We start from the raw sequence: 50,535 nt of genomic DNA, 5'->3' as shown, positions 1-50,535 counted from the left end.
GAGAACCACAACACATTGTCAGAGAGCAATTTCTAGCCTGATTCTGGAGCTTTGCCCTTCTAGAAACTTCTATCATTGTTTCTGTCCTCTGAGCAGAACCAACAGCAAAGCACTATATATTAAAAAACAGTACATAAAATGCTCCTTTTGTTTTGTGAAATCTACAAATGCCTAGATTACCTGTTTGTAACAGTCTTCTTGCCTACTAAACATAGACTTAGAGAACACAGTCTGTTTTGGGGCTCCGGAACTCAAAAGGGAAGTGAAGACAATGGAGAGTGTTCAGATAGCACTTTTAGTAGATAGAAGCTGATATTTAAAAATAAAGAGTGGGGGAGTTGGGGGCCATCTGCCAAGGAGATAATCCTTCATAAAGCAGATTAACCATATCTTTGTCTTAGGTCAAATCACTACAACAAATTACCATAGACCGGGTAGCTTAACAAACAAACATTTATTTCTCATAGTTCTTCTGGGGGCTAGAAATCTGAGATCAGGGTGCCAGCAGAGACAGGTTCTGGTGAGGGTCTTTGTCAACTTTTGCTGTATTCTCACATAGCGGAAAGAGAGTTAAAAAGCCGTCTGGTACCTCTTCTTATAGAGGCACCAATCCAATTCATGTGGGCTCCACCCTCATGACCTAATCACCTCAAAAGGTCCCACCACATAATACCATCACACTGGGGATTCAATTTCAACATCAGAATTTTGGGGGAACACAAACACTCAGTCCATAACACTCCCCCAGCCCACCTCTGCTGCCTTTTCTCTTCGAAAGCACTTACCTTCTCTTTCTGCATTGATGTAACGCCAGAGGATTGGATCTGGGAAAGGAGGTAAAGGTGGGAGGGAAGAATCAGGGTTCAGCCATTTAGCCAGCATAAGTAGGTGCCATGTGCCAGCAAGGGTACCCTGTGCATGAGTTATCTTACCACCCTTACAGCAATCCAGCAGGCCTGTGTGATCAGTGTTGTTTCCTGTGTGGTAGACGAGGAGACCGAGACTCAGAAGTGACGTGATTTTTCTCAAGGTATTAGCTGGCAAATTGTAGACTAGAATCCAGGTCTCCTGAGTGTGGGTTCTGTTTATCTAGTTTACCTACTGCACCAGCCTCTAAGACTTTGGGGTCTGAATATGTACCTCTTCATACCACTAGAGCCCCAGCAGTCTTCTAAGTGACATGTGAGCCATACTGGGGAGGAGTTTGGGGAAAGGAGACCTTACCACCGACAGCAGAGTCTGGGGGCTCACAAGAGAGGAAGATGCCCACTGGGAAGCCAGATCCCAGGTTCTTCAGACCTATACCTCCCTGGGGTATAATTCAATCAAGTGCTTATTCCCCTCTTTAAAAAAACTAAAATGATGCAGAAACTAATTATGAAACAAAGGAAGAAAAAACAAGGGAAGGCAGGGATTATTTCCCAGGACATTTTCCTCTGACCAGGAGGGTAAGTTGGGGACAGAGGACCGACTTGGTGGGGATCAGAGGCAGCCCAAGGGAGAAGAGTCATTCCTTCTACTCTCTCACCTGTCCTCATTGCTGGCTCTGATCCAGATGAGAGCTGGGGGCGTTGACATGGGAGGCTTCTCTCCTTCCTGAGTGGTCAGTGAGGGGCAGCTTCTCCTCCTACTCCAGGAGGGTTAGGGGAAACTGCATGTTGCATCCCAGAGCAGCCAGGGCTTCTTCTTGCCAGTCTCCTACCTTCCCTTTCTGGCTCCTTTACTCCCACCTCCTCATGCCCTCTTTCTCATTTAATAGCAGGGAGAAAGGAAATGAAACTTGATGGAGCCTGACTGTGCCAGGCACTGTGCCAAGAACTTTGTGTTCATTGGTTTCTAGAAGAGGGCTTGGTATACTGTAGATGCTCAATAAATGTTAACCCTTACCTTTAGTGTCTCCAGTCCTTCACTTCACTGATCTCCAGGCACAGCTGATGGCTCAGTTTCACAACTGCTGCAGAGAGGAGGCAAGAACAATGTCAAGTGGTTGGGTGGGGGAAAATGAGACTGGCATTAGGGCTAATCACATACATTTCTTAGGGTGCTCCTCTTTTGAGGCCCTATTTCCATGAGAAGGAAATTGAGGCAAACCCAGAAGTTGACAGCTTAGCTGGGAACCAAAGATGATGATATATGGGAGCCCATGGAATCTCACAGCTCAAGCAGCACTTTTGGCACCAACCTGCACCCAAAGAGCATCTTTAAAAGTTGCCTCATACTTGCTCCGGGCAGCTCTTTCACACCACTACCATGCTCTGTGCCAGACATGACTAATTTTTTAAATCTCTGACATTCTCAATTAGTCATGAGTTAATTCTGTAACAATGTTAGAGTAAGCACACTAAAATTATATTCTTCTGCAAAGAGAAAGAAGATTACCTGAGACCACTTGTCCCCCACTCAAAGAAGCAAGGTCTCAGCCAAAACCTTTGAAGCCTTGTGACATCAATAGATTTTCTAGGGTGGCATCATGTCCTTTTGATTTTTCTGTATATTGTAGTTTGAATGCCACCTTCTCCTCTCCTTTCCACTGCCACTGCCCTGGTTAGGTCCTCATCAGTGCCATAAACTCTCACCAGGCTCCCTGCCACCAATCCAAACAAAACCAAACACTACTAATCATGGATCTTCATGGCACATTTGCTTTTGTGGGCTCCAAAAGCCTCCAGTGGCTTTCCATTGCAGATTGGAAAGGTCTAGACTCATTGATCAAAACTTCCACCATTGATTGCTTTTCCCAACATCTCCCCTACTTCCTGTTGTGAATACCACCTGGTTTACTTATTATCTCTGGTTTACTGTTATCTGGTTTACTTATTATTGGTACATCAATATGTCTAGACCCTTCTGATCTTCCCAACTTTACCCGTGCCTTTTCAGTTCTCTTCTTCTCATTCCTCACCACTGATGGACAGTCATCCTTCCTTCCAAGAAGGGCTTAAGTCTGGTTGCCTGGACTCTAGATAATTTCCCTCCTCCTTAGCAATTCCACCTTTGATTGTCTGGACTCCTTGTGCCATGTACAATTATCCTGTATTGTTAGTTGTCTTTCTATGTCTGTAACTTGCTCCTGTGTTATAGACATCATCATGGCATAAGTGCCATGATTTTTCACAGAATAGGTACTTAATATTCTATTATTCAATTTACTAGAACTTTGCAATTTCATAAAGATAACTTGGTCATTAAAAATGTTTTCAGTGAGGATTTAGGGCCCTTGAGATGGTGCAAGAAAAGGAGATAAAGGGTTTTTTTAAGCTATTTGTTCTTCCTGTGCAAATTACATAACTTCCAATTATTTCCAACGTTAAAGAAATAGTCCCTCTGAATCCTTTATGATTTAAACATTAAAATGATTCACTAGTTTTTCGAAAAAAAAAAAAAAACCTGCTGTCACCCTTCCAAAAATGTAAAAAAGAAGAAAGAAAACCCAAATATTGGCTCTTTTGGAGGAAAAATAAACTGGCTGTGCTTTTATTTCTCCAATATTCTGAAAGAACTGGGAATGCAACACAAAATGGCAGTGCTTGTGTGTACCCAAGTGTGTACACCTCACCTCTGTCTTGATTCCACTCTCCCTACCAAGCTTTTCTTGGGCAGAAGTCAAGGAGCTATAGCCAGCACCACTCACCTGAGCACTCCTCTCATAAAGGAGACTTTGGATTTAATCCCTGCCAGGGAGATTCAAGTGCTGCTCTCCTAAGGAGGAGAGCAGGTTTTCTTTGCTTGACTATATTTCAACACCTCTGGCAGAATGACTCCAGCCAGCCAGGGTGCTTTATTGCTTCCCAGCTTCTCATAGCACCCTACATGTAGCATCCTTTTGGTCCTCAACATTTACTTCCCTCTTTACTCACTGTATTAGTTTTCTGTTGCTATGTAATTACCAAAGCTTATTAATTTAAAGCAATACAAGGTGGCGTGCAGTGGCTCATGCTTGTAACCCCAACACTTTGGGAGACCAAGGTGGGCGGATCACCTGAGGTCAGGAGTTTGAGACCAGCCTGGCCAACATAGTGAAACCCCGTCTCTACTAAAAATACAAAAATTAGCCCAGCGTGGTGATGCATGCCTGTAGTTCCAGCTACTCAGGAGGCTGAGGCAGGAGAATTGCTTGAACCCAGGAGGCAGAGGTTGCAGTAAGCCGAGATTGCACCATTGCCCTCCATCCTGGGTGACAGAGCGAGACTCCGTCTCAAAACAAACAAACAAAAACACACACACAAATTTATTATCTCATGGTACCAGCTGGCTCCTCTGCTCAGGGTCTCACCAGGCCCAAAGCCCTTTTCATCCTGTGTCCCTGTCTATCACCGCCAACATCCCACATCCCTGTCTCTGTGGCACCTTGTGCTTCACAGCTCAAGGTCGTATTATCTGCATTTGGTTTTGAAACAATCATAACGTTATGACCACTTTCTCCATTCTTCTCTGCTAGCTGAGTTTCTCCAAGGCCTAAGACATAGGCCACACCCTCACAATTCTATACTCAGGCACTTTCCAAAATCACACATTCCTTAATGCAGTGAAGAATTGATGCTCATGAGTGACATCCTACATTGAAAGGAAGGGACGTGGCTGGGCGCGATGGATCACGCCTGTGATCCCAGCACTTTGGGAGGCCGAGGTGGGCGGATCACTTGAGGTCAGGAGTTTGAGACTAGCCTGGCCAATATGGTGAAACCCTGTCTCTACTAAAAATACAAAAATTAGCCTGGCGTGGTGGCCGGCACCTGTAATCCCAGCTTCTCGGGAGGCTGAGGCAGGAGAATTGCTTGAACCTGGGAGGCGGAGGTTCCAGTGAGCCAAGATGGTGCCACTGCACTCCAGCCTGGGTGACAAGAGTAAAACCCTGTCTCAAAAAAAAAAAAAAAAAAAAGGAAGAGACACAATTACTGGGGGGATGGATGGCAAATGTTCTATTTAGAAACGCACTTTTAAAGCTCACCTCGTAGAGTTTCTTGCCATGCATCTTTTAAAAAAATAAATTAAAAACCTTGAATATTAGGCTAAAGATTTTCTCGTGAAAGAGACACAGAGACATGGTCAAGTCACTGGGAATTTCATGGCTTAGGAGGATTCTCTCAGAAGACTTTCTAAGAATAACTTCAATAATCTCCAATAATCTGCAACCTACTTTTCTTTCATTAAAACAAAGTTAGCTATGGAATTAATATTTGGAAAATGAAGAAAGCTTAAAGGAAATAAACAATTCCCTAATCTTACCATCCACTGAAAACCATGGTTAACTTGACATGGGAGTGGGCTTGGGTTGGAAAAAAATAGGGAGAGAGTTTTATCTCTGGAAAGCATTGCTGGCTCCCTTCCACACTTTACAGCACGTATTAGCTTAGTGACACTGTAGGGAGAAGCACAAGCCATGTAAAGAGGACTTAATTTGTCAAGATTTACTGACTAGCTAGGGGCTAAAAAGAGATGAGTGGGGTGGAAGCAATGGTTTCCACAACACCCCCAAGATAAGGGGTATCACTTGTGCAAATTTAGCACCAGGGAGTGGGGCCAGCCCAGAACTTCAACTCAACATTTGTCAAGCCCTCAGTATACCTTCCAACCCAGAAAAACAATAAAAATGTTAATTTTTGAAATCACTAGCAAAATACTAAATACAAGGTCAATATTTTAAACCAAATTGCCCTGAGAGCACAGTTGTTTCTAATGACTTCCTCCTCCCTTATCCTCTATTTTTCTCCCTGGTCTTATCTTTCTGAACTTTTTTGCTGCAATTGGTGAGCATGGAAAGGCTGAAATCACTATTATCACCACTATTACCACCCTCCTCTCTGCATTTGAACACCCCGCTGCATCCTGCCCCTTGCCTCTTCCTTTATACTTGCTGCTTTGGATGAGATCCCATGTATCATCCTCAGCCTGGGATTTTCAGTCTCCTAGAAGACATTTCCTCTTACTGATGCATGGACACGTGCAATTGCAGCCAAAGGTGAATTGGTTGTCAGGTGTTCCTTCAACTCGGCTCCTCTCTGCCCTCTCACTGCCTCCTGCCATCTAATCAGCTCTACTTATCTGCCCCTTAGAGGGACCATCTCTTCAGTTATTAGCCATTCTTGTGTACACACAACCTGCTGGTTTTCACTTCCTTGTATTTACTCAGACAGTTTTTTCCACTAAGAAGGCAGATGCCTCAAAACCCAGATGGACACTGCCTTTCAGAAGCTCTGCCTAAAAAAAAACCCACCTACATCTCCTACTTGGCATCTCCAAGCACTTGTGTGTTTAGCCTGAGCTATGTGTATTTTCACATGTTTATGTTGTTTCCAATCTTGACTTTATAGTGATGACAATACTAATTACTACTTATTTAAGGACTAGCATGTGCCAGGACATATATCTTTTTTTTTTAAAGGGCATAGGCAGAAGGAGAGGAAAAGCAGTTCAGAGTACTAAGGGGCTATGATTGGAAGGGTGTCAAGAACTAGCTCTCTCACACTCAAAAGGCCTCCCTGTCCCAGCCTGTCCTGCCTAAATTCTCTAATCAGAGTGCAGGTCACTGGGGAGTGAAGATTCTCAACCTCACCTCTTTCACCCCTCCACACCTGCCCACCCCACCTCCACTATTCAGTACAAGGCTCCTGGGAACAGCGACATTCTAAACCGTTAACAGCTGAAGCCTTCCAAAGGATTCTGTCCCCCAGTGACAGTTGGCTGAAGACTGTGAAAGAGAGAGAGAGGTCCTTCAGGGTTGGGAGACCAAGAGGGAAGGGAAATTACCAGCCTCAGGAAGAAGCAGACTCCCAGCCTGAGCTCCTCACAGCCTACTCCTCCCCAAGCCATGCCTGCAAGCCTCCTTGAGGGTTTACGGGGCATAGCCCTACAAGGGACCCAGAGATGAATCAGACATGGATCCCGCCCTTGAGGAGCTTACTGTCTACTAGCAAAAAGTGCCGAGTACAATTTCAACCCAGGGCAATTTCAAGGGTTGTGGGACTTCAGAAGAGAGAAAGATGTGGGCTGGACATCAAAGAAGGCCTGCCAGAGGAGGTCGCATTTGAGCTGGACCTCAAAAGACCGCAGGGGACTTTCCACAGGCAGAGATTGGAGGTGGTGCTAGTTATGGAGCCAGACAGACACCTTCAGTCTGAGGCTGTGATCTGTGAGGGCAGTGGGGAGGGGGGAAAGCCAGAGAAGGGTAAAAGGCCGAGGAAACCCTGGCCACCTTCTCTAGTAAGAGGACACCAAGGATCACGCTTTGCCTGCTTTAACATCTTGCCTACCATTGCCCTGATGAAAATAGGCTGCTTTTTTGAATTAGCTAAAAGTTGAGAACTCAGACTTGGATTTGACAAGGGCCCTCTGAGGGCAGTTAAACCAACTCTCAGCCCCATGAGTCTGTGAGTCTGTGATTCACAGGTGGAGCCAATGACACACCTTTGGGACTAGGCAAGGCCTCTTGGTCAGTGAATTCCCTCAGGGGAATAATGCTCCTTCACAGGAGAATGGCAGATGGAAAAATTCCAAAAACTGAATATGCCCAGGACTGCTCAATTGAATTTACAATAGTTCCAGATTATTGACTAGCTCATGCCTGTCAGCAGAGCCAGAATGGACACATACTTTGAAGACTATGAGGGCAGGTAGAGGTGAAAAAAAAGACTGAAGGTGACATTAGATGGCAAGAACATGACAGTGAGGTACTTGATGAGAACTCCCCAAAAATGATCAAGAAGGGGTAACTGGGTGATAAAGGGGGAGATTAAGAAGCCTACACTTTATTGTACCCAGTTCTTTTTTTCCCCACTGTTGCTATTTTAGAATTGCAGCTCTACATTTTGTGGAGGTTATGGAAGGAATCTTGTGAATATTTTTTCTCTGACAGGGAAATAATTACCAAAATCTTAACTTTTATAATATTTGTGCAAATTTGAAGAATAGGTTTTGTTTTATCTTTGGTGGCACCACATACTTTGGACTTTTGTTTTTAAATCCCAGCTTAACCAGTATTTTCCCAGGATTCTAATCATTCCCAATGGGCTGAATTTAGCCAGCAGTAACCCTAGCCTTGCAAAGACAAAGCAACCAGTGATATTTGATAAAATAGAAGCTGACAGACAAATCAGGTCTAGTCAATCAAGGGATGAAGAGCAGAAGACTCAGGCCAGAGAGAGCACTAGCATGTCTTGGATGGCCAGAAAAAGTAGGGAAGGAAGGCATGCGGGGGGTCAGCCCAAATAGGGGTCGGTATGCAGGGCTCTGGCCTCCAATCCTAAGACCCCTTGGGAGGTGAACAGCATTTATTTTCTACTTCACTTTTTATGTACTTGCCTTGGCAGAAGGAGCCTTGGTCTTGGAGGTGTAGCCCCTGCATCCAAAATGAGATGAAGCCTGCCTCTAGTCAAGTTAGGACCAGAAAGGCTAAGTTGATCTAACTTGGAAAGGAAGCTTTGTGCTATCTCAGTTTTATGCTCAATGTCTGCCTTTGAGGGGCAAGAACAGCCATAGAGGAGAAAAAGAGTCTCAGGGTATCAGAGAGAGGAGGCAACATAGCCAAGTCCAGTATGAGAAACCTGCCTTCTGGGGATGTCTTCATATAGCTGTTCTTTCAGCTGGTCTCTCCAGCTTCTATCTGCCCCCAGTAGGTTGCCTCAAAAACCCAGTTTTCCTGTGATCATTCCAAGCCCCAGCGAAATACCTCTTTAATGCTTAATGTGGCAGTCACCTTTGGATCTGACTTCCCTTCTGACAGTTCACCACTCTGTGAACTGGTTCCATTGTCTTCCCTGGAAAGGTAGTTCCCTTTCTTAGCCTCTATTCACTTCTGTTCACCTCTTTTTCCTTCCTGCTGTTTTCTCCAAAAACACTTTGCTGGCCTTCAATAATATTGGTGTCCAAATTCAGTTTGGGGCCTACCACTGTTTTATGTCTCTGTGGGTTACAGTTTTCTTTGAGGAATGTCCTCATTACCATATATTTTTAAACTAAATAGTTTGCATGAATAGGGATCCTCAAGCATTTGATACAATAAGAAAGGCATAGAATGGGGGTGTAATTTGGGGGCAAGCGTGTTCGCTGTACGAGGGAAAGGCAGCAGGAGCTGCTGGTTCCCAGTATAGGGTTGGAGGAGGAGCTGCTGCTGGTACTGCTCACATGCTGCATTCAGGCTGCTGGCACAGGGGGTTCTGGAGCTCCAGGCCTGGCAGGCATGGTGGGAGGAGCAGGCCCTTTGTGGTCTTCTTTTTGAAACTCTCTGCCTTGACAAGTGATTGGGGAACAAGGGGTCAGTTTCACTCAATTCTCCTATAGGTGACTCAAACCTCTATCACACCCTATTATCTGCCCCAGAGATGATCTCTCCTATGAAAGCAGTTGAAATGCACCAAAGTGATTTCTTGAGAGTCTTATCCCTCAATGAGAAGCTAATAGGCTGCGTGCGGCCCTCTTGTTAGTTGTAGCTTAGGTCATGAGCATAGAACCCAGTAAATTGTGTAGAAAAATGTTGAAAGACTCCACAGAGCCTAGACAAGAAGTTGAGATCATGGATTTGCCTTCTCTTTTAAAGGTTCCTTAGGAGTCACTTCCTCCTCAAAACCCTTTTAATGGATTTCTATGAAGAAAATCATCTAAATAAGAGTTTTACTCAAACTGGGGTCAGTACTTCCTGGTGGCTCAGGACTCTGAGGGGAGCTGATAGACACGCTGTGGAAGCACACTGACAATGGTTTGGTCCTGCCTACTGGTTGCCGTTTCACTCTTACTGTTGCTCAGATTGGCTGTGCATTCTCTTGCTTTTGAACAAATGTAACTGCATGAATGAAAGTGCTCCCATCCCCATTTCTGCCCAGTGAAATCCTACCTCTCCTCTTGGCTCAGCTCAAATGTCGCCTCCTCTGTAGAACCTTCAATGAGTGTCCAGTGGGAGGTCAATGTTTCCTCTTCTGGACTCAACAACCATTTGGTTGGGTGCTCCCCTGCACTCTAAAAATGAGGGTGTTTAGCAAAGGTCTTATCTCCCCTGCTGGGCTGTGAACAAGTGAATAGAAGATTGCTGAGCATTGAAGCTAGGATAAGCCAGAAAGGTGGCACTTGTTTTTTCAGCTGCCATTAAATTCCTGTAAAGGAACTTCTCATTGAGGGTGCCCATTCTGTGTGTGTGGAACTGCATGAAAACACTCCTCATGGCGTTTTATTTGCAAAGGCACAGTTAGGTCTGCAAACACAGAATTTGAGCAGTTGTGGCAAAGCAGCCCTGATCACATGGCCCATCTTTTCCATTCTCCAGCTGTCCTGACCAAAGGCCATGTTGGAAACAGCTCTAAGAGCCACTAAGAGCTGTGGAGGCAGGAGTAGAGGAGGAAAGACAAATGTCAAAATTATTGGATGATCCTGGGTAGCAACTGGCCAAGGGGGATGAGAATGGGTGACAGAGCCTTTCACCTTTGGGGTTGGCAGCATGTCTGACTTCAGGACCAGAAGGCCAAAACATCTGTCAGCTGAGCAGCAGTTCCTATGAATGAATCGCCTTTGTCTTGTTGGAGGTGGGGATGAGTGTGAATTTATTTGCTCAACAGAAAACCATGTAAACCATGGATCAGATGGAAGCTCTGGTGGTGGCAAGAAGCCCAGTAGCCCTTCAGACAGAAGATGCCCATCAACAATGGAAACGAGTACACAGGACCTCAGAAGGAAGGGTCCTCTGTCTTGGCGGAAGTCCCCTCACCTCTTTGTGAAGCCCTCTGGGGCAGAAAAAGGCCTTACCGGTTCCAGCAAAACTTCATGGAGCGTGGGGGTGGCAGATGGGGTGCCTGGTCCCAGCCACTCCTCTCCCAACTTCCCACCAGCCATGTGGGCAAGCTCACATTAGCAATGAGCTCAGGCCTGCTTTGCTCATTTAAGGAAAAGCAGTGATCCCATTATCCCAGGGGTGATTCTTTGCTCCAGATGCAGCTCCTTTTTCTAACTTCCTTCAGCCCTGCTGGCTTCTCCTCAGCAGTAGCTAATGTGGGATGATGATCAGCAGCAGTTGAGCTATTTTTAAGTCAACAAACTACCAATGCTAAGAGTTCCTCAGAAAGCCAGGGAATTCGGAGCCTCAGAAGCAAATGCTAAACATGATTGATGGGCATGGAAGGGAATGTTTTGGACTGCTGTTCACAAAAGGAATCCCTTGAATTTAATCCTAAAAATGGCCAAGCTAGAAGAGTCCTTAGAAACCATCTAGTCTGCTTTTTTCCCTCCCTAGAAAATTTCTACAGATGAGAAAGTAAAGTGGATGATGGTTTAGGGCTGAGGCACTTGGCTGATCTAGAGCTAGAAGCCAACTCTTCCTATTTCCTATCTGAATGCTCTTTCCACAAAGATCAGTAGAATGTTTCTGGATTTCTTTGTTTTAATGAGCTTCGATTATCACACTTTATTTTTCGTAGCATGGGCTCCATAAAACTAAATTATTGTACAAAATCTAAATAAGTTAATTAAACAAGCACCAGACACAGAGTAACTTAAATGACATTAGGGAACTAAATCTCAGTTTATAGTCAGTGGACAGATAACTCTGAAATATCAGCTGGTGGCATATCCAAATCAGTAAGGAAGGACCATTTGGTTTTTATACCACCTGAACAGTGGCAGCATTCCAGCTGGTGAGTCTTCCTGGCCTCTTGATGCAGTACTCTCCTTCAGCTGCTGCTTTGCTCTCTGGGGTTAATTCAATATCCAGGGGCAGGGAGCCAGACTTGGAAGGTCTTCTCCCCACATCTAACTCCTGCTTCAACACCCAGCTCCAATGTTTTCTCTGTGAAGCCTTCCTACATCTTCCCCCATTCCTCAGAGTAGCCTAAATCCTCTCCTAATGCCCCTCTTTATAATACCCCTACAGTCACATTGTAAGGTTACTGTGTTAGGCCCCCACCAGGCCTAGGATATTTTTTTTTTTTTTTTTTTTGTCATTCCTACAGTGAATCTCTCCAGAAACACCAATGAACAGGTTTGACTACAAGGAGACTACAATGAGAATTTTATTGCCAATATAGGAGATTTGGGACCCACACCAGGTAGAGTTTACTAGAAACAAGATACCCCTACTGCGGTAGGCATTGAGCAGGGAGGGAGACGGGAGGGACCAGAGCAGAGCACTGGGGGTGTCTGCAGGAAAGCCTTATTGAAATCATGGAAGCTGAGGTAGCTTATGGGGGCCTGGGTCTTAGAACTGACCCCTGGGTCATTGAAAGAGCAGCCCCTCTTGGAGGGGAATGAGAGGCTGCAGCAAACAGCTCTGAGTCACACAATCAGGAAGGCATTGAACACTTGAGGCAAACAGCCATTATGACGAAGGAGAAAATGCGCTTTACTCCATGGGACTCTGTCTCCCCCAGCTGTCGTTTGGCTTGAGGCTCATCTGTTAAAGAGGAGGCTGGTGTAAACCTAAGCACGGGGGCATGTGGAGATGAGAGAGAGGGCTGGCCGGGCTGTTTGGAGTCTGGGCCTGTCTCAGTTCTGCTACTAGTTGGTGGCATGGCTTTGAGTAAATCTGTTCCACCAGAATAATGTGGGCAAGATAAATTCTCAAGTTCTTCCAGGTCTAAAGGTCTGGGATCCTAGGGCTGCGCGAACCTGTTCCCACCTCAAACCCGTTCATTGGTGTCTCTGGAGAGAGATGGACACAAAAGTCGTCACTTGGCCCTTTTGGAAACAGTTAAGTCAAAAAGTCTTGGCCTCCTGCTCATTTTTAACCAGGGCCTCACAGAAAACAGTTCGCAATCCAACTGGTACACTGGCATGAGGTTGTAAATCCTATCTGGGAGAGCAAACCAGAAACTTCTCCCCTTGGGTGTTCAAAAATACTTCATTTTTTTAAAAATTGTCTTTTTAAAATTGTAAAGGTGTGTAAACATTAGTTTTAGAACAATTGCTCCCCAATAATTTATGTTACAAACAGGAATATGAAAAATAAATGGTGGTGGGAGGAAGGACCCACGAAGAACACCATTTTTAAATTTTGCTAATTAAGGACATTGAGAGAAAAAACTCAAACTCTGATCTACCATCATTGTTTAATGTTCAGCAAACATGAAGCATTTTAATACCAAAAAAAGTGAGGAGAATATAATCTCAGCATAAAGGAACGACCTTTTAAACTGAATTTAGCACTATGAAAAATGTACCTCATTGTCGGTAATTTTAGCGAGTTTCCCGCGGACGTACACTGGCCCCATGGATTGGCGCTGGGGATCACCAGTTTAGAGGTGCCAGTGCCTTCTGACAAAGGCCCATGGATCCACATGACTGCCTGTCTGTTCTTTTTAGAGATGGGCCCACACTGCAGAGAAGTGATTGTGAAGGTCTCCAACCCTGTCATGTCCCCACGTGCCACCTTGACTTGGGAGAGGGACACTCACAAAAGCATGTCAAATCGACATCCATTTCTTTCTCTTTCTCTCAGGTCTCAGGGGAAGAATACACTTTTCCTCTGCTCCTCGGATTCTTTCTCTCAAGCCCTCTTCTACAAAAACCCCTGCCCAGAGGGTTACTGCTAAAATAAAGCTCCCGTGTCCGTCCCCTTCCCTGGCCACCAACTGACTTGCCTGCCTCTCCTTGCTGCTGTCCCCGCCTATTCCCCTTCATGATGGTTCTAGAAAGATGTGATCTTTTTCCCAGGCCCCAGCCTCTCTGGCCTCCCTGCCATCCAGCTTTTAGCCTCCCCTCTCTGGAATCTATGGAAGAATCATCAAGCAGCTTCTGGAAATCCAGAGTCTGTCCTTGGTCATGGTCATCCTCAACCTGTCTGTGTTCTTGAGCACATTCGTGTGCTCCCAGAAACATTCTTTTACCTGCCTTTTCTGGTCTGGCCACATTTGACTGTGTCACTTCTCTCTTTTCTCACTCTTCTCTGCCCTCCACAGACCTCTGTGCTGCCAGGACTTCCTAACGGAAGGGTTTGGCTAGCTCCCAGAAGCCATCCAGAACTGGACCCGAGGGACCCAGTTCAACTTGAATGTCCTTTTATCTCCCCAGGAAATGGGAAGATGCCGAGACCGTGCTTCAGTGCTGTCCCGCATCTGTCTTTCTGAGTTTAGACTTGGTTTTTCCATCATATTCCATTCAATAGAATTTTCCATTATATTCCACAGTGTCTTACCTAACTCTACCTTTCTATACTCAACAGCAATGCCTCCTGAGAGCCTCCTGGGTGTCAAGTACTCTGTTGTGTGCTTTTGAGGACTAGGGTGTTAGCAAGGCATAGTCTCTGACTTTGCAGGACTCACAGATTCATGGGGAAAATAGATGTTCCAGTTACAGTGAGGCAAGGCAATCTGGCAGTAACTCCATAGAGAGGAATGATAGGCTGGGCCTAGGAATGGAGGGGAGCGGGTAATAGAGGATCCTAAGGAAACTGAGAGAAGAGGGGCTGGAGTGGGGCTGGTCTGCGCTCCTGTGCTTTGCCTTGGCTAACATTTTACTTGTCCTTCTGAATCACCCTGGCATTGTCAACAAAGAATAATGTGTGATCCTTCTTGGAGTAAAAAGCCTTCAGCAGTGCTTCACAAAAAATTCTATTGTAAATTTTGTGTCCTACCTCAAATTAATAAAAAAAAAAAAACCACGTTGTTAATTCGCTCCAAGCCCACTCAGCTGCTGAAGAATTTTGAGTATTCAGCTAGAGATCTTTGTAACGAACAAGTAGCTCAATTATTCTGGTTTCATTATACAATGTATCAGGCATTCTCTGGCGTCAAGGAATTAAAGCACATTTTCTCTGGCAAATGGCAACAATATTTGATTTGAAGACATATCCTACACAAGTGGTTCTTGACTAAATGTAGTTCCATTTAAAAATAAGAGTTTTCACATGATTTAACCTCTTGTAGTCTGGTCTCAGCTGGCTCATTCCAGGGAGTTCTTAGCTCACACTTGCTAATATTTTGTTTACAATTGTGCAAATTCTACAGTTGGCAATATTGTTCACCAGGCATTGAACTCTTTTACTTATTAATATTTTAATACGTTTTTGGGGAACAGGTGGTGTTTGGTTACATGAACAAGTTCTTTAGTGGTGATTTCTGATATTTTGGCACACCTATCACCCAAGCAGTGTGCACCGTACCCAATGTGTTTTATTTTGTCCCTCACCCCCTCCCACCCTTTCCCCCCAAATCCCCAAAGTCCATTATAAGGCACTGAACTCTTAAGCCTTGTTCCTTGTTCGCACAGCTTGGCCAATTGTGTTGGTCCTTTCCCCTGCTTTATTTAGTCGCTTCCTCTGGAGGCTGGCCTTTTCTACCCAAGACACCATGGGCAGTGGAGCACTCAATCCATATTCTCCCAGACATGCCCCTCAATGCCAAGCAGAGAATCAGAGCACCTGGTGTTTGGGGACCAGGCCTGTGTCCACTAAAGGGCCCCAGTCAAAGGAAATGGCATCTCTTGAAAAAAAAAAAAAAAAAAAAAAGCTACTTTCTGCCCATGAAGAAGGACCCCGACCTTCCCCCGGTGTAAATGTATAGGCAGGACCCCACTACCCTGTGCTCCTTTGTGCAGTTGAGGAAAATGTGGCCCATCTGGATGGATACAAAGCTTGGCAGGAAAGCAGGGGCAGGATTTCAACTCCCTTGGCCCCCGTGCAAGTGAAGGAATTTTTCCCCTGAGGTTTATTTGACATTGTTCTCCCCAGACAGCTGCCTTCCCAATTCAAAGGCTCAAGACCATTGAAAAGCATATGCCAAGGGACAGACTAAACCTGTGACAGAGATGATTGCCAGTTTGCGAAAATGCTGAAAGCTTTCCATAAATTTGGGATCCACAAGGCACCTTGTCGTCACATGCTGGGTCAATCCCATTGCAGTGGGGAGTGGAGAATTGGACTGGATGATGTCCAGGAGCCTAGCACTGTGTTGAAATAAATTATTCTGCAGGCTGGTGGTGGTTATAAACTCACTACCAGCAAGGAGTTGGGGCTGAAAGGAGAAACATAAAACGGTTGCCACTAAAGTGTAGTCTGTTCAGGGCCAATAATTAACCCTAGTTGGAGATGATTTCTCTCTTTGACTATCACCAGGGTTGAGAGCCGAGTGACTCTGCCTGTCAAATTTGATTGCTAGGCTGGTCCAAAGAAGAGTTCCTTCACCTTCATCCACCTTTATTGGGTCTCTCCTCTTTCTTTTACTGCCAAATTTCTTGAAAGAAGAGTCCAAACTTGCTGTCTCAATAGCTTCTCTGCCTTGCATCTGACTGACTGACTGACTGACTGACGAAAGGTCACAGTGTGTTGGACTGCTAAAGTAGCCAGCCTTTTCTTGTTTTCCCACCCTATTTGTCAGTGTAAAGTGTTCTAAGCTGATGGCTTCTCTTTCCTTTTTTTCTACTTTCTTCCTTGGACTCCAGTTAAATGACCCTCTCAAAGTTACCTCGACCCTCGTGGCTGCTTTTCTGCTTCTTCATTAGTGCCTAAGCCGAGTGTATTGCTCATGGTTCTAGCCTGAGCTTTTTTCCCTGATTATCTTCTGTGTTGGAGATTTGACCCACTCATGGGGTTTCCATGATAATGACTCTGCAACAGACTCCCAGAGTCATCTCAGCCAGTCTCATTTATGTCCAGTCCTCAATGTCCACATTTCAACATGTTCAAGGCTGTCATCTTCCCTCTCTATGTTGGTCCTGCTGCGGCTTCTTTAGAGAAATTATCAAGACTTTGGAGTCATACACCTAGGTTGGAATCCTAGCTGTACACTTTTCTGTGTGGCCTTTGAAATGAAGTCCTTTTTTCTCATGTACTGTGAATGCTACCAATGCTCATTATACAAAAAGCACTTGTCAAATGCTGGTCTCCTTCCCCATTTTTTATTAGTATGAACATTTCCCCTCTCTAGTGGGCTTGGAATCATCTAGTTTTTCATTGTAATAATGTACTTTCTCCTCCTCTACACCTCCACAAGCCCATTTCTCTGGAAACACCTCTCACGTTGGTCCTCTCCTTTCAATATTAAGGGACGTCATCTGGGCCCTTGCAACCAGTGTCTCTGCCTTTAGGCTCTGCCCACCCGATCCTCTCTGCCCGCCACTACTGCCTGAAGCATGTTTCAGATCATATTCCCACCCAAAAACTGCCAGTGCCCCCACTCTCAGTTCCATACCTTTACTTTCAAGGTTTTTAATGATCTGCCTCAAACCTAGTTTTCTGCCAAACTTAGGATGGCTCAATCACGTGGCATGCTGGGACCTCAGTGACAGAATCCAAGGGGATGGGGTAACCAGGGTAGCCAGTGTCTATCCCAAAGCCTCCAATCTGGAGGTTGGGGCAATGCTTTAGGGCCATAATGATGCTCAATGTGAAATGGGGCTTCACCTGTACTTGGGCGTTGGGCTCTGGTCCTCAGGGCAAAGATCCCAGGCAAGAGGATCAATGACCGGGCCCCAGCCAAGCTGCTTAAAAGCCAGGGCAGCACTCGAGGACCAGTTGGAAGTCCAGAGTCTTGGGAAAAGGAGGCAAAATCTCAACCCCCATGTATAGAGCAACATGACGCTCGGAGGGAAGGAAGAAGGCAATGCAGTGGTCCTGGGCTTCTAGGTTAATTCTGAGGGTGGCCCCACAACTGTTCATCTTTCTCTTCCCTGGCTTTAGGCATGTATCTTGCAAATAGTGCTTGCTTAATTGGTTTGACATACCTCCCTACACTTACCCCTTTCCATACAAAGTGCCAGGTCCTCTGAAAGCTCCCTATATCACCTGGCCAATTGGAATTTTCACAGCCAAGGCAGAAAACAGGTGAGGTTTGGGTTGTCAATCTCCATCTTAGGCATTGAACAGGATGTGTAGCCAGTTCACGGAAGACATTTTTCACTCTTCTGAAGACTTAGGAATAAAAAAGGGCTCTTACTGTTATCATGTGGTCAGAAGGCATTCTTTTTCCACTTTAGAGAACCAAAACTTCCTCCATTTCAAAAACAGTAAATGAGTGGTCCACCATGTGCTGCGAACTTTGCTGTTCACCACCATGGCTGCTCCTAGCAGCATCTATGCAAGCACCCCATGGATGCTATCCAGGGTTTCTTCTTTTTATTATTAATAGCTAACATTTACTGAGTGCTTACTATATGCCAGGCACTGTGCAAAGGGAAACACAATGCCTCAGTCCCAGGTAGTTCCTGGGAAACTGAACAGAACCTTAAATAGGAACTCTGAGGAGTTAGGGGAGTGAGGGCTCACTGGGGCTGCGACCCCAGGGGAGACCACACTCAAAAGATGGTTTTGCAACTCAACCTCAGTTTCAGGCCTGCTATATCACTTCCACTCACTCAGTAGTAGGCTTGGCATTTAGTGGGGGACAGAGATATGGTGGGAAGTTGGGGGTGCTGTTCAGGCTTGGCCCTCACTAGCCTCTGCTGGGACTGGTAGCATGAATGTTGTGTAGGATGTTGGGGAGCTGGAAGAAGACTCTTCCGCAGACCCTCCCTCTCTATCTCATTCCCCTCTCATCTCCCCACCCTTCAAGGTTAAATATTAAAAATTCCCTTCACGGGGTGAGCTTTCAGTCCTTGATTCACTCCAAACAGGCTTCACATGCAAATAGCTCTAGGGAAGGTTAACAAGGTTGCCTCATATTATTTGGCAAGGGTGGGGGAGAGGATGCCCAGGAACCCTGGCTGGCTGGAGAGTGGGGAGAAAAGCGGGCACAGTGGGAAGCTGTAGGCAAACACCTGCCATTGTAGCATTGCAGAAGGCCCCAAAGGACCCAGCCAATGTGAGACAGGTTGGTTTAAAAGCCTCCCATGGGAAGAAACCCAGAATGATGACAAGCAGAGCCAAGTTCACGTCCCTGTGGATGAGAGTGTGGCTCTAGGAATGTGAAGCCTGGAGCAGGAGTCAGGGGCGGGGGCTCTAGGAGAGCTGCTCCATGCCCAGAATTGTGCTGGGAATGGAGTAAGCAGTGGCCCAGTCAACTTGCTTATCCCAGGCCCCCTTTTCCCAAATTTATGATTTGAAAATGAATTATTTTAAAATGTCTCTGGAATCTTGAGTACAGTCTAACAAGTCATTTGAAATGTAAAGATTTGTGTATTTAGGAAAGCATGAGGTAAATTACCTTCATTGAAATATATACATAGAGAGAGTACAACAGGGAGTAGGATTGTCTCAAACAATTCAGCATGTCTGCTTGTCAGGGACTTGTACCCACCACCCTGTCCTTCCACAAAGAATGTAACTAACCAAAAACCCTAGTTCTGTAGCAATGACCGCATTTGACAACGACCCCACACCCTGCACTTAGTTCACCATCATTTCTCTTGGCACTGCAAGAAGAAGGTCAGAATGCAGTTATGTTGTGGGGAGGTCACTGCCACATTGCAGATCTTTTGCTCATAATGAAGCTTGGCAAGTTAGGCTGGGAGACGGCAGGGCTCTCTCATCGGCGTTGGTTTAGCCGCTACGGGTGGGGCCGGCTGGGAGGGCAAAGGGCACAGCCATCCCCCATGCAATTCTGTAATGGACAGTAGGATATGGGGGAAGGGTGTCTCACCAGAGGAGCAAGGCAGAGCCCAGATCACAGCTGTCATGCCCTGAGAAGAGTCTGTGTTTAACAAGAAGCAGGCTTGTGGGGCCAGAAGGTCAGATCTGGGCTCTGATTTTCAGGAAAAAGCCAGGATGGGAGAGTGAGTGGGGACAAGAACAAAGGAGGAGGCTGAGAGGACAGTTTCTCTGTAGTGGGCCACAGGAGCATGCCAAAGGGTGACAGGATGGAGCACTTACCAGACTGCTTATCTGAAATGAGGAAACTCCCTTAGATAAAGGAGGAACGCGGTGGTGAACCCTGAGGTGCAAGACTCCAGGTTTCAGCAACCCCCAAAGGGTGTGGGATGGTGGAGAATATGTGACTCAAGTAGCAGCTGTGGAACACTAGTGGCCAACCCAGGGGTGGACTATGGGGGGTGGGCGGTGAGTTGCTTTGGACAGTGGGCAGAGCGGTGGCAGCTTGAACAAGAATTCCTGTCTCCAGATTGGGCTGGGAGTATGGCAGGATTGAGCACACAGATAACTCAGCTGTCAGGACCTGAGGAGGGCCAGGGATGGTAGGGGCTGGGGACAGGAGGCAAAGGGTAAGTGGTTTCATTCATTCAAAAATCACTGCACAACTGCTGAGTGCTACCAACACCAGCAGGCCAGGGATAGGAAGATGAGTAAGACATGGTCCTTACTCTTGAGAGATTTGTGATTGCTGTAGGAGATCTAGACTGGGGAAAATACAGACTCCAGTGCCTTAAGAAACTTAGTCAAACTCATGGTGCTTTGAAAGTATTAGACAAAAGCAGCTCTCTAGTCTCATATTTTACTCCAGTAATACTCTTTAGCTTATGCATATCAAATTTATTTACCCATTGATTTTTCCACTGAGGCATTGAGCTTTTGAACATTCCACCTTCAACTCGGCTCTAAGATGCACATAGACTTTAGTTGCCAATAAAATTGGCTGGCAACCTGGGACTGCTTCAGGTCAGACACCAAGGAGGTGGTACTTCTGTTTCATTTTATAGTGTTAGCCCCAGACTGTTGAAGAAAACCAGGACTCAGTTGAATAATTACTTTGGGGGTCTTAACTGAACAACTGGTTGGAGGGCATGAGGGAAGGTGAGGGCATTTGAGGGTAGGATGGAGACCTGGCCAGGGCAGAGTGAGGGGGAAAGGTGTTTGGGCCCAGGAGACAAAGCCTGCATGGGAGAGGCCGCCTTCTGCACAGCAGCATGTCTGAGCTGTGGCTGCCCAGGAGTGCTGATGAGGCCCACACAGCTTCGGAAGTGGCCCTTGTAGCATGTGAGACAGCCTGGTGTGAAGAAGTCCCAAATTCAAGTGGGCTCTGTTTCCGGGCCAATTCCAAACAGACCTGCCTGATATGCCAGGGAACACAGGTATCAAGGTTCGCATTGCGTTAGCAATGCCTGTGGGAGACAATAGGGTGAACCCCATAGCAATGTTTAGCTTTCTTCTCCCTTGACTGAGGAGCCTCGGTTGTTTTTTCTTAAAGGATATATTTTCCACTATTTTGACTGGGTTTGTCCAGGGGTGCTGGGAAGAACAAGATAGGCAAAAAGGGAAGGACTAATAAATTTTCTTGCTCATTCCTAAAGTCCTATTTTTAGATTAGATTTTTAGATCTTGAGCTCATCACTATGTGCACTAGTTGTCATTGGATAAGTCGTGTCCAGGTGGGACACCTGGTGGCTGCTCCACTCTTGCCAACCCTGCTCTCTATTGATGCCACCCACCTCACAGATGAATGTGCTGGGTAGGTTCAGCCAAAAGCTCTTTCTTTTAGAATCAGCCTCAGCAAGACTTGAGTGACCTCCTGTCCCCTCTAGAGGCCATCTGGAGGTATATTCTGAATCTGCTGTGGCTCACTTCTCTCAAGATCTCCTGGGTCAGGGGTCAACTTCTCACCTGTACTTCAGCCAGTGTATCCTCCTATGCTTGGGTCCCTGCCTTTTATTTCCTTCTGAGTGATTTTCATCTGATTGCCTTGCTGCACAGGTACAAAGCAACAGGTCTGCAGAATGAAAACAGCTGGGGACCCCTGAGTGGGGTGAGAGTAGAATGGAGGAGGTGGTGGTATCTTCTTAAGGGGGTACTCATGGTAGGAGGGTCTTCATTTTTCTTGGGGAGGATTCCCTTTTTGCTGTCCAAGGAGACTTCCTTACACCATGGGCTTTGGACATGCTTGGTAGTCAGGGCACACTTGGCTTTGAAATGCAACGTGCTAAGTGGAATAAGCACTTTGTACCATACTGGCTGATGGTACCATACTGTGGGTCAGATAGGAATCAACCTTCCAGGGGAAAAGAACAAACAAACAAAACAGACAAACAAGTGCCTGAAGACAGAAATTTAATTGAGTGCTTCCTGGCCTTTATTTTAGCCCCCCTCATCTAAAGATGTGCATCTGTCCCAGATTTGAGCTATGATGTGTGGAGAGGTAGAAGAGAGAATATTTATATGCAAATAAGAGGTGTTGACCAGAACTCTGGGGATTTGGGTGAGGAAGGAAGCCAGGTTTTCTGTGGCAGGGGTAAAAAGGGAGAGCAAGGGAGAGAAGGGGCGATCCAGCAGGAGAGAGGAGTAGAGTTGTTATAGACAACTTCTCCTGGAGAGTTGGATCAGGCCCATTGCAGGTGAGAGGGCAAATCTTTCCCAAGAACCCAAGTGGTAGAATGGGTCTGGCCTTCCTTTTAGGTGGTTATTGGAGAACTGGTGGGTATGCATGTGGAGACGTGGATGCCTGACAAAGCTGGTGCCGTCTGGATGGGGGACAAGTAAGGTGGTTAGGAGTGAGACTGTGGTGACTGGTGCCAAAAAAAGAATGTTGGGGTGATCAGACCCAACACCAGGCCTTGGGGGCAACAAAGTCTGGCGCAATCAAAGGAATGAGAAAAGACAGTTTGAGAGAGAGAATGGGTCAAGTGGGCTAACGCAAGTATGGAGGCTGTGAAGGCCCTGAGCTCTGGAAGCCCAGACTATTTATTGGTGATCAAAGAAACAGGTGGTGAGAATGTGGGGGTCAAAAGGGCAAGTGCATGATCTACAGCTGTGACAGTTTAGCATTTCCTTTGACGCATATGGAACATATTCTCCTACTTGAGATAATGCGGAGCATGTTCTTCCAGTTTAAGCTAGAAGCAAGGAGCCAGCAAGTCTAGACTCATTCCACAGGCCACGAGGGGTTTTATGCACTGAGCCCTGGACATTATGTCAGACATGCAAGCCCTGCCTCAGCTGTTTTCCCAACACTCAGCTTTTTCCCAACATTTCCCCCTTCTCTTTTTTGTAAAACCACCACAGCTATCATTATTACTAGCATAAAAGGTGGCCTCTTTTTGTTTTTAAATTAATTGAGCAAGGCAATTGCAGGCTGTGCAGCCCTTAATTGCCAGTTGGTGATCCAACTTCATTTTTAATAGCCCTTATCAAAATGGAGTTGCTCTGGTTTGAATGCTTCCCACGTATCTCCCCTTTCCCTTTTACAAGAGGACCCTTAATCCTAGGGGTTTCAGGATGAAGGTCCGTCTTCTATAACTTCTTCATGCTGAATGGGGGCAATGATACTCCTGCCTAACTATTAGGGTCTCTTGTATCAGGGTAGAGAGGCACTCAGTCAGAAAGCATTGGTCCGTTAAGTATCTGTAGGTAAAACCCTTGCACTCCAGCAGTTTCTCAGCTTCCTGTGCGGTTTTCTTGATCTGTCCCCATCTTATGGGGATTGCACCCACACGGTTCGTTCATCTCCATGAGGTTAAACTTTCCACTGATGATGAGAAACAGGCCCCTTCTAATAGAAGGCACAAAGAAAGCAAATGGAGGCTTCTCAAACCTTCAATTTGCACTGTACAGGTAGGTCCACTAGATGCTGTGGCTCTTGATAGATCTTCAGATATTTGGTGGGCACCCACACAGGCACCTGATTGTCACCTGGAGAGACACAGGCAAATCTTCTTCCCCATATAATTATCTTTCCTTTTTCCCAGCTCTTTGTATGTGCATTCCTCCACCATATATCTTGTCCAGCCTTTTTATTTTCCTTTTGTCCTGTCAGGTGTTGTTCCACTGCAGTTATGGGTTGATCTTTTTGTAAATTTAAAAATTTTAATGTTAATAAAGCTAAATGCAATTACATATGCAGTGTCTTATATTCCTGGTCCTTCTCCCAGGCGATAGCCCATATTTCTCATCATTTGTCTACTATTATTACTATATTGATCCATAGGAATAGATATTTCAGCATCCCATTGTTGCAATAAGTCTCTACCCCACAAATTGACAGGAATAGGTGTAATAATAGACGGAATTGTCCCTTCCTGGCCATCCAGCCCTTGACATGGTAAAATCAAGGAACTTTGAAAAACCTCTGAGGTGGTTCCTACGCCAATGATACCCATGGAAGCCATTTGTTTGGGCCAGTGTCGGGGTCATTGATTTAGAGCAATAATAGAGACATCAGCTCCAGTATCTACTAGTCCTTCAAAATCCTTTCCCTGAATAGTCACTGTGCAAATAGGTCTTTTGTCAGACACTTGATTAACCCAATATACAGCCTTTCCTGCAGGACTAGTACTACCAAAGCCTCCCGTTCTTTCACTGTGCTGCTTCCTAGTTTTGTTCAGGGTAGCAGCAGCAACTGAGCAATTCTTTCTCCTGGGGAGGCAGACCACAGAGTTGAGGAACTAATAACTAATTGAGTTTCTCTGGTATAATCAGAGTCAATTATTCCTGTATGCACAGCAACACCTTTCAAATTTAGACTAGAACTTCCAAGTAATAGACCAACTGTTCCTGAGGGTAAGCATCCTCTAACTCCCTCAGGGACCTTTTTTGGCAGCTCCCCAGCAAATAGAGAGATGGTAATTGTGTTGCAAAGGTCTATGGCAACACTGCCTACTGTGGCAGGGGACAATTGTTGTACGCTTGTAAGGGCACTGGCTGTGCCGGGTATGCCTCGGTTTGTTGAGGGGCCTGAGGTGGGCCACTCTTCCCATTTCCCGAAAGAGGTTGTCCATCTTTAGAATGACACTGATTTGCCCAGTGATTGCGTTTTTTACAATGGAGGCATACAGCAGGGCTTTTCTGTTGATTGACGGTAGTAGTTCTTGCCTTTTGATTTCCTTTTCTACATTCCTTTTTTGTGTCCAAATTGCCCACATTTGAAACAAGAACCTGAGAAATGGGGCATATTCTTTCCTACTTTTAATCCAGCCATAGCCTGAGCTGAAAGAGTAGCCTTATGTAAGTTACCTCCAATGCCATCACAAGCCTTAACATATTCAGAGTAATGGCTTGCTTGAATTCCTTTCCTCCTTGCTGGATTATAGTAACGGGAAATTGCCATGCTTCAAGGTCTCCCTCGGCTCTAGCTTTTTGAATAGAATTTTGTATAGCACCACCAATTGCTCTGGGTTTTAATGTTGCAACTACAGGAGCAGTGTTTTTCAGCTAATTCATTTTCTCGCCCATTAATGGGAGAGAAAAGAGGTGGCCATTCACTTAATTCGGCAGGTGGAGCCAACGGGCTAGTAAAACATACTTTTTTCAGTTTCCCTTTTTCTTTAATTTCCTCCGGTTTCTGTTGCTCACATTCAGAATCTGAAATTAGTTCTTTACACTCATCCTCCTCTTCCTCATCTGAATCTGCCTCATCATCTGTTTGAAATGGCTCAAGAGCTGCCTTTATTACCACCCACATTGACCAAACAAAAACTGGAATTTTTGCTCCATCTTTATATGCATTTTTAAAATCTCTGCCAATTCTCTCCCATTCATCCAACTCCATAGTCCCTTGTTCCAGGAACCATGGGCAAAACTCCTTTACTGTACTAAAGAGTGATAACAAATTCTAAGTACTAACTTTCACTCCCCCTCTTCATAATAAATGCCTTAAGAAATTTAAATAAGCAGAATGTTTGCTTTCACTTTGTCCCGTTGTTACCCTGGTTCTTCTGAGCGCTCAGCTTTCCCACCAAGCTTCCTTTAGTCATCCTTGGGTGTCCTTCGATGATGCATCCTCTGCTTTCATGTGCTCTAGCATTCCTTCACCAGGGCCTTTGTCACCCCATGTTGGGCAGCCAGGAATGTTGGGGTGATCAGATCCAACACCAGGCCTTGGGGGCAACGAAGTCTGGCGGAGTCAAAGGAAAGAGAAAAGACAGTTTGAGAGAGAAAGTGGGTCCAGGGGGCCAACGCAAGTATGGAGGCTGTGAAGGCCCCGAGCTCTGGAAGCCCAGACTATTTATTGGTGGTCAAACAAAGAAACAGGTGGTGAGAATGTGTGGGTCAAAAGGGCAAGCACATGATCTACAGCTGTGACAGTTTAGCATTTCCTTTGAAGCATATGGAACATATTCTGCTACTTGAGATAATGGGGAGCATGTTCTTCCAGTTTAAGCTAGAAGCAAGGAGCCAGCAAGTCTAGACTCATTGCAGAGGCCACGAGGGGTTTTATGCACTGAGCCCTGGACATTATGTCAGACATGCAAGCCCTGCCTCAGCTTTTTCCCAACAAGAAGATGAAGTGTTGTGTCTTGGAGGCTCCATCTAAAAGGATGAAGTGAGACCGGAGAAAGGGGTGAAATCAGCAAGGGTAACTATTGTCATGTGTCTTGAGGTCTGCTGCTCCTTTACTCCAGCCTCTCTGTCTCAGTTCTCATTCCAGAGGTCCCTGTGGACTGTGACAAAGATTTTTCAGAATTCAGAGAGGGAACCAACACAGGGGCAAGCTTGGTTTATTTTTCTTTATTTGGTTTATTCTCATTATTATTTCTCTTGCCTTTTCCACCTCTAATTCCTTCTTAGCCCTTCCCTTTCTGCTTCCATTTCTATCCCAAAATATAAGCCACAAAGAGAAATTTTGGGAATTAGAAGGAAGAGACTTAAGGGAAAATGTATATGTTATTGGTGTATGTGTCAGTTTTCAGTCATAACTTGGGTTGGGGGAAGTCAGTGTATCCTTTCCTCTTGCTGAGGAAATTTCTTCTGAGCCTTAGCCACATCCCACTTGCACAGGGCATCATTCTTTTCTTTTTTTTTCTGGCATATATCTCTACTTCAAATTCAAACTTGGCCAGTACCTCTGGCCAGCCAAGCAGCTGTCCCCTGGGAGGGAGGCCAACTCTCCTGCCCCTCACTGCCTGCCTCCCAAGGCTGCCCTAGGGCTCAGCTGAAGAAGGCGGTTGTGCTTTGCTGCCCCCTGTTGCTCAAGTCCTGCTTTTCTATAGGAGCTGCTGGGCTGTATGTCTGGATGTGACTTCTCCAGGCAGGTCCTCCTCTCCTGCCCGCAGTGCTCTGGTTCCTCAGGGTAGGTTTCTGTCCAGGACATGGCCCCTGAAAGGGCTTGGAAAAAGCCCCCTTGCGTAGTACTGGCTGAGCTTCTATTTGCTGCCCTAGGAACCTCCAGAGAGTGCCCCAAACATCTGGTATAGCCTCTGTTCTTACCTAGTCAGTCATGTTTCTCTTCAGGCCTCTTCTAAGAACAGTTTCCTGGAGAAATAGAATAGAGTTGTGGTCACTACACTGGAGTCTTCCTGGGATAGGAGTGGGTCCTTTCTAAAGTAGAGGGGCTGTGTAGCAAGGGGGCTGTGTGAGCATTTCTAGAAATGTTGTCTGCTGAATTTTCCACTGGGAAAGAGCAAGTCCTGGTGGAGTTAGCAGCAACTGGGCAGTAGGCAATAGATAGCACCAGGGTCTCTGGATGCTCAGTGGGGGTGGCATCAGGGAACACTGGTTTCCCAGTAAGAGGCGCCTGGGCCTGCAGTGGCAGTCAATTCCACAGAGGATGCCCCAGAGCTAGGCATCTCTCACTGTGCTGTCTTCTGAGTCTGGAGGGAGGCACCCACTGTTCTGGCTTCCCATTCCTGAGACTGGAATATGGAGCTCATGTGGGCTGGGCAGCTTCCCAGCAGTGGTGGGTCAGGATGTGAGAGCGCTGTGGTCCAGGTACCTGTGGACAAGTGACCTGCCACACTGTAAGACCCAAAATGACACTGGACTACATTCCTTGACACAGTTACAGCTGTACCAAAATTTTTTTCCAAGGTTCAAGTTGGAACATTTGTAAGCCAAGCCCTCGTGGGTCCAAGCCTATTTTCTTCACCACACCACACTGAGTGAGGGCAGTGGCTCATTACAGACCACGGCATCTCCCCACCTCCACCCATGTAGATGAGAACCTGGAGGCTGCCAAGGACTAGTGTCCAGAATGGTGCCCGAGTCACCTCCTGATAGGTAGGAAGTGGCCAAAACGAGGTGTAGGACCTCATGTCCTAGAGGTCAAAGCTAAGAGTCCAAGGCAAATGGCCACAAGGAAGAAAGAGCCAAACCAGAGCCCCCCTAAAATGGGGAGAGCAGGATGGATTGATAAGAAGAAGGGCAGGCTTTGGCTGGGCGCAGTGGCTCACGCCTGTAATCCCAGCATTTTGGGAGGCCGAGGAAGGCGGATCACGAGGTCAGGAGTTCGAGACCATCCTGGCTAAGACTGTGAAACCCCGTCTCTACTAAAAAATACAAAAAAAATTAGCCGGGCGTGGTGACGGGTGCCTGTAGTCCCAGCTACTCTGGAGGCTGAGGCAGGAGAATGGTGTGAACCCGGGAGGCAGAGGTTGCAGTGAGCCGAGATCGTGACACTGCACTCCAGCCTGGGCGACAGAAAGAGACTCCGTCTCAAAAAAAAAAAAAAAAAAAGGAAAAAAGAAAAAGGGCAGGCTTTTAGTTTTAGATCTAAGTCCAAAGTACAAATGTGAGCAGAGCGGGCTCTTATGGAGGGAGCCAGTCACATGGAGTCTAGGACGGAGTAACAGTTCAACCCCCTTAGACCCATCCCTTCTCTCTCTGTTTCTCCTTTGACTTCAAAGTTAACAAAAACATTTAATCGCATTCTAAATGCAAAAGCCCCGTGCAAACACTTGGAATTGGGAAAAGAGGAGAATACGACAGTTTCTGCCCTCAAGGAACATAAAGTCGAGTTCACAGCCTCTTTCTCTTTCAGCCTCCTCTTCTCTCTCTCATTCCTTCACCTAGCAGGTGCTAGGCAGCAACTGTATACCCAGACATTATTTCTCTTGCCTTTTCCACCTTTAATTCCTTCTTAGCCCTTTCTGCTTCCATTTCTATCCCAAAATATAAGCCACAAAGAGAAATTTGGGGAATTAGAAGGAAGAGAGTTTAAGGGAAAATATCTATGTCATCGGTGCATGTGTCAGTTTTCACTCATAGCTTGGTTTGGGGGAAGTCAGTGTTTTTTTCCTCTTGCTGAGGAAATTTCTTCTGAGCCTTAGCCACATCCCACTTGCCCAGGTCTTCATTCTTTTCTTTTTTTCTGGCATATATCTCTACTTCAAATTCAAGTTGGTTGTGGGTCTTCCACCTACTTTGTAGGTGGAGGTATGGGGGTTGATGCCAATCTGACAGTGACCAGCACTACAGAGTGGAATGGGAACCTTCTCATCCTCCCGCTGGGCTCCCATCCCAGCCCCCAGGCCTCACCTTACCCTCTCCTGCGCAGTGGAGTTCATTCCAGGATGCCCTCCCAATAAAGCTGAGGACATGAAGGCTTCTAGAATGGCAAGCACTTTGGAGGCTAGGAAGGGAACAAATCTTTAAATCACTAGGTACTCTTTTTACTTCTCATCTTGCTTTTAATCCAAGTCTTTGGTCTCTTACTTGCTTGCTTTCTTCTCACTCAGGACAGAGTCACAGAGACCTTGAAGAATGGGGGAGGTAGAAAAAGGAGAAATGCAGGAAGGACGTGTGTTATGGAGTTATCCAGTGGAGGCTCACATCCAGCTTTATTTTGCCTCCAAAGATCTTACATCCTACCGGTTAAGAAGCTTGGAATGCCACTATCCCATTAAATCTTAAAGAAACTTGAGTCTTTCATTTAAAAATGTGTTCCTAAAATGTAAATGTCCCTATGTGGGACAGTATTTAGCCGACAGCAAATTTGAGAGGAGGGTCTCAAGGGGCAGTGTCACCAGGAAAAGAGAGAAAGGCCCCTCTCCCCAAGTCAAACCTTACCTTACTTAACCGATTGTATTTACTCCCTCAGATGATGCCATATCTCAGCAAACGAGAGAAAACAAAAGGTAGAGAGACTTTTATCCAAGCACCCCCTGACCCCCAGGTGTACACAACTGAACCTGATGCAGTGACAATCATGTTCACACATAAAACATCTGGCTAAAGGCTAATATCACTTCGGATTTCCGACATACATTTTCCTAAGCAGAGCATTTTTCTTTCATTTTCTTTAGAAAAAGACTGTAAAGTAGCTCCACAATTCCCACATCTTCATACTCCACCCTGCACTCAAGTTTTCCTGGGACAGGTATCTACGTGTGTGCATAAATCTATTTTTACGTCATATGTCTAGGACTCCCCACGAGGAGCCAAAGTTTCAGAGAGCCCAGCGACCATGTAACTCCATGGAAGGGAGGCATGATATTACTCTCTGTTCACGGGAGCGTACGCACAGATCTTTTCTCCTCCTCATGGTCAGTTTTCTATTTGTGATTAGTAATTAGCTTCTCTTGGTACGCTATGATCTATTACAAAAGCCAAACATTCAGGGGGCGAGCTGAAATGACAAAATTTGGCTATAATTTATGTTGGCCCCTGACATATATATTTTTTTAATGGTTTGGTCTCTAAGCAACTGATCTCTTAGCAACAAGAAGCACCTTTATAAAAGATGGCACACGAAGAGTGATTGCCAGAAAAGCCACCCGGTTCTTAAACAGCCGCGCATCATTAGCAAAACTCACCATCTTCAAGAGTCCAAAAACTAGAAGTGACCAGCAGACCCAGGTAACCTTGATATTTGCACATTTTCCTGGAAAAAAAAAAAAAAAAAAACTCATGCAACTATTGAAGAGAACAAAATTCTTTGAAATATGTTCATTTTCGAGGTCTTATTAGTTGGTCTTGACTAACTTTTAATAATAGTATGTATTCTTTTAAATAACTGCTTTTTGATTTTTTTAAAAAAACAAACGTGGTATTTGTGATCAGAAAACAGTTCACTTGAAATATTTCATTGGCATGAGAATGGAAGGAGGGGAACAATCTATCTGTTTCAGAGTTTATTTCTGTAGGTTTTCATTTGATGGGAAAAAATCCACATCATGGCAAAAATAGGAGTATACAGAATGTCACCCAAGTGGTGTGCACTATTAGGGAAATACGTGTATTTATTTTCTAATTTATTTTCAAACTGCTTAAATATTTAAAGAGTAGCAAAATAATTTTACTTTCAAACTTTAGCTTTTTAATCCAATGTCAATTCCAGTAGAAAGTGATAGTCTTTTGTTGCAAGTGTTCAAGGACTGGTTTTTTCACTTGCTTTCATTGCCGTAAGAAAAGATTCATTCCAAAACTAAAAATAGGAAAAATTACAGGCATCTGTACCTTGTTTGCTTTTTTCAGGTACCCAGGAATTGAAGACTTAAATGTCTTTCCAGAAAATTGGAATTAGAAATGAGAAACAATTGTTATTTCATCTGTACTCCTTCAATAAAGATTGTGTAATTATAAACCCACTTGGGGTACTCAAAGGGCATAAAAAAGGAGATATTTTATGGGGATGAAATAAAAATCCTCCTAATTGAGCTTGGAAACAGTGTTACACAGAGATACTGCAGATCTAAGAAAATAGACTAGAAAATCGCCGTTTCAATAAAGACAAGTTGAAATAGTGACACATCGTTTTATTTTTTATAAGAACTGCTTGTACCACTTTCTCTCTTTTTCTTACTTTATTTCTTTTTTTCTTTCTTTCTCTTTCTCTCTCTCTCTCTTTTTTTTTTTTTTTTTTGTGCCCTTTCTGAGGTGCAAATACCTCTTTAAATTGAACTGTATGCTGACATTCTCTTGGAATCGGAAAATGGGATGCTTTGTCTGAATACAAAGCTTGGTAATGGGTCAGGGCATTCAAAACCAACACAATCCCACAAATTTTGGGACTTACAGTTGCTCCTTTAAGCAAAGGCACCTCAATAGCACATTATGATTACATTTGATTTTAAAAGCTGCTTATGACTTGTATTTCTACCGAATTCAGGCAGGAAGAATTCATTTTTGTGGTGGCTTTGCTTGGAAGTTAGAAAGTTGGGTGTTTTAGATTGAATTGCAGAAATTTTTTAAAGCAATGCACTATGAAATCACAGAGAAGCATATAGGTTTGTCCTTCAGAACTAAAATTGTATGTACTTGCAGTGTGGTAATTATTGTAGAAATGGTTTGTGGCTTTAAAGTTAAGGAACTTGCATAAATAATTATAAAATGTAACTTGTGTTGGCTATGTCTGGATATGTTTTCAGTTTTAACTGTACTGTAGTTTCCTAAAATATGAAGGGTAGTTAACATGAAAGCAAAGGTATGGTAACATTTATATTGCAAGTGGCAGCTAAGTTTTTGCAGTGGTTCTTTGGGACTTTGCAAATCTAGTCACTGTGTCTTTTGAATTCATGTGTTCTGAGTTTTATCTATACATGAGGAAACAAGGGGGTCAATGGGACCGTAGAGCTTGTCATTTTGGCTGGCATAATGAGCCATCTGACGAAGATGGACTAGCTCCTGCAAGACGTGAGATAGACTATGAAATACTCTGATTAGACTGGCTGCTATAGACTAAGCCAAATCATTCTGCTGTGTTAGGATTAGTTATTTCTGAGACACGCACATACATTCACACACATGCGTGCATATGAATGGTCTCAAAGTAAATCTGGAAATCAAAACAAGCCACTTTATCAGTGAGAGCTTCCCAGGAAAAAGGACAGTTTTAATTTTGTGAAGGATAGTTTCCATCATAATCTTTATTTAGTGTCTAAAAGTCCTAGACAAACTTGATGGCTCTTTTCCTTCAAACCTCAGCTGGAATCTGGTGTGGGGTGGGTCAGGGGGACACAGCAGCTGGCAGGCACACTGTCAAGCAGTCCTGCTGTAGGGGCGATCTATGTTACGAATGAATCCATTTACTTTGGACACTTTACTACCTGAATGGAAACAATCAGGCAGGAACTTGTTCAATAACTACATGGTTGGCCTTTCAGCAGAATTTTTAAACTCTTATAAATAAACCATACTTGGGATAATTTAGTCTTTCCCTGGTGAGAAGGAAACAAGAAAAAAAATGTGAGCAGCCACTCTTGAGTTAGGTGCTTGACGAGGACTGGGCAATTTACAACGTGCAGTTTTGCTTAACCTTTACGGCAACTGTGCAGAAGTCTCAGTGTCCCCATGCCTAAGCCAGACCCAGCAGTTTGCCAGATGTTACCTAAACAGTAAGTGGCAAAGTTGGGATTTCAACCCAGGACAGTCTGACTCCCAAGCCTGTGCATTTTCCTTGTGTCAGAATGGCACAAGTAGCAATTTAAAACTAACACTAAATAGTCCCTCTGGTCTTAGTAAAGCAAAAGCTCTGAGTAGGGCTGGAGGTGAAGATTCAGGCATCTTTTCATAGAAGAGACTCCTTAACCACTGGTTCTGTTGGTTGGAGTGACTCAGGTCCTATGTTTTCAAGGCTGCCGTTGGCTATGAGCCAGAGGTGGGTGCTCAGTTAGGCTGTGGCCGTGGTGGCCACAGGCCATGGCACCATTTCTTGCTGTGATGCACATCCCAAATGAAGTGGGGTAGGACTCTTTGAGGTCCCCTTTCTGTGTGAACAGTTCTGAGAACAGGGCTTCCTGGATGTCCCCTCCCCGCCTAACCTGGGCCACAACAGTTAGGGACTGCACAAGCAGAGCGGAAGCCAAACCACAAGCGGAGCGGAAGCCAAATCCAGAATGGGCCAAGTGACATGTCTCCAAGTTAAGATGAAGGAGGGAGAGCCCAGGTGTGGCTGGGGCAGGCCTGAGAGTGGGGGTGAGAAGATGATAGAGAAAGCAGAGCTTTCTCCCCAGCGTTGCAGGATTTCGGTAAGCTGTCCCCTCTGGCTTATGGTGTTGCCCCTTCTTTCTTCTTCAAATACCCCTGACAAAGGGATCAACCTTAGAGAGTTTATTTAAAAAAAATCTTCTCTGAAATAGTATTTGGGCAGGGGATAATGTATACAGGAGCGAGGGCCAGGGAGGCTGTAGCCAGTCCTGGAATAAACACTCTGTGCACCTCTATTTCTTGTGATCCTTCCATCACTCAGACACCTGGAGCATCATGCCTAAAGCCAGACAGTTCATGTAGGTGAGATTTGAACTCAAGTCTTTCAGCTAGAAACGCTGTGGCTCTTTCCTACAACTGGGAAATATGATGGTATTTGTAGGCAGATACAGATTCTGAGGTGGTCTGCCTTGAATTTGGCATTACCATCAAGCGAATACGGAGAGAGCTCTTTACCTGTTACACTTCAGTCCATCCCCAGAGGAGGGAATAGCGCTCCCAAGAGGCATAAGAGGCAACCTCCCATTTCTTTTTCCATCCCCTCCCCACTCAGGGATATCTATGGGTGATTCCTCTAGTCATGAGTCAGAGGGCTGATGGGCAGCTCAGGAAGTCTGAAAAGAATGCCCAGTAATAGGTTCAATTTTTGTACAAAAATTGGAAATAATCCTTGTGCAAGTAATCTTCATGCCTCTACTTCCCTAGGGTCCTTGTCTCCAAACAGACATGTTCACCCTGCTTGAGTTCCTGCCTGGTGTGTGGTGCTATTGATGTATATGGCTGGCACATTAACACCACACACCTGCCGTGGACAGCACGTGCCCAGTCCCACTCTATACCTGGTGCAAAGGAAGTCTCCTTTTATCTGGCAACTCTGGTTAGAAGAAGAGGGCCACTTATGTCTTTTGTGTGTGTGTGTGTGACAAAGTTTCACTCTGTTGCCCAGGCTGGAGTGCAATGGCACGATCTTGGCTTACTGCAACCTCCGTCTCTCGGGTTCAAGCAATTCTCCTGCCTCAGCCTCCCAAGTAGCAGGGATTACAGGCGCCTGCCACCATGCCCGGCTAATTTTTTGTATTTTTAATAGAGATGGGGTTTTGCTATGTTGGCCAGGCTGCTCTCAAATTCCTGACCTCAGGTGATCCACCCACCTTGGCCTCCCAAAGTGCTGGGATTACAGGCATGAGCCATTGCGGCCGGCTGTCATTTTTTAAAAAGCATAGCATTCTTACTCTGGGAACTGATTTAGAGGTTGCTTAGTTTGGACTTCTTGGAGGTGAGGGGCCTGAGTTGAAGTGATTTTCCCAAGGGCTGTGCAGCTAGGCAAAGGCGGAATAGAGCTCAGTTCTCCTGACTCCCATTCCAGTGCTCTTTCCTCTGTACCATAATAGTTGCTATTCCTAAGAAGAGGGTGAGAGTAGACTACTACCCTTATTTTACAGATAGAAAAACTAAGGGCATAGTTAGATTAGGGATAACTGCCACTCCAAAACTATGAAAGTTATTAAATCTATGAGAGTGATTTAACTAACTGCTTCCCTGGATTAAAAATTTTCATTCTGCCTGCTGAATACAAATATATAAGGTTCAGTGTTAAAATGAACACATCAGAGTGTCCAAACACTATTCTGCCTGTTGATCATATAGTTTCTCTCCTGTATAAAAAGTGAGGAAGGGGGTCAGGTGTGGTAGCTCACGCTTGTAATCCCAGCATTTTGGGAGGCCGAGGTGGGTGGATCATGAGGTCCGGAGTTTGAGACCAGCCTGGCCAACATGGTGAAACCCTGTCTCTGCAAAAATTAGTTGGTTATGGTGATGTGCACCTGTAGTCCCAGCTACTCCTGAAGCTGAGGCAGGAGAACTGCTTGAAACCGGAAGGGTGGAGGTTGCAGTGAGCCGAGATCATGCCACTGCACTCTAGCCTGGGCGAAAGAGTGAAACTCCATCTCAAAAAAAGTGAGGAAGGGAATGGAAAAATGGTCCCTCCCATTATGAAGCCTGATGTCCTAACCGAGTATGCATTTATGGAATCTCTGAAAAAGACAAATCAGTGTGTATCTGCATATCTATCTATCTCAACTGTGACAGCCAAACTCCACACCAAAAATCATAACCAGGGGCATTGTAAGCAGTTGTCCTTGTGGATTTTTCTCCTGTTGGACCAGTTTTTTCCCCTGTAATAATTACAAACTTCATACATGAGTTTGGTACTACTCTAGAGGAGGCTCTAGCAAAACTACCCTGCTGTAGAGGAGCAATTATAGGAACTCTGCAATTCTGATGACAGTTCTAAAAACATAATGTGAAGGTATGAACTCATAAATATACAGTTCTCTGTGCCAGGTTCTGTGCAAAGACCTTCACGTAACTTTTCTTATTTAGTGTTCACTACCTATGATGTCGATATTCTGAGCACCATTTTCCAGATGAGGAAGCTCAAACTCTTCTGCCAATGAGGCCAACACCATAGAGTGGTGTTTCTTTATAAAATGTATATTTTATTGCACCCAAATGATGTACCTGGCACTGGTCTAGATGCTGGTGCTATAAAGTTAAATAAGACATGATCCTTGTCTTGAAGAAGCTCATAGCCTAATGAAGCTCATTTCCAGTTACATTTGGGAACTTCTACTCTTTGGGGCTAGTCTAATAGCACATAAGAGATTTACTCAGGAACACATATCTTGAAGGTTGGGAAGGGTTGGAGAAGAAATACTAGGATAGGAAAAGATACGGCTGAGGTTAAAACTGAAGGGAAAAATTGAAGATGGACAGAAAGTTGGCACTCACAGTGTGTAGAATACAATGGGCACAAGCATGGATGAGAGAGTGCCGGGTTGTGCAAAAGGGTTAGCCAGCCTGGTGTTTCTCTCTTGGCTGAAGGAGTTCCACATTGAGGCACGATATAAACAATGAACTTGGTGATATAGGACAATGGTAGAAAATCCTAAAGACCAAGCAAAGGGGTTCGGATGTAGTGAACAGATATCGAAGAGCTGGTACAAAATCTTCTGCTGATGCAAACACTGCTGGCTTTTTAATATCACCAGATTGTGAACGCCTATTATGTAAAAAGTGCCACAGGAAAAGATTTTTGTCAAAGTAACATTGACCCTGATGGGGGGATAATATGAACTAGAAGATCAGTCTCTGGAAATCCTTGGACTAATCAATCAAAGAGTGGCAGTAGCCACAGAGGATACAGCCTAACCCAAGACTAATTCAGAGAAAACAATGGGCTTGGCTCAGTGAGTAGATATGGGAGAAGAGAAGAAGGAAAGAAAACTGAAAGGATGGTGGGATCCCTAGAACTAAAGAGAAGTCTAAGGCTTAGCTACCTGGTTGGGTAGAACTGTGGTGGAGCTAGTTTGTCAACAAGGTTTAGATCTTGTAAATTGTCCACTCAAGTGAGAACATTCCTTGGAGATGTTAAATATGTCACCCAAACTATAAATCAAGACACATTGGGTCTCAGAAAAGATGTACTCTTCTGAGAGTACAGGAAGACAGGGGAACGATCAGGAAAACATCATTTAGATGCTAAACTATTAGAAATTTCAAGGTATTATAATTTTTTATGGGTACATTAGGGTTAACTGGGTAGTCAGAACTTTAGGTGACTTGCAGGCCTGGTTAGAGGGGTCTTGCTCCTACAGGTGCTTGAAAGAGCATCTCTAAGAATGAGAGAGGGACAGAACAGAAGATCTGGAGACCACAGACTGCATGACCTGGGTGATTGAGAAGAGAGTGATAAAAAAGAATCAGGACAGAGTATGAATAAGAAGTGACAAGAGACTTGAGAAGAGAACCAGAAACAAACTGAGCCACATGGTTCCAAGGAGACGTTCTCTGCAAAGGCAGCAGAGAAGTAAAAAAAAAAATGCTTAGACTTGCACATAGTTCATCAGACAGGGTGAGAGGGAGGCCACTGATACCCTCAGAAAGCAATTTTGGAGGAACAGGAACCTAGGGAACCAGACTGGGTGGCAGGTGTTGTGGGGGTGGAATCCCAGAGCCTAGTCAGGCCTCCAGATCCACAGGGCCACATGCTGAATGAACACAAGACAGTCAGTCTAAAGACTTGGGCCTCAGCAGAGACCCATTTTGGAATCTGTCTGCCTGTGTAGCCTGGGGATAGTCAGCTTGCGGTGGTAGGAAAGAGCATGAACTCTAGAGTCAGACAGATGGATTTTGGTCTTTCCTCAGAAAGAAACCAACTGTTGAGACCCTGTCAAAGAGATTTAATCTCTACTTCTTCATCTTTAAAATGGAGCTACTTCTACTTATCTCACACAGTGGTTTCCTTTTTTAATTTTAAAGACTCAAATGAGATAAGATGCCTATAAAATATGGGGGAGGTGTTCAGTAAATACCAATTTCCCTAGAACAGTGGCTGGTTATACTGTGTTACTTGGAGTATGAGATTTCTTCAGCAACTTCTAGAAGCTGTTTTTAGGGTGAAGGGGTTCCAGGTAGGGATAGGGATACTGATTGGAGGAGCTCCAGCTACCCACACCCCAGTCTTACCAGAGCACTGGGATCCCCCAAAAGCTTTTGCTTAAGGCGGTGGGGGAGGAAGCAGAGACCAAACTACTGGGACTAGTAATGAATTCAGCAAGGTTTCAGTTCAGGATACAAGGTTAGCATACAAAATCCAATTGTATTCTTATATACTATCACCAGTCAATTGGAACATAAAAAATTTAAAACAATTTCAATACAGTAGTACCAAAAAAAACCCAAAGAATACTTAGGAATAAATCTTAACAAAAGATGTCTAAGACCTCTACACCAGAAATTACAAAACATTACTGAAATTGAAAAGGACCTAAATATATCCACGTTGGTGGATAATTGGCTGTATTGATCTATAGAGCCAGTAAACTGCCACTTAAAATTTCAGCAGGCTTTTTGGGGTAGAATTTAAGAAGCTGATTTCTAAAATGTATACAGAAATGCAAAAGACCTAGAAAAACCAATGTGTGTGTTTGTTAGGAATCTTTAAGAAGCAGGTGGCAAGACTGCATTAAACATACAAGAGGTTTACAGGGGCAGATTACTGGGAAAGATAAAAAGGGAAGGAGCAGGAGTAGGCCAAAAAGCTTTCAGTCCCCATTGTAATCTGAAATCTGTGAAAGAAGAGAGGGAAGGGCGAGTTGTGTGGAAAGGGCTTCAGACCACAGTATAGCTCTGAGACAGTTTCAGCCAGCAGTAGGGAACACTCAAGCAAAGATTGCCTGTTGGAAGAGTCCTGCCTTGGCTGGAATGGGCTACCACTAGTAGCCTTAGCATGCTTGTCATTGTTTAGGAGCTACCCAGAGAAATATGGCCTTTCTGTGAACATGGAGGTGAATCCATAGGGTGGAACTGTCAACTATGCTTCAGATAGTAGTAGTAGTGGTAGTTGTTGTTGTTTTAAGGAGATTTGAGCAGTGCACCTCCATGGCAACCCCATAAAGTAATTTAAAAAAAAAAGAACCAAGTTGGAGACCTCATCCTCCAATTTACTAATCTTGCTTTTATATTTCAAGACTTATTATAGCTATAGTAATCAAAACAGTTTTGTGTTGGCAAAAAATAAACATATAGATTAATGGAACAGAATAGAAAATCCAGAAATAGACCCATGCATATATTGCCAATTTTTAATAAAAGTACTAAGACAATTCAATTTGAGGGGAAAAAAGGGCCTTTTCAACAAATGGTGCTGGATATATCCATAAGAAAGAAAAAATAATAACCCTATTAACCCTTACCTCATACCATATACAAAACTTAATTCAAAATGGATCATAGACTTACATATAAAACCTAAAACTATTACACTTATAGAAGAAAACAGGAGGTGACCTTGGAGTAGACAAAGGTCTCTCAGAACACAAAAAAAGTAGGAGCCATAAAGACACTTGACAAACTTGATCAAAAATTTAAAACTTGATCCTCAATAGACACAAAGAAAATAAAACAGAGCACAGACTAGGATAAAGTATTTAAAACACATGTTATCAGACAACTCGAATCCAGAATATATATATATATATATATATATATATATATATATAAATATAAAGTCAATAAGACAACCCCATTTTTTTTAATGGGAAAAAAGATTTGGCCAGATATTCATAAAAGATATATGAATGGCCAGTAAGTTCATTGGAAAATGCTCAAAATTATTAATAATCAGGAAAATGCAAATTAAGTTCACAATCAAATACCTCTAGAATGACTAAAATTCAAAGACTGAGAATGTGAAGCAACTGGAACTCTCATATACTGCTGGTGGGAATGCAGTAGAACCTCGGAAGTTAATTTGGCAGTTTCTTAAAAAGTTAAACATACATCTGCTATACAGCCACTGTTAGATTTTTACTCAAGAGAAGTGAAATATATGTCCACACAAAGACTTGCACACTGACATCCATCATAGCCTTGCTTGAAACAGCCAAAAAAAAAGAGGGGAAAGAAACAATGGAAATGTTCCTTAAGAAGTGAATGGGTAAACTGTGGCATAGCTATGCAATTGAGTACTGCTCAGCAATATTAAGGAACAAACTATTGATATGAACAATAAGAATGAAACTCAAAATCAATATGCTAAGTAAAAGAAGCCAGACGAAAAAGGAAAGTCAGACTGATTATAATGACAATAGAATTTCAGAAAGCACGAACTGATCAATAATGACAGGAAGCAAATCAGTGGTTATCAGGGGATGGGTGTGGAGGAAGGAGGGGTGACAAGTGGGTGATGGAAATTAAATGCCACCTTGATTTTGGTAATGGTTTCACAAATGCGTGTGTATATGTTAGAGCTCATAAAATAGTACACTTTAAATATTTGAGGTTTATTGCATGTTACTTATGCTTTGACGAAGTCCTTTAAATGGGATGGGGGAGGGTGGGTCTGATGGAAGGAAAGCAACCCCACCTCTACAGTAAAAAGATTTGACACGTGCTCTGGAGGAAACCTAGGGGAAAGTGATATGGTACTTTGCTTTCATATTTATCTACTTAGTATCTGCTTCTTCCCCAGGGTGGGGAGGGGCGAAGGCGGAGCAATGCCTAGTGCCAACCAGTTGTGGCGTTCAGGCTCCTTCCAGTGCTCTCGCCTGCTAGCTGGGGTGGGCACAGAGAAGACCCTTCTCCGGGGCATGGGGAGCAGGCAGGACTGGTTTCAATGGCAATCCGCCAGAGGGTCCCGCGCTCAGAAGGGGTCCCGCTTGGAATCTAATGCTCTGCGGTCACCATATGAAATTCTTAATCATTTTTTCTTCGAATTCGTGTATTGTAAGTGAAGTGCAATAACACAGTGGATGCTTGAGAGCTTGGACTCTTGTCTCACCCCGGTCGCGTCTCCTGCGTCTTCCTGCGTCTTCCTGGGACAGGTTGTGGGCCCCCACCCGGCGAACACCGCTGCCCTCCGCCCTGGGCAGTGGCCGGCCACGGACGTGGGGGCGGCGCAGGCCTGGGCGTACAGCCAAGGGACTCGCCGCCACGCTGGGTCGCCTGTGAGGGTCGGCCTTTGGCCCGCCAGCGTCCCTGTGCTCAAGCCAGCGCCACTTAACCAGCAAATAAACCCTGCCGAGAGAGGTGGACAGAAAGACCACGGGAGAAAGGGAAAGTCTTTTTCCTGCTTTTTGAACGCGGGGCCTCGCGTTTTTATTTTGCACTGGGCCGCGCAGATTCTGTGGGCGGCACCGACTGCAGGCAGCCGGCTGGAGACCGCTCGCCGCACCCACTGCCTCGCCTAGTGCCCGAGCTGCTCCAGCTGTGAATCGGACACCATCCGAGGAGCTGGTTTTGCTCTTGAAAGCGTCCAACAAAAATCTGGCTCGATTCGCCCTGCTTGGGAGTGACAAAGACCCAAGCTTTATCATGAAAAGCCGGAAACGGGAGGGCAGCTTTGCTCTCCAGAGCTGGGAATGTGTCTGGGTAGAAGCAGGGAAAGTTCCTGCCCGCCTCAGATTTTCTTCTGGATGCAGACTGCCCTGTTCTTTGACTTCCTCTCCAGTGTGGAATAAGGCTGAGGGTCTCAATTTGGTGAAAAAAGTAACCATGACAACAGTCACGTCGTGGAGAGCATAGTAAAATATGTAAAGCTCACTGGCAATGCCTTCCCTTCCAGATTGAAAGCTCCTAGTCGGACAACGACTCAACGGCACCAAAAGAGCAGAAGGGAAGACCAGATCAGGGAAAGCTTCCCGTGCCCTGCCCTGGGGCCTTCCACAGATTAGGGGACCTCCGTGATTTGTCAGCTCTTTGCCTCCAGCTTTCTCACACGGTCCGGGGCTGCTTTCGAGAGCTTATACTAAAAGGGCAAGAGCAGAGATGAGCTGTTTTTAGGAAACATGTGCTACAAATGAAGTAAACACATGGAATTTCAAAATAAAAATAAACTTGGAAAGTTCCACTAAAAGGCTTAGGGCCTCACAGAAATTGTGCAGGAATCGTTGACTCCGAGGTTTGAAGAAGGACTGGCAGAAGATTGTCCACCTTCGTCTAGATGAGGAGGGAGGTGCTTCTCTTCCTGCCACAGGGGAGGCTTCCCACTCAGTCCTCCTTCCATAGGCAGGACGAAGCAATCACATCTTTACGGGGCACTGGTTGGAATGAGAGACAGGTGGCCTGGGCTCCAAACTCTGTCACTAATTAGCTGTGAGACCTTGGGTACATAGTTTAACCTCTTAGAATGCTCCAGTGCTTGCCCTGCTCTGTCCGTGGAGATGCAAGTGCCTTGCAAGGAGAGGAATGCGTCATGTACATAATGTGATGTGTAGGCACACATCCTCATGTGTTCATTTCTCTTTGCTCTTCTCCCAGCATGGCAGAGAAGGGTTGATTGGATCTGGAAGCTTTTTGTGAGGTGAGAGCAAAATCTTTCCTCAGCTGGCTCTGGGCTGCACAGCTGGGGAGACTTTGGGAGAGAACAGAAGCTTCTTTTACCTTTGTGCAAAGGAAGCCAGCCATTTCCCTCAAGGTTGGCAGAAGCTAGATTTGCTATGTTTCTGGAGCTATCACTAGATTTATCCAGACCAGGCATATCCTCTAGCCTGTAGCCTGACTGGCTCAGTGGGCATCCAGGGATCCGAATGAAGCTCAAACAGCTAAAAAGGGCAGGCAGATAACGACCAGAGTATAATAAACTGTGGGGGAATGGTTGGCACTGAGGAGAGTAGAGAGCCCCTGCCCTGTGAAAAGAGGGCAGTCCTTGCTTGGGGACAGCTGGTTGTTGCTACAAGGTAATGTGATCCCTCTGGAGCCAGATCTGATTTTTTTCTTAAAAGAGGCCTGTAATCTGGACTTTAAAATTTAAGATATCCAAAATTTTAAATAAAGACAATGAAAGCAAATGTGAAACTCAGTATAAGCCAAAAGAAGACAGGTGAGCAGGTCGAGTGGGTGAATGATAGGAAACTGCAGTCAGGACTGGGAAATCTGAGAGCAATGCACTTTTGCCTGGGTTCCCACAGAGAGCCCTGACAGGATCACCCCGCCTCCCTCAGCCTCTCTTCCTCCCTCCGGGCTGAGGAGACTTTCTATCTGTCCCCATCCCTTTTGTTTAAGCCAATATTGTGGCCGATCCTTGCCTAACTTTTATAGGATCTGGATTTTGAAACTCAAAATATTTATTTTTTCCATCTGCTTTCTGCTTCCCTTAGGCAATGAAAAATGCTCAGCTGACTTAATGTGGGGAGGGAATAAAGGGCAAACAGGTCAACATCTCAGAGGGAAGGGAGGACATGGAACGCTGTCTGACCTGCCTGCAGCCCAGGGGAGGTGGGATCCAGGATGGGAGGCTATACTGGTTGGAGGAATGCCAGACACATAGCCTTGGAGGCCCAAATGGGGCACTGTGCTTGGGAAGTTAGGCCCAGTTTGATGGAGCTGGGCGGAGCGCAGGGCAAGTGGCAGGGGATGAGACTGGAAAGGTGGATGAAATAGGATTTACGTAACATAAGAAAGTGTAATTGGCTCAAATGTCCGATTACTTATGTGTTATTTTTGTAAAGCTGGTGACCCAACCCTACATTGGTTTTGTACAATTTAGCATCTGTGCACTTTGAAGTGACATACATTGAAGAACCTTCAGAGTCTCAGAAACCATGACCTGGAAACTACATCTATCCTAATTTGGGGGTGGTCTTGATCTCTATGAAGTATCCAAACTGATACTGATTGGACTCATTTGAGGATATCAAGTAACATCAGACTTCACTGAGAGGTGTGCCACAGCTGTAACCAAGGGACTGCTACTACTTTCTGCCTGCACCCCACCCCAGTTCCTGTTCCCTGTTTCCCAAGCTCCATCCAACTCTTCTTGTTCCCCGGTGATGCTTCCAACTCTGTCTCTTCACTATATTGGGGCTGGCCCCTGAAGACTCCATTTTTTCCTGCTGCCCTGCGTTTTCAATAATAAATTCTATAATTTCAGTGCTGGGAGCTGGTGTTAGTGTCTTCCAGGCAACTCACTGCTGTCCCTTGACCGTTACTCTTTCTTTCTAAAAGACTGAAATCTCCTGTAAGGTTCACACTATCCACCAATTCACCTTGTCTCCCCTACCAACCAAAGGCTTTGGTATCTTTCTGGGGGTCTTACCCTCCCCCCCGACTCCTGCCACCATTCTAAGTAACTGAATGTCCTTGTGGCTGATCCAACCAATGCCCTGATTGCCCAGTTCCATGATGACTGCACCTTCAGTGATGTTATTTGCCCTTTCACCTCAGCACACTCACATGGCCACAGTGGCGACCCTGTCATCATCAGAAACTTTGCCTCCTCTGAAATCTCATTCTCTTGCCACCACCCTCCAGCTCCCTTGCTCAAGTCCCTTCTCTACAGCAGTTCTCCAGCCTCAATGAGATTTCCAAGCCAATGGTCCCTCCACTTTGCCTATGTCCATAAATCTCCTCCTATCTTCATTTTCTTTTGTATCTAGCTCAGAGGCCATGGTTCTTCCTTCAGTGTCCTAAAAATACCACTAAATCCTTTGTTGACCTCTCAATTGTTCCCAGATTTACTCATGCCTGTTGCCTGAACAGATCAGAATTATTGGAGAATGTGACACAACTGGGCATTTTGGCATGGCTCCAACTTCATGCTCTCCAAACTCAGCTGGGACCTCCACACTGTCTAGCAGGTTTACTGTGCTTTTCTAGAAGCTCCCTCCATGTTCACAATCACAATTTCATTTCTTCCTCTCAGAGTTGGAATGCTTGCAACCCCTTTATTCCCAGAGAAGCAGCCTGGGAGGATTGGATGGGTCCATTGGATTTGCTCCTGTCCTCTCCTTTCATCACCGCCTCCAGAAAAGTACAGTCCCTCCACAGGCGCCTGGATCCCATGCCTTCCTCCCTGGTCAGGGCTCTTGTTCCATCAGCTATACCCTCTCTTTTCCAAATCTTTGACCTCTTCCTCACTACTGGATTTTTCCCTTCAGCACTCAAATATATGTGAGAATCCACCCTCACAAACAAAGCCAAGCAAGTGAAAACTTCCCTAACTCCACACCTCCGTCAAGCTATCACCCATTCTGTCTATTCTCCTTTTATAGCCACGCTTTTTGACCATTATGCGTAGGCACTGCCTCTACTTTATCTCCTCCTCTCCTTTCCATTCTGGCTTCCTGCTTCACCACATTGCAGGAACTGCTCTTGTCATGGTCACCAGTTTATCCAGTGTCAATGTTCTGCCTGCCTCTGACTTGACCACTCAGCAGCACTTTATAAAGTTAACCATATCTTCCTTCTTGAAACACTCTCTCTTCTGCTTCAGTGATAAAATAGGGGTTTTTTTGTTTGTTTTATTTACACCTTATGACAGTTCTTTCTGAGGATTTTTTTTTTGTCTGTTCCTTTTCCTACCAAATTCTAAATTCTTGAGTTCTTTGGGAGTTCATAACACAACATATTCTCCCTTGCAATTTCAGCTTCTCTCAAGACCTTAAATACCATCTCTACATTGGCCAAACTTAGGTCCCCGGTTTAATCTTTCTTGAAATCTTAACTTTTCCATCATAGAACTGAAATTAAGTACTTATTTGGGTGATTATCTGTATTTTGCTTGTCTCCCCTCCTAGACTATAAGCTCCAGGAGTGCAAGCAATGTCTTTTTTTTATTCACTACTTCCATAACCCATTGAGTCAGCTTCAATGTCAACTTTTACCCAATGGGTTCATGCTCTGTCTGCCAAAGGCCAAAGCAAGTATCATGAAATTTTCTAAGAGCTAGGACATGTCACTGCAGCCTTTTCTCCAAATTTAAGTGTTCAACTATATTTTCTTTATTGCAGAACAGGAAGTCAAGTAGTTTCTTTTGCCAGAAATGGGGAAATCTTATATTAATAACCCTAGCACTGGGGAAGTGAGGAGGCTTCAAGTCTGTGAGTCCAGGCATGACATGGCAAACTCTATAGATTTTGGAAGACTAACTGTCAGCAGTAAGGAAGAAAAATTGGTAGGAGGAGAGAATAGGGGCAGGGTTATTTGTTGTGATTCTGTTTCAGGAGAGGGCTGATGAAAGCCTTTGCTCATGGATGGCCTTGACAACAGAGAGGTGCTGAGACCACCTCAGTTGGGGAGACCCTAACCCAGTGCGCTAGAGGAATTAAAGACACACACACAGAAATATAGCATGTGGAGTGGGAAATCAGGGGTCTCACAGCCTTCAGAGCTGAGAGCCCTGAACAGAGATTTACCCACATATTTATTGACAGCAAGCCAGTGATAAGTATTATTTCTATAGAATATAGATTTACTAAAAGTATTCCTTACAGAAACAAAGGGATGGGCTCTGGCTAGTTATCTGCAGCAGGAACATGTCCTTAAAGCACAGATCGCTCATGCTATTGTTTGCGGCTTAGGAACGCCTTTAAGTGGTTTTCTGCCCTGGGTGGGCCAGGTGTTCCTTGCCCTCATTCCAGTAAACCCACAACCTTCAGCATGGGCATTATGGCCATGACCAACATGTCACAATGCTGCAGAGATTTTGTTTATGGCCAGTTTGGGGGCCAGTTTATGGCCAGATTTGGGGGCCTGTTCCCAACAGAGAGGAAAGGGGAAAGTAGAGACTTTCAGAGATGAAATAACAATTGATTGGGGGAGAGATGGTGGGCAGTGAGAGGTGGCCCAGAACCTGAATACTCTACTGCTTCACCCATCATCCTCTCCAATGGGCCCTCACTTGCATGCTGTTCTTACTCCCTGGGAGGACCTGCCCCACACTTCTCTCCTTGGAATTCTATTCCTCCACCATGACCTCTATGAAACTCTCCTTGACTACCCTGGGAAAGTAACTCTTTCTCTCCTCTTTACCCCCACAGCACTTGTCAAATGGTCAATTTTATTTCCAGTTGTATGCAACATGAGTGCTCGTGCAGTTAGCTATATCAAGGCATTGTGCCATCTGTAATGAAATGGCTAAAAAACCCATACATCTGAAGAAACACACTTGCTTTCTTTATTTCCTTGACTTGCAATTAGTGTTAACTGACCAAAAGCATTATCTTCCTCTTTTTGCTTTTTTATGAAGTTTTGGTAGGTCGTGTTAATAATACCCATTACTCATTTCTCTGATAAGATTATAGAACTCCAAGGTCTTGGATGACATTGGCCTGCTCCTTCTGTTACGGGTGGGTCTTTGTTCTTAGAGCTCCCAAGATGGTGGTTGGCCACTCCCAAGATGGTCGTGGGCCGCTCCCAAGATGGCGGCAAGCCTTTTGTTCTCTGACCTGGGGTTCTTGGCCTCACGGATTCCAAGGAATGGAACCTTGGGCCATGTGGTGAGTGTTATAGCTCTGTTAGAAGCCGTGGGTCATGCAAGAGAACTGTGGAACCCAGCAACTAGTGTTCAGCTCGATTAGGATGAACCTGAGCACTTAGCCATGCAGGAACAATGGTGAGCATCTAGCCCGATCGGGAGTGGTGATAGGCGCCTCGCTGGATCAGAAGGACAGTGGACACCCTGCTGGATCCGGAGGGGTGGGAGTCAACGGCGGGTCTGTGACAGTGGCATTCAGCAGTGGTGGACTGCAAATGAAAGCTCAGCTCGAGCCAGAACAAACACGGACCAGAAGAGTGTGCAGTTGCAAGATTTAATAGAGTGAAAACACGGCTCCCATACAAGGAGAGAGGACCCAAACGGGGTTGCCCACACCTGGCTCGAATGCCTGGGGTTTATAGCCTGATCATTGTCCCTCCCTCTGTGCTCTCAGGCAATATATGATTTGACTATTTCTTTACCTCCGCTTTTAGCCCAATTTGTATTTTAGTGAGCCCTCTTTACTACCTGATTGGCCGGGTGTGAGCTGAGTTACAAGCCCTGTGTTTAAAGGTAGGTGTAGTCACCTTCCCCAGCTAGGCGTAAGAATTCTTAGTCGGCATAGGAAATCCATCTAGTCCTGTCTCTCACTTCCTTTGATTTTGAAGTAAACAATCTCTTAACTTTGGGATAGCCTGAGACACCACCTCTGACTTCTAAATCACTCAATATCCCAAAAACCCGTGGTAATCTCACTCCATCTCAGCTGGTTCCAATTAACCTCTTTCCAAGCTATCTGTGAGGGCCTGCTTTAGCCTTTTAAAAGGAACCAGACGTTTTTAGTCACAATGGATGCGTATGATAGCATGGTTTACCTCAGATATGCTGTGGGTTAGCTTCTATAGGCTTCCTTATATTTAATGCTTTCCCTGACTTCACATTTAATGCTTTTCCAAAAATTTCCCAACATCACTAAGGCTTCAGCAGCCCTTTAGGACCAGTATTTCTGGGAAAACACTCAAAATACATCTGAATCTGTGTCATATAGCATCACCTAGAGCATGCCACCATCTAGTTTCAGCAAAATCCTAGTGATTCCACCAGACAAGAAAGATTGCCTCACTGGGAGACAGTTGCTGATTCCTGTTGCCCTTCACTGTTCTACTTTGATAATTTGCATATGCCTTTCCTGCAGCATTTTATCACATAAAGCTTTGCTGTTTTTATCTGTGTTCGTGTCTTTCTCTCTAGATGTATCATTAAAGGCAAAAACCATATTCATTTAGTGTTCTTCTTACCTGTCCTTCTCTCCCCAATACTGGAATCCTAACACCATGCATTGCACTTTTTTGGTGTTCAGGGTTCTAGGAAAGCTGGTAAATGGATGAATCATAAATGTAATTTGGGGCAATTTTTTCACAAAATGTGTCACCCATATTTGTCTTTTCTCTGCCCATTCATACTGGCTTTCTGTGGCTTCTCCCCATCTGTCTAGCATTTCTCTCTACCTCTGAAGAATATCAGTCTGGTGCAGCCCTAGCACCTTCTTTGGACTCATTGTTAAAAATGTTGAGGAAGGCTAGTTCCAAGGTTTACCGTTTGCATTTGGAGAACTGTCTTACCATGCCTGGTTTCTTCAGCCCTGATAAGACTATGCCATCTTCACCCTCCCTTCCCCTGACCCTTCCTTAGCCACTTCATCCAACCTATGGCAACTCAACAAGAAAAGCTTACAAAGTCTTCCTTGGCAAAAGAGCTGGTTGACTTGGAGCCAAAGGAAGCTAGGTGCAGTGTCTGATTCACTCCCTCAAATCCCCCTTGAAACTGGAGAATTAAAAACAATGTGGTCTCTCTCTGGGTTCTTTCATTATACCATGTTTTCTTGCACATAGACAGAATAATGTGATTGTTACAATTATTTATAAATGTAGCGTATGCCAGGAACTGATCACTGTGTGTAACGGATACACCATTATTTTTCAAGGAAAAAAATATTTTGGGCTTTGATGATTACTAGACAGATGTCCTTGGTGATAATAATCACAGTAAGTCCCAACTCTACCCGGTACTTCACAATTCTCTCAGTGCTTTCACTACTTGTTGTCTCCTGTAATGACATATCATATCCTGAATGGCGGGAGGGCAAGGATCATTAGTCTCATTTACAGATGCACAATCTGGGACTAGGAGAGAGATTTCCTGATTTGCCTAAACTGCCACAGTTTGTCAATGATGGTGGAGGGATGGGGGCAACCTGAACCTCCAGCTTCCTGAGACTTTCCCACTTTCTCAAGCTTTTGTCGAATGTGTCATGAGTGGCATTCACTTTGGTCAACTTTGGTTCCTTGGATATTTAGTCATCCACTTATGCTGGCTCCCCATTTTTTTGGATTTAAACTCTTCTAATTAAATAAATCAGATTTACATTTTAAAAAGAAAAGTCTTCTCTAAAAGACTCCTTTGTTTTTGTAAATCTTTGTAATAATTTCAACAGACCTTACCTTAGAATTTCAGGCAATAAGTACATATCGTACACCTCTGTTAGTTCTTCCAGAGACTGGCGCAGGGGTTGGAGATGGGAGGCAATAGATGGGGGAAAGAATGTGGAGCAGGGGGCCCAGACTCCAGTACAAGCTCTGCTGAAGGAGGGCCTTTTCCAAAGTGGATCCTCCTGAAGGCAGAGGCTCTTCTAGAACACATAAATGTGCAGCATTGGCTAGTAGGAGTCCTGCTGGAATGAGGCTGAGGCACATACAGGATAGTTTATATAGAGAGTCAAGTCGCATGGATTAAAATTAAACAAGCACTTGGGCTTTGTTGGAATAAAGATATGCTAGAAATGTCACCAAGGATATATACCAAGTGCCGAATGTAGTCATATACAATGAAGGAGAGCAATGGTAAGGAGAGGTGTCAGCAGGCTGGAGAGAAGGACAAGCGCTGTGGGCTAGGAACTGTGATTTGGAAGTGTGCAACCCAAACTAAAAGAAGAGAAAATGGTTCCAGCCACTGGCAGCATCCCAGAGTCCTATCTACTGCCTCCAGTCCTTTGCAAGTAGGTAGGATATAAATATAATGTTATCTACCCAGCACAAAGGAGAGGGGAGAAAAGAAAGCAAGAGGCAGTCAAAGGGACAGAGCCTAGTTCTGAGTCCTGTTTTACCACTCAATCCCTGGATGACCTTGAGCAAGTTGCTTCTATTCTGGACTTCATTGGTAACAGCTACCTCACAGAGTCAATATGAGGATTAAATAAGACTATTGGCTAAAAGGTGCTTAGAATAGTGCCTAGCACAGAGTGAGCACTTAATAAGTGTTAGCTATTATTGTGATAACACATGCATAGAAATATATGCATGCATGTACATTTACCAGTATGTACACATTTGCACACACAAAATGCCCGTTGTGA

General features: G+C 44.9%; 2 long non-coding RNA genes across 4 annotated transcripts; both read right to left on the bottom strand.

Annotated features, from left to right (window-relative positions):
* Nucleotides 1-427: 427 nt before the first annotated feature.
* LOC129050110 (uncharacterized) lies at nucleotides 428-6,640 on the bottom strand. 2 transcript variants are annotated; one of them, XR_008513586.2, is made up of 6 exons: nucleotides 6,554-6,632; nucleotides 2,380-2,584; nucleotides 1,888-1,954; nucleotides 1,529-1,627; nucleotides 786-824; nucleotides 428-550 (listed from the first exon to the last, which is right to left on the bottom strand). It is a non-coding gene; the product is annotated as an uncharacterized LOC129050110 (long non-coding RNA). The 2 variants fall into 2 exon arrangements; XR_008513585.2 differs by lacking the exon at nucleotides 2,380-2,584 and having other exon boundaries at nucleotides 437-550; nucleotides 6,554-6,640.
* A 19,013-nt stretch (nucleotides 6,641-25,653) lies between these two features.
* LOC103892513 (uncharacterized) lies at nucleotides 25,654-29,095 on the bottom strand. 2 transcript variants are annotated; one of them, XR_656719.3, is made up of 3 exons: nucleotides 28,984-29,095; nucleotides 26,933-26,977; nucleotides 25,654-26,166 (listed from the first exon to the last, which is right to left on the bottom strand). It is a non-coding gene; the product is annotated as an uncharacterized LOC103892513 (long non-coding RNA). The 2 variants fall into 2 exon arrangements; XR_656720.3 differs by having other exon boundaries at nucleotides 28,979-29,055.
* Between the last annotated feature and the right edge of the window lie 21,440 nt (nucleotides 29,096-50,535).

Source organism: Pongo abelii, chromosome 16, assembly GCF_028885655.2.
Source record: "Pongo abelii isolate AG06213 chromosome 16, NHGRI_mPonAbe1-v2.0_pri, whole genome shotgun sequence".
Classification (NCBI taxonomy): domain Eukaryota; kingdom Metazoa; phylum Chordata; class Mammalia; order Primates; family Hominidae; genus Pongo; species Pongo abelii.
This window is presented reverse-complemented; position numbering and strand designations above follow the sequence as displayed.